Genomic DNA, 60,948 nt, shown 5'->3' on the forward strand with positions numbered 1-60,948 from the left:
TAGGGAAGAGCACTATTTCAAGTTCTTCAACGTTGAAGACTCCAAGAAGGTGAAATTAGATTCCTTTCACATGGAAGGTGCATCTTTGCAGTGGTTCCAGTGGGCGAGGTGTTTGACAAAATACCCCAATTAGGATGATTTCACTACAATATTATGTCAAGAATTTGGTCATTTGGAGTTGAAAGATTCTACAGAAAGCTTGGTGAAATTGCACCAAGTGGATACCCTCAAAGGCTATATGACTGAATTCAGAAGATTTGCGAATCGTACAAGAGATATCAATCCTGCATTGCTCAAATCATGCTTCGTGGGACGGTTACGCCCTAAATTGTGACATGATGTGAAGTTGTTGAAGCCAAAAGATGTCCTGGAAACTTTTGCATTTGCTCATCAGTTAGATGTCAAAATTGCTAATCTTAAGGTGAAATCTAACACTAAACCTCCCTATGTTCAATCCAATGTGTGATTTCCTTTGTAGAATGTTAATTCCAATTTTGGGTAGAAAACAAGCCTAGACCAAACAATATTAGGAGGTTAACACCTGAAGAAGTGGATTATTGTAGAAAAAATAGGCTATGCTTTCATTGTAAAGAAAAATTTGTTAAGGGTCACATGTGGGAGGAAACATTTACTGTTAATTGATGTCCAAGAAACTGATTTGTGTATGACTGAGGAAGAAGAGATTGAAGAAACTGAAATCATAGCTTGTGCATTATTTGATACACTGCACCTTTGTCAATCCAAATAATGAAGATTACAGGTTATGTTAAGAATTGTCCTGTTACTATTTTCATTGATTCTGGAAACTCCCATAATTTCATAGATGTGGGGTTGGTGAAAAGATTGAAGGGGTCCTTGGATACTAATCATGTGTTTAATGTAAAGATAACAGATGGAGGAAAAGTTGCTACTCAAGGCACTCTATCTCAGGCTCCTATCAAACTTCAAGATTTCAAGTGTGTTTCAGATTTATATGTTGTAGCTTTGGGAGAGTGTGATGTGATTCTTGGAGTACAATGGTTGAGAATTTTGGGACTTATACTGTGGGATTTTGACAAATTATACATGCAGTTCACAAGCAACTCTTAGACTTATTGCATTGCTAGCCCAGGGGTGCCTAAAGAAGAATTGTAAGACATATCTGCTTTACAAATGCAGAAATTATTTTCACAAGATACAACAATTGGTGAAGTTCTTTATCCTGTTGAACTTGATGATCTTAGTTCTTATCATTTGGGAATGGTGAATAGTAGGTTCAGAATATCACTGAGTTGCAACAACAATAATTACATACCTTGTTATAGAATTAAGAAATGGTGTTTCTTACCCCACAGTCATTACCTTCTCATAGAAGTCATGACCACAAAATTCCACTCATTCATGGCAGTATACCTCCAAACAGTAGACCTTATAGATATGGTCTTATTCAAAAGCCTGAGATTGAGAAATGTGTTGCGGAATTGTTACAAGCTGGGTGTACAAAGGTGAGCAACAGTCCACTCTTCTCCAATGATATTGGTGAGGAAAAAGGAAGGTACTTGGCGCATGTGTATCAAAGATAAGTTTCCTATCCCTTTGATAGATGAATTGTTAGATGAATTATTTGGTGCTCACTTTTTCTCCAAGTTAGATTTGAGGGAAGAGTACCATCAAATGCGTATGCATCCAGATGATGTTGAAAAAACTGTATTTCATACTCATGATGGACATTATGAATTTTTAGTGATGCCATTTGGATTGACAAATGCCCCTGCCACTTTTCAAAGCCTTATGAATGAAATCTTTTGACCACATTTGAGAAAATTTATCTTGGTTTTCTTTGATGATATTTTGGTCTATAGCTCTACTTGGCAATTGCATTTGCATCACTTAAAGGTAGTTTTTGATACTCTGAAATAACATAGCTTGTCTGTAAAGCAATCCAAGTGTGCCTTTGGACAGTCTTAAGTAGAATACATGGGACATATTGTTTCCAAAGAGAGGGTTTCAGCAGATCCTACCAAGCTGGATTCAATTGCCAAATGGCCTATTCCTACCACAGTGAAAGCTTTGAGAGGGTTCCTTGGTTTAACTGGGTATTATAGGAAGTTTATTCCACAATTTGGAAAGATTATCACACATTTAATAGTACTCACCAAGAAGGATAACTTTCAATGGACAAATGCAGCTATTGCAACATTTTATACACTTAAAGTTGCAATGTTATCTCCTATGGTATGAGCTTTACTTGACTGTAGTAAGCCTTTCATAATTGAGATTGATGCTTCAGGCCATCATATTGGTGATGTGCTCCAGCAATTGGGAAAACCAATTGCTTTCACTAGCAAAGCATTATGTCCTCAAAATTAAATCTTTTCAGCTTATGAGAGGGAAAGGTTAGCAATCTTACATGCCATTCATAAATGGTAGTCTTATCTAGTTGGCAATCACTTTATCATTCAAACGGATCATTATAGTTTGAAATACTTCCTTCAAGGGAGGGCTCATACTCCATTTCAGCAAAAATGGGTTATGAAACTCCTTGGTTTTGACTATGAAATTCAATTTAAGCAAGGTTGTAATAACACTCTCAAGATCTACATTGGTTGACATTCCCATTATTCAGTTGTTAACTGACATGGAACTTCAAGCTATATCATACCTTTATTCTTAGTGGTTAGATGAATTGAAAAGAGACTTAGAGAAAGACCTTTAGATTCTTTCCTAGATTCAAAAGCGTTTATTTGCAGAAGACAGTGATGTGGTTCTTTCTACTTTGAAGTTTTAGATTGATAATGGAGTGTTGAAATACAAAAGTAGGATTGTTTTGAGTCCTACAAGTTCTTAGAGAGACAAAGTGTTCATTGAAATCATGCCACTCCTACTGTAGGCCATGAAGGTTTCTTAAAAACTTATAAGAGGATATGCCGGTGTTTTTATCGAAGGGTATGAAAAATTTTGTTAAAGAAAGGGTAGCCTGTTGTCCTACTTGTCAACAAAACAAGACCTATCTCCTCCAGGATTATTACACCCTCTCCCTATCCTAACAAAGGTGTGGACTGATATCTCTATGGACTTTATTGTTCACCTTCCTCCATGCCAAGGAAAAATAGTGATTTGGGTGGTGGTAGACAGGTTATCCAAGTATTCACACTTCATTGCTCTAAATCATCTATATTCTGCATCAATGGTTGCTTAATTATTTGTGGATCACATCTTCAAACTACATGGAATGCCTAATTCCATTGTCAGTGATCGAGATCCAGTTTTTTTTAAGCAAATTTTGGAAAGAATTCTTTAAGCTTCAAGGGTCTTCCTTACGTTTTAGCTCTAGTTATCACCCTCAATCAAATGGTCAAATAGAGGTCTTAAACAGATGTCTCAAGACTTACTTGAGGTGTTTTTGCAGTTTGTAACCCAAGAATGGGCTACTTAGCTAGCTTGGGTAAAAGAGTTTTTCAACACCAGTTACCATTATGCTGCAAAGTTGACTTATTTTGAGATTGTGTATGGTCAATCTGCACCAACAGTTCAGTGCTTATGATTGTGGTACTACTAAAGTTGACTCAGTGGATAAATCATTGAAGGAAAGAGATTGAATTTTGTCAATTCTTAAAACCAATTTGGCTGCTGCACAATGTATAATGAAGGTTCAAGCAAATAAAAAGAGGTCTGAAAGAGTTTTTGAAGTTGGTGATATGGTTTATCTTGGATTGGTTCTATATCAACACATGTCCTTAGCTACTCACCTTTTCCATAAGCTACAACCTCAATTTTATGGTCCATTTCCAATTCTAGCTAAAGTGGGGCCTATAGCTTATAAATTTAAGCTTCCTGATCACTCAAAGTTGCATCATGTCTTCCATGTATCTTGTTTAAAGAAGCAATTAGGTGCAACAGTTCAAAGTACAGTACCATTGCATGTAGTTACAGAAGCCGATATCTTCCAAGATGTACTAGTTGCCATTTTGGATCGCAGAATGGTCAAAAAGAATAATTATGCGATCACTAAAGTGCTGGTGAAATGGGAGAATCATTCTACAGATGATGCAACTTGGGAAGTTTTTCAGGATCTTAACCACAAATTTCGAGAAGTGGTGGCATTAGTTGTTTGTTTGAATTCGAATTTTACTTGTGTGTATTAACTTTCCTTGTAATCGTTGTTAATGTTTTGTTCTGATGAACTTGTGTTTTGAGGGGGTATAATTAGGATGCTAGATGGCATCATCTGTGATTGATAAATGTATGGTAGATATAAGCAATTAGTAGTTAGTCAAGGTAGTTAGGATGGGGAGTTTGTTACATATAGTAGCTTGTACAAGAAGAAAGACAATTTATGAATGATATGAGTTTTATATGAGTATTCTCTGTGCAATCTTTGAAGACGTAGAGTAAGGTTCTAAAATTATTTATGGAAGATATAAGCAATTAGTAGTCGATCAAGGTAGTTAGGATTTGGAGTTTGTTACATATACTAGCTTGTACAAGAAGAAAGACAATTTATGAATGATATGAGTTTTATATAAGTATTATCTGTGCAATTTGTGAAGACGTAGAGTACGGTTCTAACATTGGTATCGAGCCAATCGTTCGTCCCTCTCAATCATTTCCTCGTTGTATGTTGCGTCTAGCTTCAAGTAAATCTATGGAAACTCGTGTCTCGAACTTAGAGGCCACGTTAAGTTGTGATCTTACAGCAACTGCAGTTGCTTATGGCAAGAGGTGATGCTGGATCGGTCGGTCAATTTTCGAAGCCAATCTATGCAGATCCTCATTTCCAAAAGGGTATAAACTCTAATCTTTTCCTCTTTGCTGTGAAATCGAATCAAGTCGTTCTCAAGCTTTTTCTCAAATTCGTCCAAGATATAAGCCCAAGATTCGTCCTTGTTTACAACCCATATTGAAGAAATTCAAGAAGGGTGGCGACTACGCCAAACACGAGGACAATGGTTCTGCAGTATTTCATTCCAATTCCAAATTTCAAGAAAGTTATAGGTTTTTTTTTTCAAAAAGCTTTGGTTGTGGAGGATGAAAAGCTTTTGGATATAAATTCATTCATTTAAGGACGATACCTTCGTCTATTCATGAATTTAGTTGCAAGAATGACGTGGCCCAAGAATTCATTTTCACAATTCCTGTTTCTAATGATGGGTTCGTGAAAATGGATTCACCTGCACTCCAGGTGTTTGATGAAAGGTCACACTCAACAAATTGTGATTTTTCAGTTGGGCTATCATATGCCAATTTCTAACATAGGGGGTACACTTCGTAGGCTCTTAACTTCAAATGTTCAGACTAAAGATGCTCATAGATCTAAATTTATTATTTGTAGTGGAAATTCATGAAAAATGGGACTATTGTGCATTTGAAGCTTGGCTTCCATAAGTTGAGTCTTGACAAAGGCGGAACAACTATTCAAAGGCTCCTTAATTCGAAATCAACTAGAAAAGTTGAAACCATTTTGGTCTGCTCAACAGTTTAATGCACTGCAGTTTTTAGGTGGGTTTTATAATGATGCAATTCTTTATTTTAGTTTTCAGTTCACCTACCATAAAGGAATTCGTGAGAAAGGTCTCTTTGAATTCAATTCAATGGATTTCCTAGCCATCTGTGAGTTGGGTTTTGCAAATAGGAACTTTTTAGAAGAAGCTGACCCCATAATTGTACCTACTGACAAAACTCGTATCGCTTCCAACGTGTTTGATGAAATTCCAAACTCAAGTTGTTGTGTTGTTGTCCATTGTGACATGTGTTATTGCAAGGGTATTCGCAATAAGGGTGAAGGCTCAAAATTCTGGTATATGGTTATTTCAAATACTCATTTCTCTTGTATAAATGAATCTGGAAATTCTATTGAATGTAGCCAAGATGGAATGATTGGGGTTGTGATGTTGGTTGCATATACTAACTGCATAGTTGTAGGTAGAGTATTTTGTAGTACATATATTGAGTTGAGCAGGACACAGAAGATGACATTCCTAATTGTTAGGGAGGATTATATGGTTCATAACTTTCACAGGCTGAAAAAGCTTCCATTTGAAAGTTCTGTTAATGGCTCTTTTGGTTTGCAAGATAAGGGTCATATACTTGAAGGTGGGAAAGGCATTAACACTAAAACTTTCATTTCTGGTTTATTAAATTATAGAATGATGACAATGACAGACCTTGGTATTCTTAAACATTTTAGTAGCAAATATGTTGAGCAAAGGAAATTGGATGTTGCCTTCACGGTTGCAAATCACATACCTAAACTAGTGGATGGGTTTGGTGTTTTAGGTTCATTATTGTTAAAGCTTTGGAGTAGTAATTTGCTCTGGGGAGCTAGTATTACTTTGCTGCTTGTTGTAGAAGCTATTACTGCAATTCCACCTTGCACCAGTGTGATAGTTTGGGATTTCTGTTAACATTTATGTAAGGAAGATGCTATTGGACTTAAAACCTTGAGGACAAGGTCTTTGATTATGGGAGGGTGTATCATGGCATTAGGTTCTCAACGGTCGAGTATTTTTGGATCAATTTTATGGAAGAACTCTGAACATGAAAAGTAAAATGATGAATTGTAGTGCTGTTGTTTTACATTCCTTTGCATCTTGTTAAACACACAACCTATTTCTAATATGCATTTCGAGGAACTAATTAGTCAGAGATCTTTTGGGTATGTCTCAAGCTTAACTTACAGAGGATTGGTACAGAGAATTAATGTAGATGTTATTGTGCTAATCAAGTGGCAGCACCACTCTCCGATCAGATTTTGTAGATATTGTCGTACTTTTTTCCATTGCCTATGATCACTCTACAAATGATGCAACTTGGGAGAGTTCTTAAAATTTGAAGCATCGATTCCCAGATTTCAAGCCTTGAACTGAAGGTTCCTTTCATGGAGACGTAGAAGAAGTAGTGGTTGATGTTGTAAAAGTCTTCGCTGTAATAGAAGTTACTATGCAATTGAGAAAGAAGTAGAGTTGGGTTCTAACAAGTACATGGCCAATTTCAACTTGCACATGAAAATATATTATTCGACAAGGGACACCACATGACGGTGAACTCGTTTCATGTAAGTCATTTGTTCGATATATATATATATTAATGGAATTTGTAGCCCAATGCCTGCTCTGTGTCCCTCAGCCCGTAACTAGGGATTATTTCTCCCGGCCTAACTGCCAACACCAGATCCTCGCCCCAGGAGGCATAGTGTCCTCTAGGTATGCACAAATAGTTACGCCTCTCATAAATAACCACTTCATGGTATAAAGTCATCCATCGTCTATACTGTAAAGAGGGGTTTCTAAACATGTTCTAGCATCCTATCATCATCCATCAGATAGTCTACCAGTTCATGGTTTTTATAGAAAATACGATATATTAAAATATAGCTCAACATAGGCCAACAATTAATTCCTTACAAAATAACGAGACGATAATCAACATTTCAATAAACATGCTTAACATAAAATCAATCCATAAACTCGTAAGGCATGCTTTTCATAGGTTTATACCTAGCGGAATTAACAAATTTTAGATTATCGTCTCGTTCTTACAAGTTTTCTTTGACCACATTTACTAACGCCACCACTTGTAGGATTCGGATGCATTTAGTTTGGTTAGATTGCCTATGTACCCTATACTCTATCACACGGATCAAACCGATGTAGTTTTCTCGCATACACCTTGCTAGAATTGAACCTGTAGAAAGAGATTTATGTAAAGGGAGTGAGTAAGAAATTCCACTAAGGAATTTTGGCTAGGAGGCTTCGAATTGGTTGCTCATATTTAGGTGCTAATTGCGTCAACTATGGTAGTTCCATTTCTGCACTCACCCTATGCTAACTACCCTTTATGTCTATTGTTAAGTTGAACTCTATAGTGGGTTGGACAATATAAAATTTTTTTTCCTTATTCTTTGAGAGAACAACTAGGTGCATCACCTTATACTAAGTTGTCTATCTCTTTTTTTCCATCCCTTATCCTAAGGGATGTCTGTGGTCCAGAGTAGGATTCTCTCCCTTTCAATTAAAAAAAATCAATGTAAGATGTTGACGTGAATTAATCGTAACTTTTTTTTTTTTAACAACAATATTATCTACACTAAGGGGATGAAATAATATGGTTCCAACTCGCTTTTGACGAGAATCGAACCTAAGACCTTTCACTTACAAGTGAAAAGGAATACCACTAGATCGAAGTACTAATCAGCATTGTAACCGTTTATATAGGAAGGGAGAGATGTGCAGAGAGATTAGGACGAGAAAAAATTCTCCTCCAAAATCTTGTATGAAAGTATGAAAACTAAAATGAGTAATGTTATTTTTACCATATTTTTATACCACCTTATGTGACATCAAATGTGGACAGTCACATCATTTAACTAGGGGAGGGACAATGTTTCAGCGCGCTGTTGGGGCAAATGGCAGTGGTCTTGATCGAGGATCGAGAGGCTGCCTAAGGGTGGGTAATTTCACTTGGCATCAGGATACCTAGGGATAAGGGAAGGTCTATTCAATTTCTTTGGGATTATGGGATTTCTGTGTTATGGCTTGCCTTGATTACTTGTGTCACCACCCCATGTGAGTGCTAGGATTGGGCGCAGTGCTTGGGTGACTGGATTTTGATTAGATGGAGGCTGCATATAGATGACCTGTATTTGAAGAGGAAAGGTTGGAGAAGTAATATCAAGTGCCTAGAACTGTGTGTGGGAAAGCTAAATCGGTGGAGTGGGTTCGGACTAAATGCTAAGATTGAGGGTAATTATTATTAAAATTTTGTTTTAATATGCTCTGTTTTTGCTTTAACTTGGAAGATGTGGTTTAATGTGACGTTTGGGTGGCCTAGCCTTGTAATCATTATTGCTAATTTCTTGTGCTGGTCTGGAAGTAACATAGTTTGTGTCACGTGCTGGCTTGTTTTATTTTTGACATTTGTTATTCCCTTGGAAGTGTATGCATGCATCGTTCTTATCTTGATGTTTATATATGAAGTGCAACTCAAGAGCTTGCATACCAGTCATTTGTTTATGTATCCTTAGTCTTTAACCTTCAGCATCAAAATGACTATCATTTCCCAACTTGAAGCCTCGTTCTGAAGACACCTTAGGATCTCATCCAATCCCAAACTCCCATCATGTGTTAATAGGTTCGCCTCTCTTCATTTAGGTCAGCCTCTTGTGGTGGTATAGGGTTCTACAGGTACCTTTACCTTAGAAAGTGGAGTTACCAGGGTGTCAACTAGCCTCTATTTGAACCTCAATGTAGAGCATATGCAAACTAAGGTGCTCATGGGGAAATTAGAGGGGAAATAGATTGAAGCTAGAACTATTAAGTAGAAGTTAGGGCTTGCTGAGGGATCGGAAGTCAATAACCTTTTTTACCTTGACCACTTTGGTTACCAGTGGTATGATGTGGAGTTCACTGATTAAGAGGAGATGAAGTTTGTTTTGGATAACAGACCTTGGTATGTAAAAGGCCAAATTTTCCATTTGGAGAAGTGGACCACCTTTTTCCGTGATATGGAGACGATCTCTACTCTCAGAGTCTGGGTTCGTATCCCTAGACTTTCGGTGCAATATCGTGATGCTGAAATTCTAGAGGTCATTATGCAACCTGTAGGAACCTTTATTAGGGTAAATGAGAATTCTCTATCGGGTTTGAATGGACTCTTTGTGAGAGTGTTTCTTGAGGTGAACTTGAGGCTGTAGCTAAAAAGGGTGATGGTTATTAATGATCAGGAAGATTGCCCTGTCTTGCTAAGCTATGAAAAGTTATTTGAAGTATGCTTTTATTATGGGCGGTGGCGATTGGAAGGTCACAAGTGCCCTGCCCTTGAGGATAATGATGGGTGGCTATTGGTGGATATAATGTTTGAGGATAAGCCATTGGTGTATCCAACAGGAGCTGAAATTTCTGAAGAAACCAAACAAGAGCTACATGGAGGGGTTATGCTAGTGTTTCCCCAACCAATGGTGGGGGAAAAGGTGAACACTAAGGATGAGGAAGAGCTGGAGTTGAGAGACCAAGCTAGGTCCTATATGAGAATGTTAGTGAAGGTTGGACAACAGTGGCTTCTAAGAAAAGTAGGTATGCTGGTAGGGGTCAAAGTGGTGCGAGAAGGGATGAGAGGACTTATGACAATGTGGTGAGAGGCAACGAAACTTGGGCGTCGAAGGCAAATTTAGTTGCTAAGTAGAGGCCAGACTGTGCTCTGGTTTCCGATGACATTGAGGGTGGTGATGGGGTGTATGTGGCGAGAGCTAATAAGGGAAAGAGTGTTGTAGAGGAAGATGAGGAGTTCATAGAGGCTGAAGAAGAGAATGTTGAGCAAATTCAGTTCATAGAGAGGAGGAAAAGGGGTAGAAACAGTGGTAATGATGTCGTTGGGGTTACCTACGAGGTGGAAGATGTTGACTAATGAAGTGTTTAGTTTGGAATTGCAGGGGATGTGGTAGACTTGAATTTGCCGCACAGTTTAAGTTTATGTCTAGTTTAATTAACCTTGATGTCTTTTGTGTTTTAGAAACTAGGTCTAGTCTTGGTAAGCTCTCAAAAAATGTCTTTTGTAAATGGTTTAATTCTATGTTTTGTGCAGAAGGCAAGCTGGTGGGCTTGGCCTGTTCTGGGATGACCAAACTGTTATTATTAATGTAATTGCATCCTGCCCTAGATTTATCCACTGCAATGTTAAGGTTATTAATTTGAGTGTTAGTTTCCTCTACACTTTTACTTATGCTTTTCCACATAAGTTTCTGCAACCATAACTGCGGGATGATCTTTTGAATCTTCATGGTATAAATACCAATGTGCAACCTAGGATTTTAGTTGGAGACTTTAATAATATTCTAAGCCCTGGTGAGAAGGTAGGGGGTGATAGAAACACAAATGTACATATGGTGAATTTCGTTCTTGAAAAATGGAGGTCTTGTTTCACTTTCAGCTTCTGGGGTTCCTTTTACTTGGACCAATGGACACAAAGATAATAATTTAATTTTTGAGGGTAGATAGGGCCCTTGCTAATGCAGTGTGGTTGAATTTATGTCCAAACGCTAGTCTCCATAATTATCCGATTTTTGGATCGGACCACAGCCCTATTCTGTTGGATTGCCACCCTAATAATCACTGTAATATTGTTGGGCGAAGGGACTTTAAATTCTTGCCTAAGTGCTTGAACCACCCAGATTTTACTAATGTGGTTAAAGGAGCTTGGTGCTTGGAAGTTGAGGGCAACCCCAACGATAAGTTGAGGGGATGTCTTGGGGCCCTGAAAACTTTGATTAAAGGATGGAATAAGGAGGTTTTTGGTAACGTACATGAGAGAGTAGGTGTGTTATTTGATGAGTTGAAAGTAATCCAAGCCCAGAATATGGAGGATCCGAATAATGTCCAATTGCTAGCCGAAGAGGCAAAGTTAAGGAATGAGTTAAATAGAGTTCTTAATAATGAGGAAATCCTCTGGGCTCAGAAAGCAAGAGTTAACTGGCTTGAATTGGGGGATAAGAACACCAAATTTTTTTCAAACAATGACAAACATCAAACGTAAAAGAAACGAAGTATTAAAAATTAAGGACTCTGCTTGTTTTTGGTGGTTAAAAAGGGAAGGAATGGAACAAATTTTTGTGCAGGATTTTAAACTGCGTTTCACTGGCCATTCGAATTCGAATAACAATATGAATTCAAATTTCATTGGCATAATTGATATATGTAATAGTGAGGACTAGAATTTGAACTTGCTTAATCCAATTAGTGATGATGAAATCTGGAAGGCTGTAAATGGCATTGGCATGATGAAAGCCTCGGGAACGGATGGTTTTCATGCAGTGTTTTACCAGAAGTGTTGGGATGTTGTTGGGCCTTTAATCATAAGGTTAGTCAAAGACTTCTTTATGAATGGTTTCGTGCCGAAAACTAATTAATCATACGAAAATTTCGCTAATTCCTAAAGTAGAAAATCCAGAAACAGTAAATAACTTTAGACCCTTTAGCTTATGTAATGTGACGTACAAAATTATAACAAAGCTGATAGTGAATAGACTTCAGCCAATAATAGAAAAGTGCATTTCGAATAATCAGGGTGCTTTTGCTCCTAAGAGATCCATACATGATAATATTCTAATTGCTCATGAGATTCTGTCAACTTTTAAGCGTAGAAAAGGGAGAATGGGTGCGATTGTTATCAAATTAGACCTTGAGAAAGCCTATGATATGTTGAATTTGGATTATATCAGGTTGGTGCTAGTTGAATTTGGGATGAATAATCATTGGATAAAGCTCATTATGGAGTGCATTACCTCTACTTCTTTGTCTGTTCTGATTAATGGTAAGGCTCATGGTTACTTCTACCTGTCAAAGGGGATTAAGCAAGGGGATCATCTATCTCCATATATTTTTATATTGTGTATGGAACCATTAATTAGACATTTTAATCAAATGGCATTCTCTCCTAAAACTAGCATTGGGCTTTTAACCTAGAGGGTTCAAGGTCTCTAATCTAATGCTTGCTGACGATTGTCTCATTTTTGCTAAAGCGTCAAAAGGGGCAACTAGAAACATCTTGAATGTTTTAAACATGTTTGCTTCTGCCTCTAGACAAAAGATCAACTTTAATAAATCATCTATCTGTTTCTCAGAAAAATACAACTAACCAAATTCGTAATGAGATTGCCAATATTACTCAAATTCAGCACAAGATTACAATCGGTAAGTTTTTGGGCATAAACAACGTTATATGCTGGCGAGACTCTGTAAATACAAAGGATATTATGATAAAGATAAAGAATAAACTGGCAGGATGGAAAGCAAATACTCATTCGAGAGCTGGTAGGGTTACTTTGATCAAGGCCAATCTTAGCAGTATGCCAAATCACATGATGCCGTGCTTTAAATATCTAGATAAGCTAAATAAGATGCTTGATAAGGAGAATATGAGATTTCTTTGTGGAAAGGATAGTAAAATGAACCCTATTGCTTGGAATAAGGTGTGTCAACCTAAATGTAGTGGGGGATAGGGTATTAGGAAAAGTACCTTATTTAACAATACTTGCCTTGCTAGACTTGGTTGGAAGGTGCTTACAAATGACCAAAATTGGTGGGTTCAATTATTTAAACAAAAGTACCTACGAAGGGAGAATTTTATGGAAGCTAAGGTAAGGCATTCGATGGCCTCGAAAGGAATCTTAAATGCAAGATCAGTAATTGAAAATGGAGCTCAGTGAATTATGGGAAATGGAAGGGACATTCTGTTATGGATCCAAAACTGGGGTTTTCCTTTCCCCATCTGTAATTTGTTCTAGGAGGATCAATTAAGCAATATTGATTTGAACCTTAGGGTAAGTCATTTTATTGTAAATGGAACCTAGAATAGAGAGTGGTTGAGAGAGGTGGTGGATGAGGAAATCTCTGAGAAAATATGCAGTATTCCGTTACCTCTCTATAATAAAAATGATTCATTATGCTGGGGTTTGAATGCTAATGGAAACTTCAGTGTTAAATCTGCAACTTGGATTCAAAATTCCATGATTAGTGATGATTTAAAGGATAAGTTGTTAAAAAGAATGTGGAAGTTTAATATTCCCAATAAAGTTAAAATATTTAGTTGGCTTTTGATCCTAATCCAAAATAAGCTTCAAACTAGGAGTAAAATTCATAGGTTTATTAATACGATAAGTGATACTTGTTTATTATGTAATGTGGATCCTGAAGACCAAAATCACTATTTTATTAACTGCGAGTGTGCTCCACAAGTTTGGAATTTTAGCCCAAAAGTCCACCCTTCTGTCAATCAGAATAGTTGCAGTCGTCTTGAATGGCTTTACTCCTTAGATTATAATGATAATGAGAATTTATCAAATCTTAGTTATGCTCTTATTATTTGCTGGCAAATTTGGAAGATGAGAAATCAAGTAGTTTTCAACAAAGCCAAAGCTTACCCTTCTATGGTGGATTTTTTGGCGACTAGTATGGCAAATGAGTACAATAATGTAAATAAGAAAAATTATGTAGCTTGTAGGAAGCAAGAAGGGCTGATTAGATGGCAACTGCCGAGGGACAATTTCTTCAAACCGAATTTTGACTGTTCCGTCAGGAACTTTGTAGCGGCGGCGGGTTTTATCTTAAGGAATGACCGAGGAGAACCGGTAATGGCTGGAGCCAGATCTCTTAGGGAGGTGACAATAAATGTTGTTGAATGCATTGCTCTTAGGGATGCACTTTGGATGGTGAGGAGTAGAGGTCTTAAGAAGATAATGGTAGATGGAGATTCAAAGCTGGTTGTTGATGCGGTCTAGGGAACGAGCGGTGTTCCTTGGAGAGTAAGGAATATTGTTGCGGACATCAAACTCATTGCCAGGTCGTTTAAGTACATCTCATGGAATCATGTTTTCCGTGAAGCAAATTTTGTGGCTGATGCCGTCACAGATGTGGGTTTTCAGCATGCAAACCTCCATGTTTGGGATAGGTCCATCACGTCTTCTGGTAGTCGAGCTTTCCTTTTTTATTGTACTGGTCTGGATGTACTAAGGGGACTTCTCTTTAATATATTTGCGCTTTTTCATAAAATAAAATAAAAGAATTAAATGGTGATTGTGGCATACAAGGAGTCTTCTCATTCCTTCCGCGTTCAATCCTGCTTCTTCTCCCATTTCTTCTTCCACGCTAGTTCTTTCACGCCATTTTTTCAGATCAATCAAATCCACCACAATCTAAATTAGTAGAGATTGCCGTATGAGATTTAATTTAGATTGTGGTGCGCAATTGCTGACATCTAGGTTAAGGAGAATCTTCGACAAGTTGTGGTCTGTGGGGAAGGGGCATGTAGAGGACAAGAGCTCGGAGACATCCGAGAATTCTCATAGTCCAACTTCGAATGTACCTGGCTATTCAAAGTCGATTTCAAGACACCGGAGATATTCCATCTCCTAAATCGGGTTTCAGATCTGACCGAAATTGAACGAGTTTGGAAAATTCCACTGTAAGTGTACGGCAAGGTTCATTGAAAAAAATGATAGATGTGTACCAATAATCCAAATAGGGGAGCACATGAACCTCGCCGTATGAGATTTAATTTAGATTGCGGTGGATTTAACTGACCTAAAAAAATGGGGTGAAAGAACTGACGTGGAAAAAGAAACGGGAGAAGAAGCAGGATTGAACGAGGAAGGAAGGAGAAGACTCCTCATATGCCACAATGACCATTTTATTCCTTTTTTTTTAATTATTGGTTTATTGAAGGTTTTTAATTTAACTTAAATTCTTATTAATTTAAATGATGTGGCTGTCCACATCAGATGCTACATAAAATGGTATGAAAACATGATAAGAATAACATTATTGAACTAAATTAATTTATCAGAGTAGTAAAGTGAGATCTATTCTTTATTTCTGTATCACGTGCCAAAAACAATAGCCGCCACTCCTCGCGTTCTTGTGAGACTTGAACAAGTTTTGTACAACGTTAACGGCAATAAGGGTCGCACTGCAGCCCATTCCCGAGGGGTTGAAGCTCTTGATGTCGTCCCTCATCTTGTAATGATTCACTATACGCGACGATAGGGAGGGCGCAGGGGAGAACATCGACACATGGATGACAAGAATGTCAATTTGTGACGGAGAAATTGATGTAGCCCTAGCGAAAAGCTTGCCCAGCATGTCGAAGATGATGCCATCCATCTCCACATGTTCATCTTCTAGGGTTGCATTTTCTTCTCGGCCTTCGATGATGTTTCTTGCACAGTAAGTTTCCTCGCCTATGCCCGAATTGGTAATAGTTTTCAAGAGAAACCTGAACTCATCCAATCCCAGATTCCTATTCTGCAAGACGATTTTCACTCATGAGTCAGTGCTGAGCTTCATGTCGTCTGGAGGCAAGTGGCACTCGTAGGCCAGCAGATAGCATGACTGGTCTCTCCATCCGAGAAATAACTTATAGAGGCAGTAAAAACCATAGAAAAGAGCCAGAAAACACGTAGCCATCAAGATCTCCATGAGAGAGAGAGGGGGAGAGGGGGAGAGAGATGTTAGAATTGGGCAGTGTCAATGATCAGTTGCACGATATCTTTCTCTTATAAATAGATGCTTATGCCAGAGCTAGAGTCAAATAATTATTAAATAGTATGCTTGGTAGACTAATTTTTAAACCACATTTATAATTATGCGATGTGTCACTAAAAGAAAATAAACACGTTAATCAACATTTAAATAATAATTTAATCATCAACAATCACGTCATATAGTTTACAAAATATAATACAAATAATTTTTTTTTCGATAATCCAAATAATTTGATATAGTCTTTCTAGTATTACTTATTGATAAATATAATACAGTAGGCCTCATTAACATGTATGGTTAAGGGTGTTAGGCACAACAACCGCATATAATAATTAGTTGGATAATTAAGAGTGCGCTGACATTTAGCAGTGATGCTTTCTTCACTCAATCATTGAGATGGTGTAGTCCTTGTCTTATTGACCACCAACCATAACCACCAACAATTCACACGTCACGTTCGAGTTTCTAGAGTCAACGCATATTCATCAGAAATTCTCGTCGTACCAAATTGATCGGTCATCCTCCTTCTTCAGCCACACACACAGAAAATACACAAGAAGCGCGAAAGATTAAATTCAAATGGCTCTGGTACCCTCGTCTTCCCCACTGATCGCGGAGGTGGACATGGGAACCGACTACTCCGCCCCCACTGTCCGCGCCACCGTCGTCCAAGCCTCCACCGTCTTCTACGACACCCCTGCCACTCTAGGTCCCCTTTCTCTCTCACCTTACTCCCAACTCTTTATTTACTTCTTCATTTTCCTTCTCACTGTTTATGTTTATGTTGCTTTCCCCAATCCAATTCAGAGGTTTTAACTTTACAATTTTGGGTTTTGGATTTTGGTTTTTTTTCTTCATTTTATTGTTTCAACTTCTCATTAATTTCGAGTAACTTGTAAAATTTGTTAATCCTTTGACAACTTGTAAAATTTGTTTAATGATTTTGTGAGAGGTGTTAGTTGGATTCTCGTCCTATGCGAATTTGAACCACATTATTGCTAGCTTATTGTGAGATTTAGTCCACTACCTACTGAATAAAATATCATTCGTTCAAGTAAATAAATAAATCCAGTGCTGCCTGCTCAAAATCTCAAAATTGCTGTGGTTGTATATTTTTTTTACTTCTTGTTTTGTGGAAATCTTGCTAATTAGTGTAGGTTGTAAATTGGGTCGATACAGTTTGAGATTGACTCGTCTTGTTTGAACTCAGATTGTAAAAGAAATGAGCTGAGCTCAAACAAAATATTAGGCTCATACCATCTTTAGCTATACTCGACTCATAGAGCTCGAAAAAAACTTGGTGTATCACATGTAGGGAGGCAGCTGAAGACATTGATTGTTTTTCTTCATTTCCAATTGCGTTGAGATTGTGACATAACATTTCTCCTTGTGAGGGTTCCCCATTCAGACTTTCAGAGTGTGAATGTGAGTGGGTTGATAGGGGAACAAGAAGAAATTTAGACTTCTATACTTTCCTTGCATGATTTGGCTCTTGAATTCTGAGAGAGGGGTTTGCGCTATGTTATGGAGAAAACTTGGGGAGAAAGAGTAGCATGGTCACGACTGATGAGGAAGTACTTCTTTTTGGAGGTTGCCAGTGATACGTGTTCAGGTATAAGAAAGGAATGTATTTTCGATCCAACCAGATTTGACTACCCGAGGAGACCACAACGACTAACAGACCACAATTCATTTGTTAAATGGGGTAAACCACATAGGGGCTGCTTGTAGATTTCCCAGCATATTTTTGTTTGAGAATCATATATAAGACCGATGCGAATATGGTGATTGGTCCAGTTGACCTGTTGAAAAGAAAATGCATAAATTCCTAGCCAGAATTTCTGAAGTATAAGTTTCAATTGTTATTTATCTTTTCATTCCTGAATCCTGACTACATTGGAAATTAAGCTTTCGAGATATGATTTTTGATCTAACCCAATTTGCTGCATTCATGTTTCTTAGGTAAATTGAAGATATTTTGTATTTTTGGTGGATCTGATTTCTGATTGAATGCGTAGATAAGGCTGAGAGGTTATTGGCTGAAGCAGCAGGATATGGTGCCCAGCTGGTTGTGTTTCCTGAAGCATTTGTGGGTGGTTATCCACGTGGGTCGAATTTTGGCGTTGTCATGGGGAACAGAACAGCTAAGGGTAAAGAAGACTTCAGAAAGTATCATGCTGCTGCCATTGCTGTGCCTGGTAAAACTACTTTGTTTTTTTCTTTCTTGATGATTTCATGCATTGGTCATGTGTAAGAAACTGAGATAAAATGAATTCTTTAGATTTCCCTGGTTGATTGAGTGGTGGATTGAAATGCATTCGGTGCATTGAAATGTCAGTCGGTGTTTAAGCTTCAAATTCGTCCATTAGTTGCTTTAAGTTATTTGTTTTTTGGAGTCAAGAAAATTTAAGCTGTGGACCTATGGTGCAATGAACTACTATGGCTATGGTTATGGTTAAGCATCAGTTTATCGTTAAACTTCAAATTCAATTAGTAGCTATTACTTATAATTTCGTTGCTTTATTGTAGTGAAAAGAATTAACTGCCGTCCTATATTTTTTTTCCAATGAAAGTTAGATTCCAGAGGAAATTGATTCTAGTGAATATTTGTTTTTTGGCGAAGACTCTGTTGAATGTTTGGAACAACAACCAAAAAAAAAGGTGGAAAAGACTTCTGTTGTTTTTTCTTCTTTTTTGTTGGTTATACTATTATTTCTTTTTTTTTTTTATATCTGTCAAAGTTCAAAAAAGAACATTAGTTCATTGAATAGAACTAAGCATCTTAACTGTTTTTACACCACTGTTAATTGTGCCAGTGGTTGGCATGAGAAGTGCGGGCATATCTATCCCGCTCTTCATGAGTTAATTGTGGTTCATGTCAGGCTCTCAGCGAAACATTCTACACCACTGTTTTGCAAGTGGATCTTATCAACTAAATTTTATTAGAAGTATCTCAGTTGGCTTATTGTTTTCATAATATATGGAATTCAAATCTTATGTTACACCAAGTGTTAATAACTTTACTGAGGCATGCTATCATATTTTGATCTTAAATCAAAACAGAGGCGGACACTATGTTCTAAAATTGTCATTGTTTGACCCAAATGCAGTCTACGAATAGAATTGTGAACGTATGATATGTAGTTTCACTTTTTTTTTGAACTAATGCAGGTCCTGAAGTTGATCGATTGGCAGCAATGGCTGGAAAGTACAAGGTATTCCTGGTAATGGGTGTGATAGAGAGAGATGGATATACACTCTATTGCACTGTTCTGTTTTTTGATTCTCAAGGTTGCTACTTGGGAAAGCACCGAAAAATGATGCCCACAGCACTGGAGCGGATCATTTGGGGATTTGGAGATGGATCTACAATTCCTGTGTTTGAGACTCCGATTGGAAAAATAGGTGCTGCCATTTGTTGGGAAAATAAGATGCCACTTCTAAGGACAGCAATGTATGCTAAAGGTTAGTTATTTGAACAGGAAATTTTGACATATCACACTTCATTAATTATTTTTGACTCACTTTTTAAATACTTCAGTTTTCTTCAAAGCTATTATACAATTTCTTTTCATTTCTTATTTTGGTGTTTGTAATTGCATCATTTAGTTTAGTGCTATATGAATGAAGGATGGCTTTACATGGGTTTCTCATTTTACCTTGCTAAAGGTTAGCTATTTGGGTTTCTCATTTTACTTCCAAGCTATAGCCCTGTTTGAACCTGCTTACTTCCTGTTTTCATGCTTTGCCATGCAAGTTTGAGTTCCATATGGGGTGTTGACTTGTATACAGACAGGTATCAGGTCAAAAAGATTATTTGGCTATCTAGGTAGTTGAGTTAAGTATACTGTTCTGCGATCTTTATGTGGGGTTGAGTCAGTTTCTAGGTTCCTGGGCGATTGGATGAGTATGTTGCTACTCAATTAACTCAAATTGAAATAAGACACTGGCTTGATTTACACTTACACTTCTTTCTAAAGACTTAAGAATAGTCTGCCAACATTTGTGGCATAGTCTGGTTGTCCTTACCAAGTTGGCAATTTACGATCCATTCAATACATGGTTTTTCCTAGCTACTTTCTTTCCAACACAATTACTCGAGAACATCTGTGTGTTTGTTGATATCATATTTGGGCCTTAGTTAGCCAGCTTGAATATATGCAAAGGGGAGGCTTGCCCTTATTCTATCCTTTACTCTATAAGGGCAACCCCACCCTCATTTGAGAGAGGACTCTCATAGTAAACCCTGGACTCTCCACTCTCTCAAACTCCTGTACAATGTAACCTACATTTGCATAATGAAACAGAACTACAGCAGCGTGAACGTAGCCCAACTTCAGGTGAAGGTGAACCATGATACATCTTTGTGTTCCTGTGCGTTTGTGTGGTTTTAGGGTCCAATCTAAGTTGATCCAACTTTGTGCATCAACTGTGTTTTAGTTCAAGACAGTTTTTACCTCAACGTGAACATGAAAATTAATGGTAGAAACGATGCATTTCTTGGTGGAGTTTAAAGGCGTTCTGAGTATTGCTTTTGATACTTTAGTACTATGACTTGATGCAGGATGCTTTGTTGTGTGCAGGCATTGAGATATATTGTGCTCCTACGGCTGATTCCAGGGATTTATGGCAAGCATCAATGACTCATATTGCCTTAGAGGGTGGGTGTTTTGTCCTATCAGCCAATCAGTTCTGTCGAAGGAAAGACTACCCCCCTCCTCCAGAATATGCATTTGCAGGAGAGGAACCTGCTCCAGATTCTGTCGTCTGTGCCGGAGGCAGTGTTATTATCTCACCGTCGGGGACTGTTCTTGCTGGACCCAATTATGATGGGGAGGCACTCATCTCAGCAGATCTCGGTATGTCATCTGCTTATTCTCTTCTAACAGCAATTAAGCATCTAGATTGCAAGCTGTGCTGACATAATTTTGAGCTACAACAATCCGGCTTTGAGATGTAGTGGAAATTAGAAAAACTTCAACTTAAGCGAAATGGCAGGAACCTCCATTCTATTTTCAGAAATTAAAGTACCCTCACATCACATAATAGTTTTCAGCATAACTTAACCTCAAGTTACTACATCTGCCTTTACGATATTTCCTATATTTTGTCTGTTTCGGATAATATCTAAACATAAAACGGACACCAGATGCATCAGTTGATATGCAACCTTAATGTAACATTTCTAGTAAAATGAGAACCCTAGTATGGTATAAGAAGTTTCTCTAAATTTCAATATGGCGGGGAAGCGGTACAGAGCTTTTAAAAATAAGAAGTATTTGAAAGTAAGTGTTGGTATAATTTACTGAAACTCTATGATCTGGGCTCTCTGTTGTGCTGTTATGTGTATGATGCGAGGCAATATGGTTTAGTTGATAATATAATTTGATTGATCCTCTCTCTCACACAGGCACATAGATTATGGTGGTTATGGTTGCAAGCTTGTGGCTACGTTTCATGAGGACAAGTGTTTTCCTTAAATAGTTATATTGCCTGCTAGAAGTTTGGAATGACCGCACATAGGAGGAATCGAATATAGTGGTAAATCAAATAAGCACTCATTTAGTGGAATATAGTGGTAAACCAAAAACTGTAAACAAAGAAATTAGTATAAAGAGAGATGCATTCCGCCTGTAGTAAAACTATCATACTATGTCTAGAGTTTTAGCTGTTTTGTTTAAGGAGACTGAGCTCTGATATTTCTAATGTCCAAATGTTGCATAGATCTTGGAGAAATAGCAAGGGAGAAATTTGGCTTTGATGTGGTTGGCCACTTTTCACGGCCCGAAGTGCTTAGCTTGATCGTGAGGGACCATCCAGCAACTCCAGTTACTTTCACATCAGCCTCAGCAAAGACCGATCACAAAGTCTCACATAAGCCATAATTAGGTTTCATCAGTTCACCATCCAACAGTTGTTTGCAAAATGGAGGCCTGTTCAATAATAATCAGACGACCCTTTTGTACATATATCGTCAATGATGTATTTCCTCTGTAACCAGGTCACCTTGCTTTCGCATATGGTTCTCGTTTGTCAAATGTATCGTTCCCACTGATTTGTACCATAAAGAATCTGCTACAGATGAAGTTTAATACGGTTCTGTACTTTCTTGCTGTGTATGGAGATCAAGTTCATAAATATGTTTTCCCAAACATGTTGAATTTGTTCTGTTGATTCTGAATGCAACCGCAGACCTACTTAAGTAGTTACGGTTCTTCGCTCTACCCTTGAAATGCATTCTCCACAATGCTTCGATTCGCAAGCTCATCTAGAACTAGGCGCGTTGCATCCGGCATTGCTCTACAATCATAAAAATGTAAGCTATAGTGTTGTCCAAGTGCGGCTAGTGCAAAAATGGTGAGCGCCTTGCCTCGAACGTCAAGAATTTAGGCAACCATGTCACTGTCGACTTGGCGAGGTTCCTAACGTTCGCTATCCCTAAAGATCAAGAAGAAACCATGCAGCAAATGATGTACATTTCTCAGAACTCAAAACAAATTATATTTGGTTCCATACATTTGTTCTATCTGTAATATCGAACATGATCGATGCAAACAATTTTAGTGGCAAGATTTGAAAACACAAGCAAAGCAATGCGTTGCGGGGAAGAAGTAACATGAAAACGTCGATATTCTCTTGATCCCGGCATTGGTCTTTTCTTCCTGCTAGTTGGAGCTTCGAACCATCCTTGTGGCCAATTCTAACTTCCGCATACTTCGTTTCCTGGATCCTTCGTCGGAAAGGATTGGAACTGACAAGTTGCACTGGCTAGGCTATGGATCGGAACCACTTTTGAATTCGATAACCTATGGTCTGCGAGGCCCTTAACAGAACCATTTTCTTTGTTTCGGTTTCATGTTCTGGGGTTTGAGTTAGAGGAACAAGCTCTGATATTTCTATAAGCCGCCCGTCTGACTACCATTGAGATTTTACGCCAAACTCCCAATCGATACCGCTGGAATTTTTGTTTAAGCATATGCTTTCCCATTGTATTTTTTCGGAGAGCGATCTTCTCCCTTTGAATTGTTTATCAACCGAAGTCCGCTTTGAATCATCTTCAGTATCATCTCCACAACTGTAACTCCATTTGTAGCTCTTGTTGTTATTGTCCATGCTTAGCTCGATGGAATGAAGATCGCTATCAACTGAAGTCCGTATTGAATCGTCTTCACATTCCGCTCTGTACGCAGCAACTTCCATTTCATTCCCTTCTATCTTCGTGTTCTGAAATGATCCAAAATTTATCTTTTTTAAATAAGCCTCGAGTTCCTTGATTTTACTGAAATCTGGAGAACTGTGACTACCTTCGCGCGTTTTGGATCTCAAATGAGCATTTAGTTCATTCTTTAGCTGTTCCACAACAGCATTTTTCTCCTCAAAATGATATTTGGCTTCAGAAAGCTTCATCTGGACTCTCTCCTCGCGAAACACATCGACTAGCTGAAGCATTTCCTCTCCTTCTCCACTTCTTCACGGACTTTCTCCGATTCTTTCTTTAGCTCTTCGACTTGTGCTCTATCCTCCCCAGGACCTGTGGCTAACTCATCACAAACTTGTTCAAAAATCTCTTTTGCCCTCTTCTCCCTCTCGAGCTCTTTCGTGGCCTTCGACAAAGCTGCTTCTTTATCTGCCAATTATTTCCCTAGCTTCTTGTTCAACCTTTCTGTTTGTCTTCTTAGCTTCTTCTCCACCAAGTTCTTCTGCCATGCACGCTATTGCAGCACGTATCCTCTCTCGCTCCTTACTTTTCCAGGCCGTCTTTTCCGTGATATGGAGACGATCTCTACTCTCAGAGTCTGGGTTCGTATCCCTAGACTTTCGGTGCAATATCGTGATGCTGAAATTCTAGAGGTCATTATGCAACCTGTAGGAACCTTTATTAGGGTAAACGAGAATTCTTTGTCGGGTTTGAATGGACTCTTTGTGAGAGTGTTGCTTGAGGTGGACTTGAGGTTGTAGCTAAAAAGGGTGATGGTTGTTAATGATCAGGAAGATTGCTCTGTCTTGCTAAGCTATGAAAAGTTATTTGAAGTATGCTTTTATTATGGGCGGCGGCGGCGATTGGAAGGTCACAAGTGCCCTGCCCTTGAGGATAATGATGGGTGGCTGTTGGTGGATATATTGTTTAAGGATAAGCCATTGGTGTATCCAACAGGAATTGAAATTTCTGAAGAATTCAGACAAGAGCTGCATGGAGGGGTTATGCTAGTGTTTCCCCAACCAGTGGTGGGGGAAGAGGTGAACACTAAGGATGAGGAAGAGCTGGAGTTGAGAGACCAAGCTAGGTCCCGTATGAGAATGTTAGTGAAGGTTGGACAACAGTGGCTTCTAGGAAAAGTAGGTATGCTGGTAGGGGTCGAAGTGGTGCGAGAAGGGATGAGAGGACTTATGACAATGTGGTGAGAGGCAACAAAACTTGGGTGTTGAAGGCAAATTTAGTTGCTAAGTAGAGGCCGGACTGTGCTCTGGTTTCCGATGACATTGAGGGTGGTGATGGGGTAAATGTGGCGAGAGCTAATAAGGGAAAGAGTGTTGTAGAGGAAGATGAGGAGTTCATAGAGGCTGAAGAAGAGAATGTTGAGCAGATTCAGTTCAAAGGGAGGAGGAAGAGGGGTAGAAACAGTGGTAATGATGTTGTTGGGGTTAGCTACGAGGTGGAGGATGTTGACTAATGAAGTGTTTAGTTTGGAATTGCAGGGGATGTGGCAGACCTGAATTTGTCGCACAGTTGTAGTTTATGTCTAGTTTAATTAACCTTGATGTCTGTTGTGTTTTAGAAACTGGGTCTAGTCTTGGTAAGCTCTCAAAAAATGTCTTTTGTAAATGGTTTAATTCTATGTTTTGTGCAGAAGGCAAGCTGGTGGGCTTGGCTTGTTCTGGGATGACCAAACTGTTATTATTAATGTAATTGCATCCTGCCCTAGATTTATCCACTGTAGTGTTAAGGTTATTAATTCGAGTGTTAGTATCCTTTACACTTTTACTTATGCTTTTCCACATAAGTTTCATGACCGAAATTGAACGAGTTTGGAAAATTCCACTGCAAGTGTACGGCAAGGTTCATTGAAAAAAAATGATAGATGTGTACCAATAATCCAAATAGGGAGCACATGAACCTTGCTGCATGAGATTTAATTTAGATTGTGGTGGATTTGACTGACCTAAAAAAATGGGGTGAAAGAACTGACGTGGAAGAAGAAACGGGAGAAGAAGCAAGATTGAACGAGGAAAGAAGGAGAAGACTCCTCGTATGCCACAATGACCATTTAATTCCATTTTTTTTAATTATTGGTTTATTGAAGGTTTTTAATTTAACTTAAATTATGATGAATTTAAATGATGTGGCTATCCACATCAAATGCTACATAAATTGGTATGACAACATGATAAGTTAAGTATAAAAAACTACCTCAACTATTGGCGTAATGACACTTTCATACCTCATCTTTTAAAATTGACAATGTCATACCTCATCTTTATAATTTGGTCCAATGTTATACCTCTGTTAGCTTGTCCATGAATTGGTCTGTTAAATGATGACATGGCATGATCCGGGGCCCAGTTCCTTGCCTAGATGGATTCCACGTGGCACCACACCCAATGTTTTCCCGCCAAATGTCATCCAGCTAGATTCCTAATACACGTGGCTTTCTCACAGGACGACACGTGGATATTCCATTAAAATTAAAATTAAAATTTTAAAAATTTAAAAAAAGTAAGGGAACGTTGTAAATTGTGCCTATTGAATTGGTTTCCTCCCCCCGATACCCAAATCTTGTCGATCTAATTCCCCATTCCCATTTCCAGATATCAAGAACCTTAACGCTAGTTCTCGCGGCTCCAAATCTCGATCAGAAATTCAACGAAAAACCCAAATCATCTTGTCGACTCGCTTCCCTGACTTCGTTGGTGTTCGAAGGGGCTTTCATCTGGGTTCCATTGGCTTCGAAGGAAAATCGAAGGATTCGTCATGGGGTGGTACGTGCGCGAAGATCCTGACGAAACGACTCCTACCTATTGTAAGTTTTTTGTGCTTTTGATGATTCCAAATGTATAGTGGACTTATTTTTTGTTTATTCTTGTTTGAAAAGGTGGATTTATGCTTTGTTAATTCGAAATGGTTCCTACGGTGTGTTGGAATGGGTTGAATGTGGGTATTGTTTATTCTTGTTTGAAAATGTGGATTTATGCTTTGTTAATTTGAAATGGTTCCTACGGTGTGTTGAAATGGGTTGAATGTGGGTTTTGTTTATTCTTTTAGCATTGTTTATTCTTGTTTGAAAAGGTGGTTTATGCTTTCTTAATTCGAAATGGTTACTGAGTTGTTGGATAATGGGTTGGTTGCTTTGTTGCTTTGTTTATTGTTGTGAAGATAAGGTGGTTGGATAGTGGGTTTGTTGCTTTGTTTATTCTTGTGAAGATAAGGTGGTTTGTTGCTTGGTTTGTTGTTGTTGAGAAATGGTTAATGTGCATTGCCTGTTTGCATATAGTTGTGGTTTGTTGCAATTGCATATAGTTGCATATAAAATGTTGTGCATTGATTTCTGTTGTTGGCTTTTAAAATGCAATTAGTTGCATGTAGAATGTTGTGCATTAGTTGCATATAGAATGATTTGTTAGGGTAAAATGCAATTGCTTATGTTTGTTGTTGGCTTTTAATTAGGGTTTGTTGTTGTGAATTTCAGTTTTTCCAGAACTATTCTCTATTGAATTGCATCATGGTGGGGAGATAAGTTATGACATGTACGTTGGAGGAAAAGTGACATATATATATAACTGTGATAAAGACCTCATGTCACTGCTGGTGATAGATGATATGGTGGAGGCAGTTGGATACATTGAGCGGTTCATGAACTATTATTTCAAGATTCCCAACATGGACCTTTCCAATGGTTTGAAGCAAATTCAAAGTGATTCCGATGTTCAGTCCATGTGCAATTTTGTTCCAAAAGATAAAGTGATTGAGATGTATATCGAAGAATTGACGACAGAAGAAGCCGTAACCCAAGAGCAACAGTTTCTGAAGTCCATGGAAGTGACAAGTCCAAGTAAAGTGGTTATTGAAGAGATAAGCAGTTCAGAAGAGGATGTTGGGCCAACAGCACTTAAACCAATAAGATACAAGGGCTTGCTAGCTATTGGAGGGCCAGAAGTGGATGATTGTTGCACATCTCAAGTAGTGCAAACATATGTGACTGAGGTAGGAGAGATAAATGCTGAAGAAGGGAATGGTCAGAAAGAGAAAAGTTGTGAAGGGCCAGAGAAGAGTAAGGGGAAATCTGTGGCTGAGGTAGGCAAGGGGGATGTAGGAGAGGGGGATGTAGGCGAGGGGGATACTAAAGTATTCTTTGATGTACCTATTAGTTTGGAGGGGAATGTTAAAGAAGAGAATGAAGAAGCTACTGAAGAAGATGATTGTGACTTTGAAGAGAGTGAATATGGGAGTGATACTGATAACCCAGTGTTTTCCAAGTTTGATGAAAGGGATTCTAAGCAAAAAAGTGCAAGGCAATTTGAGCAAAGCCGGGAAAGAGAAGAAGAGCAAAAGGAAGAAGAAATTGATACTGCAAATGTGGAACAAAATGTGGTTGATGATCCAGATTATAACTCTGAAGCTCTTGAGAGTGTACACTCTTCGGATGATGAAGGAGGCAAAAAACATGAGTGATTTCCAGAGTTCAATGAGAAAACTGATATGAGGAATCCCACTCTTACACTCGGGCTTGTTTTTAGGGATCATGACCAATTCAAGCGAGCTGTCATCATGTACTCCCTAGTGAATGGATATGGAGAAATCCATTTTCCTAGGAATGAGAAATTGAAAGTCGTAGCAAAGTGTGCAAAGGGGTGCCCTTGGAAGTGTTGTGCTGGAAAAATGTATGGTTTGAACAACATACAGATCAAGACCATACTTGATGAACACACATGTGGGAGAACTTGGGCAAACAAGAACATGAAGTCCCCTTTGCTGATTGATTTGTACATGGACAGGATAAAACTGAATCCCACATGGCCTGTGGATTCCTTTTTGGCAACTGTCCAATCAGAGTGGAATCATGATTGTACAAAGAAGAAGGCTTACAGGGCTTTAGATACGGCTTTAAATATCATTGAGGGAAAACATGCAGAGCAGTACACAAAGTTGTGGGACTTTGCTGAGGAAGTGAAGAAGACTAACCCTGGAAGCACAGTGAAGGTAAAGTTGGATAGGGGGAGGTTCCAAAGGATATATGTGTGCTTGGGGGCTTGTAAAGAGAGGTTTAAGTCAGGGTGTAGACCATTGATAGGATTAGATGGGTGTCATTTAAAGAGTGTATATGGAGGTCAGCTACTTTGTGTTGTTGGCATTGACCCAAATGATGAAACATGGGTTATAGCGTATGCAGTTGTAGAAATGGAGAATTAAGTCCAGTTGGATTTGGTTCTTAGAGTTATTAGCTGTTGATGTTGGGATTGTCAATCAAGGGGGATGGACATTTATCAATGATCAGCAAAAAGGGTTAATTCCGGCCCTTAAAAAAGTCCTGCCTAATTCCCACCACAGATTTTGTATGAGACATCTGTATACTAACTTCAGAAATCTGTTCAAAGGGAAAACATTGAAGGATGCTTTATGGTCAGTAGCCAGAACAACAACAGTTCCCTACTTCAAAAAAGCAATGGAGGATCTGAAGAAGCTCGATGAAAAGGCATACGATTGGTTGGTGAAGTTGCCTGCACATCATTGGAGCAAGTCCCATTTTGAAACACATCCGAAGTGTGACATGTTGCTGAACAATCTCTGTGAAAGTTTCAATGCTGTCATACTTATACCGAGGCAAAAACCTATTGTCACCATGTTGCTCCTTATTCATACACTCTTGATGAAGAGAATTCAGATGGGAATGGATATAATGGCGAACAAAGTTGGAGATCTCTGTCCTACAATCAAGAAAAAGTTGGAGCAAGCCAAAATTCAGAGTGGCAGGTGCATTGCACAATGGTCAGGGGGCTTTAAATTTCAAGTTGATGCTGGATGGGGGGAACAATATGTGGTTGACTTGGTTGAGAAGACCTGTTCTTGCAAAAAGTATGCCTTGACAGGAATCCCATTCAACCATGCAATATCGGCCATAAATTTCAAGAGGGAAAAACCGGAGGACTATGTCAATGCTTATTATTCGAGGACGGGGTACTTGGAGCTGTATTCTCATTTAGTAATGCCGATTAATGGGATGTCTATGTGGGAGGAAACTGATAAACCACCAATATTGCCTCCTACATATACAAGGCAACCTGGAAGGCCGAGGAAGAAGAGGAACAAGGAAGCTGCTGAGAGGGGCAATGAGGGTGAACAAACTCCCACAAACCCAACCAATAATCCTCAAGGTCCTCCTCAACCACTTAAGCTAGGAAGGAAAGGCCAAGGCACTTTGAAATGTACCGTATGCAAAAAGGAAGGTCATAATGCAAGAACCCATCATAGACATCTTCCTCCAAGGGACAAACAGGTACCATTTTCTACTTTATATGATTTTTTAAATCCCTTAACATCATATTACACTCTTAGTCCTTAACATCATTTTCTACTTTGTAGGCATCCACATCTGCTCAAGGACAAACTGCACCTAAAAAGAGGACAAGGAAAACAAAGGTAAAAACTTAACCATTTCCTTAGTTGTAAAACATTTGGATTTAGTTAAAAAGCTTGCTTGGTCTCTAAATGAACTTTGGATTTAGGCATTACAATCAGTAGCTGAATCACCTAGAAGCACCAAGCAGAGAAAGACCAAGCAATCCACTAACTGAATCATCCAAGGGCACCAAGCACAGAAATACCAACCAACCCAGCCACAACCACGTTTTTTGCACAGATGGTTGTTTTTTGTAAAGGAATTGTAAAGTTTGAACATGTTTTATGCATCCAATAGGCCTTTTGTGAATTGAATGGATGATGTAGCAAGTTTTATGAATTCAGTAGGTTTTGTAATGTTGGTTGGAGATGCTAGATGAATTCTGTTAGTTTTTTGAACAGGTTTAACAATTTATGGATAATTAAGCAAGTTTTATGCTTAATTTGGTCTATTTCATAGTTTTCTTGCAAATGATGAGTAGTTTGTGCTTGAATACACTTGTTTTGCTGTTGTTGTGGTTATATCCATTATTTTTGGGTGAGATTTTTTAAATTTCAGGTCAAGGATGATATAATATGTGCTTAAGGATGATAATCTGTGCTTAAAATGGTATATATCATAGGTTTTTTTTTTTGCGGGAAAATTCAAATTCAAATTACCAAAAAAAAAACCAAATATATTTTTTGACGTGGATGACATTTGGCGGGAAAACTTTGGGTGTGGTGCCACGTGGAATCCATCTAGGCAAGGAACTGGGCCCCGGATCATGCCATGTCAGCATTTAACAGACCAATTCACAGATAAGTTAACGGAGGTATAACATTGGACCAAATTATAAAGATGAGGTATGACATTGTCAATTTTAAAAGATGAGATATGAAAGTGTCATTACGCCAATAGTTAAGGTAATTTTTTTGTACTTAACCCAGAATAATATTATTGAACTAAAATAATTTATCAGAGTAGTAAAGTGAGATCTATTCTTTATTTCTATATCACGTGCCAAAAATAATAGCCGCCACACCACCAACAATTCACACGTCACGTTCGAGTTTCTGGAGTTTCCGATGCCCGTCACTCTCGCTCACTCAACGCATATTCATCAGAAATTCTCGTCGTACCAAATTGATCGGTCATCCTCCTTCTTCAGCCACACACACAGAAAATACACAAGAAGCGCAAAAGATTAAATTCAAATGGCTCTGGTACCCTCGTCTTCCCCACTGATCGCGGAGGTCGACATGGGAACCGACTACTCCGCCCCCACTGTCCGCGCCACCGTCGTCCAAGCCTCCACCGTCTTCTACGACACCCCTGCCACTCTAGGTCCCCTTTCTCTCTCACCTTACTCCCAACTCTTTTTATTTACTTCTTCATTTTCCTTCTCACTGTTTATGTTTATGTTGCTTTCCCAAATCCAATTCAGAGGTTTTAACTTTACAATTTTGGGTTTTGGATTTTGGTTTTTTTTCTTCATTTTATTGTTTCAACTTCTCATTAATTTCGAGTAACTTGTAAAATTTGTTAATCCTTTGACAACTTGTAAAATTTGTTTAATGATTTTGTGAGAGGTCTTAGTTGGATTCTCCGAATTTGAACCACATTATTGCTAGCTTATTGTGAGGTTTAGTCTAGTACCTACTGAATAAAATATCATTCGTTCAAATAAATAAATAAATAAATAAATCCAGTGCTGCATGCTCAAAATCTCAAAATTGCTGTGGTTGTATATATTTTTTACTTCTTGTTTTGTGGAAATATTGTTAATTAGTGTAGGTTGTAAATTGGGTCGATACAGTTTGAGATTGACTCGTCTTGTTTGAACTCAGATTGTAAAAGAAATGAGCTGGGCTCAAACAAATTATTAGGCTCATACCATCTTTAGCTATACTCGACTCATAAAGCTCGAAAAAAACTTGGTGTATTACATGTAAAGAGGCAGCTGAAGACATTGATTGTTTTTCTTCATTTCCAATTGCGTTGAGATTGTGACAAAACATTTCTCCTTGTGAGGGTTCCCCATTCAAACTTTCAGAGTGTGAATGTGAGTGGGTTGATAGAGGAACAAGAAGAAATTTAGACTTCTATACTTTCCTTGCATGATTTGGCTCTTGAATTCTGAGAGAGGGGTTTGCGCTATGTTATGGAGAAAACTTGGGGAGAAAGAGTAGCATGGTCACGACTGATGAGGAAGTACTTCTTTTTGGAGGTTGCCAGTGATACGTGTTCAGGTATAAGAAAGGAATGTATTTTCGATCCAACCAGATTTAACTACCCGAGGAGACCACAACGACTAACAGACCACAATTCATTTGAGAATCATATATAAGACCGAAGCAAATATGATGATTGGTCCAGTTGACCTGTTGAAAAGAAAATGCATAAATTCCTAGCCAGAATTTCTGAAGTATAAGTTTCAATTATTTATCTTTTCATTCCTGAATCCTGACTACATTGGAAATTAAGCTTTCGAGATATGATTTTTGATCTAACCCAAGTTGCTGCATTCATGTTTCTTAGGTAAATTGAAGATATTTTGTATTTTTGGTGGATCTGATTTCTGATTGAATGCGTAGATAAGGCTGAGAGGTTATTGGCTGAAGCAGCAGGATATGGTGCCCAGCTGGTTGTGTTTCCTGAAGCATTTGTGGGTGGTTATCCACGTGGGTCGAATTTTGGCGTTGTCATTGGGAACAGAACAGCTAAGGGTAAAGAAGACTTCAGAAAGTATCATGCTGCTGCCATTGATGTGCCTGGTAAAACTACTTTGTTTTTTTCTTTCTTGATGATTTCATGCATTGGTCATGTGTTAACTAAGATAAAATGAATTCTTTAGAATTCCCAGGTTGATTGAGTGGTGGATTGAAATGCATTCGGTGCATTGAAATGTCAGTCGGTGTTTAAGCTTCAAATTCGTCTATTAGTTGCTATAAGTTATTTGTTTTTTGGAGTCAAGAAAATTTAAGCTGTGGACCTGTGGTGCAATGAATTACTATGGCTACGGTTATGGTTAAGCATCAGTATATCGTTAAACTTCAAATTCAATTAGTAGCTATTACTTATAATTTCGTTGCTTTATTGTAGTGAAAAGAATTAACTGCCGTCCTTTATTTTTTTCCAATGAAAGTTAGATTCCAGAGGAAATTGATTCTAGTGAATATTTGTTTTTTGGCGAAAACTCTGTTGAATGTTTGGATGCAAAAACAACAACAACAACAACAACAACAACAAAAAAAAAAAAAAAAAAAAAAAAAAAAAAAGAGGTGGAAAAGACTTCTTTTGTTTTTTCTTCTTTTTTGTTGGTTATACTATTATTTTATTTTATTTTATTTTTTTTTATATCTGTGAAAGTTCAAAAAAGAACATTAGTTCATTGGAAAATGGTCACTCAATGCATTGAATAGAACTAAGCATCTTAACTGTTTTTACTTGGCCAAAAGGATGCCAGTGGTTGGCATGAGAAGTGCGGGCATATCTATCCCGCTCTTCATGAGTTAATTGTGGTTGCTAAAAAAGGACACTAGTGGTTCATGTCAGGCTCTCAGCGAAACATTCTACACCACTGTTTTGCAAGTGGATCTTATCAACTAAATTCTATTAGAAGTATCTCAGTTGGCTTATTGTTTTCCTAATATATGTAATCCAAATCTTATGTTACACCAAGTGTTAATAACTTTACTGAGGCATGCTATCATATTTTGATCTTAAATCAAAACAGTGGCGGACACTATGTTCTAAAATTGTCATTGTTTGACCCAAATGCAGTCTACGAATAGAATTGTGAACGTATGATATGTAGTTTCACTTTTTTTGTTAACTAATGCAGGTCCTGAAGTTGATCGATTGGCAGCAATGGCTGGAAAGTACAAGGTATTCCTGGTAATGGGTGTGATAGAGAGAGATGGATATACACTCTATTGCACTGTTCTGTTTTTTGATTCTCAAGGTTGCTACTTGGGAAAGCACCGAAAAATGATGCCCACAGCACTGGAGCGGATCATTTGGGGATTTGGAGATGGATCTACAATTCCTGTGTTTGAGACTCCGATTGGAAAAATAGGTGCTGCCATTTGTTGGGAAAATAAGATGCCACTTCTAAGGACAGCAATGTATGCTAAGGGTTAGTTATTTGAACAGGAAATTTTGAAATATCACACTTCATTAATTATTTTTGACTCACTTTTTAAATTCTTCAGTTTTCTTCGAAGCTATTATACAATTTCTTTTCATTTCTTATTTTGGTGTCTGTAATTGCATCATTTAGTTTAGTGCTATATGAATGAAGGATGGCTTTACATGGGTTTCTCATTTTACCTTGCTAAAGGTTAGCTATTTGGGTTTCTCATTTTACTTCCAAGCTATAGCCCTGTTTGAACCTGCTTACTTCCAGTTTTCATGCTTTGCCATGCAAGTTTGAGTTCCATATGGGGTGTTGACTTGTATACAGACAGGTATCAGGTCAAAAAGATTATTTGGCTATCTAGGTAGTTGAGTTAAGTATACTGTTCTGCGATCTTTATGTGGGGTTGAGTCAGTTTCTAGGTTCCTGGGCGATTGGATGAGTATGTTGCTACTCAATTAACTCAAATTGAAATAAGACACTGGCTTGATTTACACTTACACTTCTTTCTAAAGACTTAAGAATAGTCTGCCAACATTTGTGGCATAGTCTGGTTGTCCTTACCAAGTTGGCAATTTACGATCCATTCAATACATGGTTTTTCCTAGCTACTTTCTTTCCAACACAATTACTCGAGAACATCTGTGTGTTTGTTGATATCATATTTGGGCCTTAGTTAGCCAGCTTGAATATATGCAAAGGGGAGGCTTGCCCTTATTCTATCCTTTACTCTATAAGGGCAACCCCACCCTCATTTGAGAGAGGACTCTCATAGTAAACCCTGGACTCTCCACTCTCTGAAACTCCTGTACAATGTAACCTACATTTGCATAATGAAACAGAACTACAGCAGCGTGAACGTAGCCCAACTTCAGGTGAAGGTGAACCATGATACATCTTTGTGTTCCTGTGCGTTTGTGTGGTTTTAGGGTCCAATCTAAGTTGATCCAACTTTGTGCATCAACTGTGTTTTAGTTCAAGACAGTTTCTACCTCAACGTGAACATGAAAATTAATGGTAGAAACGATGCATTTCTTGGTGGAGTTTAAAGGCGTTGTTAGTATTGCTTTTGATGCTTTAGTACTATGACTTGATGCAGGATGCTTTGTTGTGTGCAGGCATTGAGATATATTGTGCTCCTACGGCTGATTCCAGGGATTTATGGCAAGCATCAATGACTCATATTGCCTTAGAGGGTGGGTGTTTTGTCCTATCAGCCAATCAGTTCTGTCGAAGGAAAGACTACCCCCCTCCTCCAGAATATGCATTTGCAGGAGAGGAACCTGCTCCAGATTCTGTCGTCTGTGCCGGAGGCAGTGTTATTATCTCACCGTCGGGGACTATTCTTGCTGGACCCAATTATGATGGGGAGGCACTCATCTCAGCAGATCTCGGTATGTCATCTGCTTATTCTCTTCTAACAGCAATTAAGCATCTAGATTGCAAGCTGTGCTGACATAATTTTGAGCTACAACAATCCGGCTTTGAGATATAGTGGAAATTAGAAAAACTTCAACTTAAGCGAAATGGCAGGAACCTCCATTCCATTTTCAGAAATTAAAGTACCCTCACATCCCATAATAGATTTCAGCATAACTTAACCTCAAGTTACTACATCTGCCTTTACGATATTTCCTATATTTTGTCTGTTTCGGATAATATCTAAACATAAAACGGACACCAGATGCATCAGTTGATATGCAACCTTAATGTAACATTTCTAGTAAAATGAGAACCCTAGTATGGTATGAGAAGTTTCTCTAAATTTCAATATGGCGGGGAAGCGGTACAGAGCTTTTAAAAATAAGAAGTATTTGAAAGTAAGTGTTTGAAAGTAAGTATTTGAAAGTAAGTTTCTTTGTTGTGCTGTTATGTGTATGATGCGAGGCAATATGGTTTAGTTGATAATATAATTTGATTGATCCTCTCTCTCACACAGGCACATAGATTATGGTGGTTATGGTTGCATGCTTGTGGCTACGTTTCATGAGGACAAGTGTTTTCCTTAAATAGTTATATTGCCTGCCCGAAGTTTAGAATGACTGCACAAACTCACATAGGAGGAATCAAATATAGTGGTAAATCAAATAAGCACTCATTTAGTGGACTATACAACCGAAACTGTAAACAAAGAAATTAGTATAAAGAGAGATGCATTCCGCCTGTAGTAAAACTATCATACTATGTCTAGAGTTTTAGCTGTTTTGTTAAAGGAGACTGAGCTCTGATATTTCTAATTTCCAAATGTTGCATAGATCTTGGAGAAATAGCAAGGGCGAAATTTGACTTTGATGTGGTTGGCCACTATTCACGGCCCGAAGTGCTTAGCTTGATCGTGAGGGACCATCCAGCAACTCCAGTTACTTTCACATCAGCATCAGCAAAGACCGATCGCGAAGTCTCACATAAGCCATAATTAGGTTTCATCAGTTCACCATCCGACAGTGGTTTGCAAAATGGAGGCCTGTTCAATAATAATCAGACGACCCTTTTGTACATATATCATCAATGATGTATTTCCTCTGTAACCAGGTCGCCTTGCTTTCGCATATGGTTCTCGTTTGTCAAATGTGAATCGTTCCCACTGATTTGTACCATAAAGAATCTGCTACAGATGAAGTTTAATATGGTTCTGTACTTTCTTGCTGTGTATGGAGATCAAGTTCATAAATATGTTTTCCCAAACATGTTGAATTTGTTTTGTTGATTCTGAATGCGACCGCAGACCTACTTAAGTAGTTACGGTTCTTCGCTCTACCCTTGAAATTCATTCTCCACATTGCTTCAGATTCGCAAGCTCATCTAGAACTAGGCGCGTTGCATCCGGCATTGCTCTACAATCATAAAAATGTAAGCTATCGTGTTGTCCAAGTGCGGCTAATGCAAAAATGGTGAGCGCCTTGCCTTGAACGTCAAGAATTTCGGCAACCATGTCACTGTCGACTTGGCGAGGTTCGTTACGTTCGCTATCCCTAAAGATCAAGAAGAAACCCTGCAGCAAATGATGTACATTTCTCAGAACTCAAAACAAATTATATTTGGTTCCATACAAAGCAATGTGTAAAAGTGTATATACATTTGTTCTATCTGTAATATCGAACATGATCGATGCAAACAATTTTAGTGGCAAGATTTGAAAACACAAGCAAAGCAATGCGTTGCGGGGAGGAAGTAACATGAAAACGTCGATATTCTCTTGATCCCGGCATTGGTCTTTTCTTCCTGCTAGTTGGAGCTTCGAACCATCCTTGTGGCCCATCCGTCTAACTTCCGCATACTTCGTTTCCTGGATCCTTCGTCGGAAAGGATTGGAACTGACAAGTTGCACTGGCTAGGCTATGGATCGGAACCACTTTTGAATTCGATAACCTATGGTCTGCGAGACCCTTAACAGAACCATTTTTCTTTGTTTCGATTTCATGTTCTGGGGTTTGAGTTAGAGGAACAAGCTCTGATATTTCTATAAGCCGCCCGTCTGACTGCCATTGAGATTTTACGCCAAACTCCCAATCGATACCGCTGGAATTTTTGTTTAAGCATATGCTTTCCCATTGTATTTTTTCAGAGAGCGATCTTCTCCCTTTGAATTGTTTATCAACCGAAGTCCGCTTTGAATCATCTTCAGTATCATCTCCACAACTGTAACTCCATTTGTAGCTCTTGTTGTTATTGTCCATGCTTAGCTCGATGGAATGAAGATCGCTATCAACTGAAGTCCGTTTTGAATCGTCTTCACATTCCACTCTGTACGCAGTAACTTCCATTTCATTCCCTTCTATCTTCGAGTTCTGAAATGATCCAAAATTTATCTTCTTTAAATAAGCCTCGAGTTCCTTGATTTTACTGAAATCTGGAGAACTGTGACTACCTTCGCGCGTTTTGGATCTCAAATGAGCCTCTAGTTCATTCTTTAGCTGTTCCACAACGGCATTTTTCTCCTCAAAATGATATTTGGCTTCAGAAAGCTTCATCTGGACTCTCTCCTCGCGCAACACATCGGCTAGCTGTAGCATTTGCCTCTCCTTCTCCACTTCTTCACGGACTTTCTCTGATTCTTTCTTTAGCTCTTCGACTTGTGCTCTGTCCTCCCCAAGACCTGTGGCTAACTCATCACAAACTTGTTCAAAAATCTCTTTTGCCCTCTTCTCCCTCTCGAGCTCTTTCGTGGCCTTCGACAGAGCTGCCTCTTTATCTGCAAGTTCTTTCCCTAGCTTCTTGTTCAACCTTTCTGTTTGTCTTCTTAGCTTCTTCTCCACCTCAAGTTCTTCTGCCATGCACGCTATTGCAGCACGTATCCTCTCTCGCTCCTTACTTTTCCGGGCCGTCTTTTCTTCTGCGAACTTCTTCATGAGATACTCAATTTCGTCGCAGTTAGACCTCTGTTCTCGGATCATTTGATGAACCTGGACACGTGCTCGATCAAGCTCAACTCGTAAGGCTGAGAGTAGGGTTGTAGTTAAAGAATGCTGCTCTTTAAGACCCGAAACGCGAGCAAGAACTTTCACAAGCTCTTTAGATGTAGAAAGGCCACTACTGACATCCTTCAAACCGGTCTTATATCCGTGTATGCATTTTCGATCAGGTTTCCCACAGGATTGATATTTGACCTGCACATTGAGAAATTCAATCAACACGTCTACTTATTCATCATCCTAGAAATTCTCTTGAAAACCTTGCAGCCTAATGCAATCAACATGTCCACTCAAAGATTGAAGTAACAAATTCTTTTTGATACAAGCGATATCAGGGAATAAGGAAGCGAACTCGAATTCTCGGGCGCAGGAGTGCGTACTTTAAGCAATGGGATTTTTTATGGTGTTCCAGAGTATGAGACTTCAAAGCATGGTAGAATTTTTGTTAAGTATAACAAACATTCTTTTTGAAGTAATGCTACGAAACTAAATTTTTAAACCAAATTGTGTAAATCAAATGATGTGGTTGTTTTATTAAATAAGTGTCGATTAACGCACTTATTTCCTATTGATGACACATCATTTATTAAGCAACAAACATTTAAAGCAAATGCATTAGATTAATTATTTAAATTGAAGAGCTAATTTGTAAGAGCAATTAACATGATTGGTCATTTTTTGACATTTGCTTTGACGAACTATGTTCGACACAGCTAATTAGTCATTTCTACACCCAAATGTCGAAAAATGATGATTCTAGCCAATTGTGCAATTTTTAAACACGAAAGTGATGAACTGGATCAACTTTTTCAAATACAAAAATTTAAATCCTATTCATTGAAAATGACAAGGCAGAAAACTAGATTTGTATTTATGCTCCATTCTACGGGGACAAACTTTATTTGAATCACTGTATCTTCTTGTCATTTTTTTAAAAAAAAATTCACCCCTTCCACACGAACTGTAAAAATAAATTCCGGAAAACATGTACCTCTCTTCTGTTTTATCAATGAAATATATATACACATTGAGATTGAAATGCTGTTGAACTTTTACCTCAGTTAAACTGGCACTTGTAGGTCTCTCGAAGCCTCCCATTTGGTAATCATTCAAACAATGTTTCTGAGAAACGACCGACAATCCTCTCTGGCGTCCACCATCCCCACTTTCATTTTTTCTCTGCACAATTCCCAACAACAAGCAATATTACTTTCAAACTCGAATTAATAAACAAGAAACTTACACTTCCATTCTATATAATAACAGTATATATCACAAAATACAAATCTCTTCGACTTGGTGATTAAGGTTTTATTTTCAACTTTCTATCTCCTTAGCATAAATTAATATAGAGTATAGCTTGTATAAAAAAGAAGGGAATTGTTGGCACTCTAAAAAATTTATTTTGCGTTTTAAATTTTTTATAATCAGAAAGAAAAATAGACTAAAAAGTAGTGTACAATGAGACTTTTTGAATGATAATACCAGTTTCTAAAAAAAATAAATAGATTTATCTAATTTATGACATTCATATTGAATAAGCCAAGAAAAAAAATGTTTGCCAAATTCATTTGCCATTGAATAATGCTAACAAAAAAAATGAACAATTTGGATTTGTGTTACTATCTAATATGTAAACACAAGAAGCTCGATAAACAAAGTGAATTTTCCAACTCATTTTCTTTTCTGCAATTTTTTTGGTTCTCTTTTTTTGCATTTTCATTGAATATATAAAGACAATATGAAAAGAAAAAGTAAATAAATAAATAAAATAATCCTTACCTCATAAATAGGAGTAGAGGATGGATCTGATGACTTTGGCGGCAAGGAACCGGCTAAGGAAGGAACTTGAGCAACTTTGGAATCCTTCTTTCTCAAAGGAACTTGTTCTTGTTCATTCATTTCCCACAAAGTCGCCGCCAGCTTTCTCGCCGAAACCGACACCAGTTCCTTCCCTTTACCGCCGCCGCGGCCATCGTGTTCCGAAGCCGGTCTCCGCTGCTGCAGCTTTGCCATCTTCTCATCATCCTCATCCCCATTTGCCACCATCGTCGCCGTACAAGGTGATCCCTCCACAGCCGCCGCGGCGCTCAGAGTCTTCCAAGTGGGGACTGGCGTGCTGGAACCGCCTCGCTTTCCGACCAGGATTGCCCTCTTCAGTCTGTACCTACGGACCAAGGAAGACGAAGAGGAAGACGAGCCGCCGCCGCGCTTCCTGATCTTGCATTGCCTGTCCACGACCAAGCTGTGGCAGTGCTGGTGGTTTTTCCAAGACATAGAAAAACGAACAGAGTGCAGAGAAAATGGGGAGTGGGTGAATCCTTTGGAGCAAATGATGGAGACCCAATTGGGAGATCTTGAAGATTTGGGGAGTGAATGGAGAGATTGGATTGGAGGAGCAAGAAAAATAATGAAAAATTTAAGGGGTTGAAAAAGTTGATGGAAGTACAAGGATGACAATGATGGTGTCAAGATTTTCTTTTTAGGTAAATATTTTCAAACTGTCAGCCTTGAATTTAGCAAAGAAGAAAAAGTGTCAAAGATTCTGGGCTTTTATGGATTTTTGGGCAGTCTTAAAGAAGATGAAAGAAGCTCAAAAAGTTGTCAAACTAATAAAAAATGGGACGGTGGCGGTGGGATTTTGGGAAGAATCAATGGAAGCTTTAATTTGTTTTATAAATGTTGTGAGAGGGAAAAACTGAGTAAAAAGAACAATGGAAATGAAGGATACAAGTAAAGAAGACTAGGACAGGAGTATAGGACATGCGAGTGGGTATTTCTTTTATTACTGACAAGGAGTGAAATTATTTTACTTATATTAAATTGATTATGATTATTTAGTATTACGGTTTAGTGATATTTTTTTTTACTTTAAAGTGATAAATCTTAAGTTCGATTCTCGCTAAATTTGAACCATATTATCGATAGCATATTATGAGGCCAAACCCACATTCTCCCCTTAGTGTAGAAAATATTGCTTGTTAAAAAAAAAAAAAATTTATATTGATGATGTACATTTATTCGTGTTTTCTCTTAAAAAGTTGGTATTTCTTTTATCACGGCAATTCATTTTTTCGGGGGTTAGGAAGACTCACAAATGTATTGCAATCTTTCTCTGGCTACAATTATATGATTCACCAGCATCAGGAATAGAATCTAAGACGTATCGTGTGAAATACGAGTCTGAAATTCATTCCCAACTATAGAGTTACCCCATTGTGATTGTATATTTATTCATGTAAATATAACATGTCACGTGTTTCAGTTACTCAAAAAAAAGTAATGTTAGGAAGACTAAATCTATAGAGTAAATTTTGAAAATTAAATGACATGAAAGTTGGTGATTGGATTATTATTTAATCGTTGATAAATAGGTTTATTTTCTATTGGTGACATTTAATTTAGTTTGCTAATTTAATTTATAGATTTCTTCATTCTAACAGTACTCTTCAAAAATTTAGTCTGATGGGATTTTTATGCTTTTGGATTAAAAAAAAGAAGAGGATGATGTGGTGGGCATGTGACCGAATTGCCTTCAATCAGGGTTGTGCATGTGTAAGATAAGCGGCCCACAATGTTGACTAGGTTCTCAGTATTTTTACTTAATTTGTCTACCTCTCTCTCTCTCTCTCTCTCTCTCTCTCTCTCTCTCTCTCTCTCTGCGTCCCTGCTGGAATGTTCTCTTGCACATTCTCTGCTCAATCCTCCTTCCTCCGCTCCTTTTTCTTTCTTTTTCTAATCAACGCAATCAACTCTTAATTACTTGTGTTTAAATTATGATTCAATTAACTAAGGAATGAAATCAAAACAAGAATCTACTCATTTAATTATCCGTTTAAAACTTGAAATTTGGGTCATCTTTCACCATTAAAAAAGAAAGAAAAAGAAAAATGATAGGAACTTGCATTAAAGAGAGTTTTTGCTTCGATTGTATGTTGCTTCGAGGTTTTTGGTTTAAACATATGCTAACTAACGAATTTGGACTTAGCTAAGATGTTCTACTTTGCATTCGAATTCAAAATATCATCACAATAAGAGTTAGTCAATTAGTACTTTGATTAATAACTAACACTATGTTTGAATGAGAAAAATAAACTTGGAATTTAGATAAAAGTCAGAATTTATAAATACAGGCATCAATTCCCTTATTTGGATTCATAAACATAGAAATTTAAAATTTCTGCATGGAAAAAGAACTTGGAATTTAGGACATCCAATTCCCAATTTTAAATTCCATGTAAATAGGTGTCATTTTCCAATTTCTATGATTGAAAGTTTAAAAATAACAAATTATATATTCAATTCCATTGTTCTTTTAGGTTAACCAAACAAGAAAATTCACAAATTATAGAAAATAAAATCCTGTCATTTCAATTTCCGTCATTTTAAAATTCCTTAATAATCTTAAATATCTTTATCCAAACATAGTGTAAATGGATTACAATACTTGATTAAGCATGAGACGCAATATATGTACTTCTCCATTGTGTAATTTATCTTTATATTTTTATGAGGGATGAGCGTTTGGTGATTAACCAAATACATTTTGAGGTAATCTCGTGTATTAAGAGAATGTTATCTTATATTATAGGGAGACTTTAGATGCAGTCCTTAGTTATGAATATTTTTTAATTAAAACCTTGTTGATTTTTAGTTTTTGATCAAGATCCCTAAAATTAATGTGATAATTTATTTCTATGTACGTTACTATATTTTTTAAATTAAAAATTAGAAATTTTAGTTGTTTATATAAATGAGATTTTAAATTAAAAAAACCATAATTTGTGGGATTAAAAATAGGAGAAATTAGGTTCTCATCCTTCCTTTTGCTACTCCATTGATTAAAATCCTATTCATTTTCAATTTTTTTTATCAAAATCCTTGGGTATTAATAACATCATTAATTATTTCAATAATAAAATATTTTTTTTTTCTAAATATATTCATTTAATGTTAAAAATGTTACAATTAGTATATTTATATTTATGACTAAATTTTTTATCATATATTTTTAGTTTTAGTTTGTACCCATTTTTAATTTGTAACTCTTTTTTAATTTGTACCCATATATTAATTTCTTTTTGTGCCCATATTTTTTAAAGTTTATTTGTATTTGTACCCATATATATTTTTTATTTGTACTTTTTATTTTGCTAAATGTACCCATGCTAATTATATGTACCCATTCTTAAATATACCAATTTGTTATATGTAAAATGTACAATTTTTTTATAATCCATTTTTAAACTTATATGGGTACATTCTTTTTTCTTTGATTTTAAAATGTATCCATGTCAAGTTTAATGGAAAAAATTTAATAATGTTATTAATCTTGGTTTTTTTTTTATTTTTTTATTTTATATAATTTTGAAGAATGTACTCATGTTTTAATATCAGAAAATTTAAATATAAATTTTTTTACTTACAAGTAAAATTACTGAACTCCGAAGTACATCAAATTTCAAGTAGGGTGGTAAGAATTGTCAACATCTTATCACAACATATCAGTCAGTCAATAAAACCCTTAGAACCCTATTAATAAGAAAAAGTTAGGATAGAGGCCATGCCAAGAAGAGTGGGGGTCCCTACTAACGGCTCAATATGTTGGGGACTGGTTGGAGTTTCCTTGCTGTATTTGGAACTTACACTCAAACATTTCTTAATAAAAGACCACATATTTATAATTGTACATACCGGCCCCCACACCTGCACCCCTTAAGCCACACCCCATGATGTTCGTGTCCTTCGCGGCTATTCCAATTAAAATCCTTGTGGTTTGGAGACTGTCACATTCACTAAAAACTTGAGGACAAGGATTGTTTGCCTTTTTATTTTTGATGTCTTTTCATGCCTTCTTGTTTTATATGATCACGGTTTAGCAACGTTAATATTTTATATTATTTTTTTATAGAGATAATAAAATAAAAATGAATAGTAATATAAAATGTTGACGTGGCTTAACCATGACCACACAAACATAAGGATACGGGAGGGCACCGAAAGTGGGAGGGCAGACAATCCTTGTCCAAAACTTGATAATGTTAATGTTGGTTGTCCATGCACCTCAATTTTTTTTTTTTTAATATATTTTTTTAGAAGATTTGATTACGAAATAGAGGTTCAAGGCTAAAACGGTAGAAAAAAAACTTTAAAAGACTTTAAAAAAAGACTTGAACTATTTGGACCTAACGAAAGATATGGCACAAGACGCAGTGATCTTTTAGGATTCATATTGCCGACTCCACTTAATAGTAAGGCTTTGTTGTTGAAAAAATTCAAGTCACATTTGGCCACAAGTTATGTTTATAAGTATTCGGGCAGTGGGAGCATGAATCTACAACCAAATAAACCATGTTCCTCAAGTGCCTAGCACAACCAATGAAATAAAAACAAAAACGAGATAGCTAGCTAGGGACGGGTTGGTTCACATGCGTACGTACAAATCATGTGGTGTGGGAATCATGTGATAAAAGAAAGGATTAGGATAATAGTACCAAAAATAACACATCTCCGTTTGTTTTCAATTTTTTTAAAAGAGCTTAAATAATTTGAATTATACTAGAGTCAATAGCTCTGTTGACTCTAGAAATTAGAAAACCAACTAAGCACATAAATACTTTCTTATGTGGTATTGCTAATGCGGGCATGTCAACTCCTTACCGAGCTTGGTCGGGCGAATGTAATGAATGTGGTGGTGCAGTGATGAAACGTGTTTCCTTACTTCTGCACCGAGCAACTACAACCGATGAAGACACACACTCAGCCTAGGGTTCTACGAACATGGAGACAAGGTTATGCCTTTGCCTATGACGTTCAATAATAGTTCGACTTTCCATGTGTCGAACACTAAGTAATCTAAGTAACACCTCACTTTGACGAGAAAACTAATGAAGTGACCTCGTTTGGCGAGAGAGTCAAGGACTCTTGCCCAACTAAGAGTTCTTGATTCTATGACTCCAGTGATATTCAACCGAACTGAGTATGGCACTAGTTTGTCAACCTATTGATGTTCAACATAACTGAATGTGTGCTGACAGAGGGGTTAGTGAAGCAATTATTGTTTTTCTCAGGATATGAGAAGGTTTCACATAGAGCGAAGGTTTCACGAAGAGCATTTGTTTGTGTGTTGTGTTGAAAGTCCCGTCTACGTGACCATGTCTGCCGAAGTAGAATCTCATTTGGACTGTGACTCTTCAACACGTACCTGGATATCCTTGACATTATCCCATTAGACCCCTTTCGTACCGAAACTCTATCTTTATCAAGTTGCGGCCTCTTTGACTTGAATTAGGACTTTGAACCTAGTCATCTTACGTATTAATTTACTTCTCATATGATCGATCACAGGTTTTAATTCTTGGAATGACTCGAATCTTATCAAAACTCATCCTTTTTTTTAGCAATTATAATTCATCCAAGACTCGACCGAGCAATACCTAAATCCAACCGTTTAGCAATACCAATTTCACTAGGACTCGGTTTGTTGGCATTCCATTTCTGGCTTAGAAATGTTACATGGACTAAATATTCATTATTGGATCGAGGCTCACATCCCTCATTTCTTGGTTTATTTCTTCTCGGCCCAAATCCCAGATTCCAAGCCCCAACACGCTCATACAAGGGTACACGATTTCTAGAAATCAATATATACCTTGTGCCGTGGGAATTAATGATACGATAAAATAAAGTTTTAGGATAAGGAAAAAGGGCAAATAACACTTTTCTGTTTTGATTTCAGTCTTTTTTCTGAAAGAAAGTAAATAATAATTTGAATTATATTACAGTCAATCACTCACAAGCATACACGATTTCTTCTGATCATAGTCTTGTTCGATAGTTTTCTGAAAAACTAAAAATGAAATAAAACGAAGAAGCTAGTTGGTAATTTACCTAATAAGTTGAGTTATATATATGAACAATGATTGTACTATTATTATTTTTTGAACAACTTATCAATTGTTTAAAAAATAAAACTGTGATATTCGCATTCTCCATTTGTATTCTTGTACAGCTGCATGCACTCTTGATTAGGAAGAATACAACAACATAAGGGAACATTTCATGTGCTTCAAATAATGAAGAAATTGCACATAGAACTAGGATAATACTTGGAAATCGGAAGGGCTCCTTCTGGCTTCTGAGCACGAGATGAGGAGAACCAATGTCTCTTTGAACTAATGGATTACATTTTTGTAAGGTTTTTTTTAGTCAAAATGATCCTTGAGATTTAAAATCAATAGAAGTGGTCCATGAGATTGTCTACCATTCATTATTTTGGTCATTCCGTTAAAAAACTCCGTTAAGTTGCGGGTATAACATATAACTTTGGTCATTGAGATTTGCGTAACACATAATTTTGGGCCATGAGATTTGCATAACACAAAACTTTGGTCCCTGAGATTGTTCACCATCCATCATTTTAGTCCTTCCATTAAAAAGCTCAGGGATCACTTAACAGAGTTTTTTAACGGAATGACCAAAATAATGGATGATAGACAATCTCAAGAACCACTTCTATTGATTTTAAATCTCAGGGACCAAATTTATGTGTTATGTTAATCTTAGGGACCATTTTGGCTAAAAAGCCTTTTTGTAATATATTATTGTTTTTCCTCAAGAATTTGTTAGTATGTCAAGGTTCTTTTGGTTCTGGTTAAAACTGAATTTTCTTCAAACTATTTAGAGCATCAGCCAATCGTTGTCCATGTGCGACTGATAGTAATATTATCCAATTAATTCAAAGAACCTTGTTGGACTGTGCAAGTGGTAAAGTTGGGACAATATCATTGTAATTAGTAGTGAACGCTAGTCCGACTTTGTAATCTTGGCACGATATTAAAGTGGAATTTTTTTTTCTTTTGTCGAAAATGATATTAAAGTGGATTAATTTCTCTTGACCTGACTAGACTTGACCACTATCAGTGGCGAAGCCACGTGAGAGCGAGGACTGGTGGCCGCCAGTCCTAACCGGAAAAACAAGACTGGAGCGTTGGTTTTGCCCTCCCCTCCCGAAAAACCCACTAGTTCTGTTGCTGCTGGTCTTTGTCTCCGGTGGTCTGTCTGGTTATGCTCTGCACGCAACAGAGACGACTTTTTTTTTTTTTTTTTTAACAACCATGCCAAAACGACGTCATTTTGGTCCTGGTAAAAAAAATTAAAAAAAAAAAAAGAAAAAAAAAATGAAACGGTGCCGTTTTGATAAGTTAGAAGAAGGAAAAAAAAAATTATATGGGGGGGGGACCACATGTCCCCCATTCATTCAATATCTCAGTTTCCTCTCTCCGTGTCATTTGTCCCTTTTCATCCTCCAATCAGAGCAACAAAGTGCAGCCGCTACTCCCCCCTTTGAAGCAGAAAACGAAACGGAACCAGTCAGCACTCAACATAGCAGCACCGCTTGGCATCAATCCAATCAGCACTCAGCAGCACCGCCAGGGCCCAGCTTCCAACCATCAAACCCACTATTTAGGTAAATTTTTTAATTCCTAAATTTATAATCCCTAACCCTAATTAAGTATTTAAAATGAATTTTGTTTAATTGGTATAGAATCATATAGTAAAGCACTCAATGCACTAATATGGTTATTGGTTATTGATTATTGATATGAAATTATGAAATTATTTTTTAGGGTAAAAATTAAAATTTGAATTCTCAATTATTGATTAATTAATTGAATTATTACATAATGCATTATGTATACAATTATTCATATGATTAGTTGAATTGAATTTTTATTTATCGAATAATTTGTATGCTTATTGGTATTGATTAATTGAATTGTTGGTTGGATTAATTATTATGCATACTATAGTATAGTCTACTCTAGGATTAAGAGTCTAAGATTTTTTTTTTCTTTCCATTTTACAGTTACGTAATAGAACGATACTATAAAAAACAATGCTTAAATCCTCCTTCAAACATTTCGGGTAGTCCTTCTCATTCAAATATTCCGAGTAGTCCTCCTCCTACTTCAAATATTCCAATAAGTCCTCATTCGAATATTCCTAGTAGGTCACAACAAAGTGAGGCCACTGAGTTGGATGAAATATTGGCTAATCTTCTTGCAGACCCTGGACGTAGACGTTGAATGCTTGATTATCCACCTAATTATCGTGAAGCAATTCGTAAACATTATCTTCAAAATGATCATTGTCAACCTAAAGACCACATCATGCCAAGAAAAGTTAGTGACAAAAGATGTTTCATTATCAGTTGGTTTGATAAGTTTAAGTGGTTGGAGTATAGTATATCAAAAAATGCTGCATTTTGCCGTTATTGCTATATTTTCAAATGTGATTTTGATCAAATGGGTAGCACTGGAAGTGATGTCTTCACTGAGAAAGGGTTTACAAATTGGAAGAAAGGACCCCAAAATCTTCGAGTCCATAAAGAAGGTGTTGGAAGTCTTCATTATAAAGCTGTATGAGCTAGAGATTTGATGGCACAAAAAGAAACATTTGTGAGTAAGCAAACCGATGAAGCTCGCACTAATTATCATACTTTATTGAATGCCTCACTTGAGTGTACAAGATGGTTGTTGGGACAAAGTTTGCCTTTTTGTGGCATGCCGAATCGTTTAAATCAAGCAATAGAGGTAATTATTTGGAGCTTATACAATTTCTTTCCAAGCATAATAAGCAAGTTAGGAAAGTTGTGTTTGAGAATGCTCCCAAGAATCTTAAGTATACTTCTTCCGATATTCAAAATGATCTTGTCCATGCTTGTGCCATTGAAACTATAGATGCAATCACTAAAGATATGGAAGGTGCATTTTTTTTCTCTTTTGGTTAATGGATCAGGTGATTCTTCAACTAAACAGCAAATGACGGTGGTATTGCGTTATGTGAACAAAAAAGGAGAAGCAATTGAAAAGTTTTTGGGTGTGCAACATGTCACCTATACAACTAGTAGCTCGCATGAAGAGGCTATCGAGAGATTCTTTGCTACAACAAATTTGAGTATGTCCAACTAGTAATATGAAATGTGAGCTAAATGGCCTTAAAACAAAGATTTTGAACAAGTATCTTCAAGCATTTCATGTTCATTGTTTTGCACACCAACTTCAACTAGCTTTTGTAGCCGTTGCAAAGGGAATTGAGGGTGTCACCATTTTCTTCAACAATGCTAGTATCTTAATCAATACTATTGGATCATTGTGTAAGCGTCGTGATGCATTTAGAGAGAAACAACTAGAACAAATTAAGAAAGATATTGGTGATCTTGAAACGGGTAGAGGGTTAAATCAAGAAAGTAGTCTCATGCGTCCTTGTGATACACATTGGAACTCACATTATGGTACTATAGTGAGTATTATTGTCATGTTTGAAGCTGTGGTGGAGGTGCTTGAATAGATTAAAGATGATACCAACCAAGACAATTTTGGAGAAGCAAGTAAGTTATTCCATGACATACAAACTTTTGATTTTGTGTTTCACCTTTTTTCGATGAGACTCATATTGGGAATTACAAATGAGTTATCATAAGCATTACAAAAGAAAGATCAAGATATTCTGAATGCGATGGCGTTAGTGGAAGTATGCAAGCAAAGACTACACTTCTTGAGAGATGATGATTTTGGGGACTTGCTTGATGATGTACAAAAGTTTTGTGAAGAGCATGATATTGTTATTCCTAACATGGAGGATTTGCATTTTGTACCCGGAAAATCAAGGCGTAAAGCTCAAAGGCTCACAAACTTCCATTACTATTGTGTGGACCTTTATTTTCAAGTCCTTGATACACAATTAAATGAATGGAATGATCGCTTCGATAAGGTCAACACCGAATTGCTTCTTTGTATGGCATGCTTGAGTCTGCTGAATAATTTTGCATCTTTTGACAAAGTAAAAATTGTTTGTCTAGCCCAACTTTATTCTCAAGATTTTGATCGTATGAATATCATAAATCTTCAAATTCAACTTGACAATTACATTCACGATATGAAGATGCATAGTGAGTTTTCATCATTAAGAGGAATTGGTAATCTTGCAAAAGAGTTAGTGAAGACCGGAAGGTGTGCAAGTTATATGTTAGTGTATAAGCTTCTTACATTGGTTTTGGTGTTACCGGTTGCAACCGCTTCGGTGGAGAGAGCTTTTTCTGCTATGAAGATTGTGAAAACACCATTGCGTAGCAAAATGGGAGATCAATGGTTGAGTGATAGCATGCTTGTTTACATTGAGATAGATGTATTTGCTTTTATTGATAATGAGCCTATTATGCGACGTTTTCATGATATGAAACCTCGCCGGCAACAATTGTAATTTGTTTGTATTGATAAATTATGTAAGACATTACTATATAAAAGGATTTGGTTGTTGCTATTCTTTTGAACCTTGCAATCTTTTAACTTTGCCCCTCCCCCCGTCAATTCCTGGCTTCGCCACTAACCACTATAATTGTGAACAAGATCCTTACCCGACCATTGCTATTGTGAGCAAGACCTCAACTTGATCTTGGTCTAAATTAGAAATCTTGATATGCTTAACTACAGTTAAATGTTTGTTATGTTTTAATTGTCATTAACAAAACCATGGATATATATTTGTTAGGAAGTCAAAGTTTGTATGATTGTGACTTGTTCTCTTTCAATAAAAGGAATTTTAACGAAAAATTACTGGTACTGTTCACTTTTTATTTAAAAAAAAAAAAACCTCATTTTTACACTAAAAAGTCAATCCTGGTACTATTTACTTTACCCTTTATTTTATCCTTATCGTTAAAACTCAAAGTTTTTAAGTTTTTTTCATTAGTTTTCCTTTCAATTAAAAGTGATTTACCTTTGCAATCTTAGCAGATCACCAGACGAATCCATTCACTGTATTCACAAAATTGCAGCAGAGATATGAAATAGCATAGCATCCTGTTTACAACCAGATGGCGACAAACTTATACATTTAATGGACAGAGAGAAACCCCAATCTAATTCCCATGAGTCAGCTGACTCTGTGTGAACAGTTTGAAAGTAGGGGGAAGGTAGGTGATAACTGTCAGAACGCAATGATATTGTTGGACCTTCGAACCACTAATTAATTGGGGCGGAGAGAGGTTAAGTTATTAAAGAATAAATTATAGGTTTAATTGTATTAATACTCTCTAAATTTTATCCCCAATTAGTTTTAAGGAAAATTAATGGAAATAACTTGAAAATTTTGAATCATAAAGACAAAAAGATGTTGTAAGTGAATAGTACTAGGAGTGATTTTTTAGAGTAAAAATGTCATTTTCGTTAAAAGTGAACAGTACCAGAAGTGTTTCGTTAAAACTCCCTTAATTTTAGTGAATAAGCTCTCGTATTAGTTTCTTTAGTTCTCGAACATTATGTTGTACCATTCCTCCTTTTTACTAACACCGTTTATTTTTTTATTAAACTTAGGAGTATATTACGAACTTCATCCCACATCACTAAAAATGATTTTAACAATGAAAAATGACAGAGACAAAAGAACCTAAAAAAATCAGATTTTTTTTGTGTGTAAGAAAATTGAATACATAGGAATTTTCTTTTTAGTTTATTATGTGATTTATTAGTTGTTTAAATCCAGTCACAGTTCAATTGATCTCCTATCAACTTTGAAATCGCATTGCCTAATCTTTACAAGTTGATAAAGTTCAACCATTTTCATTTTGTACTTTTATAGTTCAAATTTCATTTTGTTTTATGTTTTAGATATCAGTTTATAAATTTTTATTTGTTTTTTTTTAGCTTATCTATTATTATTATTTTTTTAATTTTAAGTTGAAATCCTAATTTAACCTTGGATTTAAGGAAAGAGAGATGGCGTTAGTGAAATGTACCAATAATGCAGCATATAGTTAGCTCGAGGACTAAGGAATCTAATATGAGAGTTTAAGGACTACAATTAAACTAGGGGTACAGTTCAGAGTCTATGTTGGTGGGAATGATTTGCAAGTTGAAACCAAATGGAATAACCTGCACTTAAAAATCTATCTATGTGCTTGTCTGACTAGTCAGCAACACCAGTCAACTAAGATCAAATATATTAGTTAAACAATAGTGGAAGCAATCTATTTCAATACTTGAGTTACTGAAAAGTTCCTAGTTAATTAAGATCCAGTTTAGTAGATTCAAACACTAATTAACTTAGTTGTATGGACAGGTCATGATGATCACATCTCATATACAAATACTGAGATATAAAAGCTAAGAAAAGCAATAATCAACAAATGATGTTTTTGGCGTGAAAAACCCACATCTGGATTAAAAAACTGGGGACTCTCCACTAAGTCCAATCCATTAGTGTAAGCAAGATTCATACAAAGTATCCACACATGCTCAATTCCTAAATCCCTAATCTACGGAATAGCTTATACCTTTGTGCAACATTGCCTTACACAAGATGGACTTCTTCAGTATTCACAAAGTGGCTGCTTCTCCTGAGCTCATCACCAAGTGGCACCGAGAACCAACATGATTAATGCAAATGATATGAAATCTAGATTTAAATATCAGTCGGTTTCTTTAGTCAAACATTTGAAGGAAGAAACTGAAAATAATCCAAAACTTGATCTATATGAGAAATTTAACTCTAAATGCTAGATCAAGAACACAACACAAAACAAGTGAATCAATGCAACCTAGATACACAATGATCTTGGGGTTTTAATGCATAGAAATGGTTTTGTGGCTAGGCAACTAAATGAGGAAGCAATAAGCTCAAACTCTCTCTTTGACGAATGTAAAATGTTCTCACCAAAGAAGCAAGGAAGGCAGCTAGGGTTTTATCATAGGAGCTACCAGATTTTCTGTCCAACCAAGGACAAAAGACACTTGTCAATGCAGAGCACGATCTGAGCAAATCTAAGGCTTAGATTTCAACCTGGGAAAAAGCTGTCAAAAAGCCTATGTGGGCAGACTCAAAAAACGTGTCCAGACAGTTGGACAATAGTGACAAATGTCTGACTAGATAGCATGACTAGAAAAAATGAACTCAGGTTTATGCATGGAATAAATATGAATGATCAACCTTTTGTGATGATGAATTGTCTTCGACCAATGCCTTTGGACACAATATCCAACAAGATGAACTCATACTAGAGTTGTAAAACAAAAGACAATCTAAGAGCATGTGTGGTATCATTTACAACTTTTGACAAGGAAAGCCAAATAACTAAAACTAGACTTCACACAAGTCTCAAGGGACCAAACCCAAGTTAGTAAGGAATAGGCTAAAAAATGTTGGACGTAGAGAATCATAAATCCGTCTTTTCGCGTTATAGCAAAGGCATATAGGAGAGATTTGCAAATCACTACATGGAAGAAAACATATACAAATCCTTGTACATGTCCTTGTAATGCTCATGAAGGACATTTCTAATCACCTTTATCTAATATATTATAAAACATTCCTTACTAACTTGGTCTCAATCCCTTGAATTTTTTAAATCACTCACCCAAACATAACCTGGAGGGCATTTTTCACATTTCTAATATCCTCCAGCTAACATTTTGTAATCCACTTCTTAATAACCTGGTCTCAAATATTCGTACAACTTGAAAATCTCTTCTTACCCAATCTTCCGTAAGGGAACATGGAGACATATCTCCGTGATAGTCAAGACTTCATCTTCATTTATGGAGGTGCCAAAAGTCTCCAAAATTCAACAATAAACCTACCCACAGCATGTAACCACTTAATTAGACGTTCCTTCTTTCCCGACTCTTCATGGCAATTAATTGTTTCATCTAAAACTTGTACAAATTGTTTAGTTCGGCTATAAACCTTGTACATCAAAATAGAAACCTATTTGTGAATGAATAATGCTAGGAAGATCACATTAGTGTACTATATGATGTGGCAAGCGATTAGTATAATCAACATCCAATCAGAAAAACTCATTAATTAACGTGTCGTGTGTTGAAGTTTTTGAGTAGAGATATCATTCTAACTCATTGTCTCACATTAGCCACCACCAAAAGATTCCTTCACTTTATAAGACTTTGTACCTCTTATAAAGTGATTGAAGTGATAGACCATAGTAAACAAAATTGGGCTCAACCTTGAGTTTGGGCTTTGGGATGTGATAATTATTTAATACTAATTATATATTTAATATATAATTAATTATTAAAAGATGAGCTCTAATAATTAAATTCAATAATTAGTTTTTTTCTAAATTTATTTAATTAATCTTTTTATTTTTCAAGCTTTTGAGAACGTATGAAAAAGTTTGAGGAAAAGATGGAGCCACACACCCTTTGTGTTGAACAGTTGCCTCCCAAAAACATGCCTGTTGTGAACATGCATATGATTATTATAAATACATGCATCTGCATATCATTCAACTCACTGAAAATCATCTATCCTTACATACAAAACATATTGAGAATACCACAAAGGTATTCGCCAGAAGTCTAGTTTTACAGTGTTGGAATCTTGACTTAGATTGTTAAATCATAGTGAAGCAGACGCCCATCAAATTACAAGCACAGTGGCATACCCCGACCTGAGTCGAGGCATGCTGGCCATCATGTGAGGGTGACGTAGCCTAGTGCGCAACATAAGTGATAGTAACAAGAATGTGTGAATAAATAAATAAAAAAACAAACCTAAACTTATTTAAACTAGAGATAATATATATAAGTGTGTGGAAGTGACCAAAATCCAAATACAAGTATTCAGAGCATAGACAATCCAACAGTGCAGCCAAACTAAACAAGTACTAATTATACAAACAGGGAGAAGATCCTTACATTTATTTATGGAAACGTCAGAACTGCCAGATAGTCCTCGTGAGCCACAGATACGAACAGCTACTTAGGACCTGAAGGGGCGCAAAACAGAAGGGTGAGTGGGCAAAAACAAAGCTTTTGAAAATATAGTTATCTTTCTGAACATAATAACCCCTCACTATAAAACCTGTATAGTTCCCAGAAAATAATACTACGTATATATGTAAAACAATGCACAAGGGCAATGAAAACCAACATATGCCATGTCATAACGTTTCAGCACTAAAACATGTAAGCTAGGTGTAGAATCAATATAAAATAACATGCCAATCGGAGTCACCTAACGTGAGCTGTACGACTGGACATATAGCTCATCAACCTAGGCCAGCACATGAGTCGGAGTCACCTAATGTGACCTGTACGACAAGGCTGGGTGTAAATATGTATGCTTAAGTGCTATGATCATGTGAAGGTTGTGCGATAAATCACGGGTCACCTACGATTCGGAACCGCCTATTGTGGTCTGTACGACAGACTCACACTAGACTTGGATCCAAGGTGAGCGTGTAGTACGGGAGGTGAACAATCACTTGAAGGACTATGCCCTGGCCCGGGGCAGGAACACTAACACCGGGGTGCAACAATGATGAGCTCTAAAGGAATTTATGCATACCAATGTAAGGCAACCAACTCAACCATATACTAACTCTCATGGAGCTTACTTGGGCCTCCGTAGCATCATTCAATGTAATTGAATTCATAACAATGCAATGTGTATAAATACCACGCATACTCGACATGGCATTCAAGGCATAATTCATTTTAAAACGTTTTATGGAAACTGTAAAGCATATACGTGTGTGTGTGTGTGTGTGTGTGTGTGTGTGTGTGTAGAAAACAAATGCCCACTCATTGATAAGTAGCAGGATCGTAGCCCCCTAATCTGGCTTGTCCACACTCGTCCTCGGGGTATGTCTCACCTATTTGCAATACAATTATTTTTACATTAATTAATTAGCACTTACACAAAATCTAGGATTAACTTCTCATAGTTTGCTCAAATGAAAGGTTTGAAGATATGAACGTGATCTACTCAACGATAAAAACCCATATAAATTTTCAGAAAGATTTTTGGACACTGGACGCGCCTTCACACGCAGGCACATGCACGGCACACTGACGGAAACCCTAATGGCGTTAGGAATATTCTGTTAAAATAGACAAAATATTCCGTTGAATGGTAATGGCGTTACCTAACGCCATTAGAATATTCCATTAAAGTTAACGGAATATACCTTCTTCTTCTTCGGTTACTCGCCAGTAGCCAACCACCGTCTGCACTCACCGGTTTCCAGAAAATTTTCAAAATCTTATATCTACTTCAATTGTTAACCAAATTCCATGAAATTTATATGGATTTGAAGGTCTTGAAGAGTAGAACACGTTTGTACCTATTAGTAGTCCAAAATCCAACGAAAAACTATCAGAAAATTACTTCGAAAATCCGGCCAACTCTGCACCTTCTCGAACTTGCCCATTCCGACGTCCACTCCACTCCAAAACTACTCTAAAGTGTTAGGGAAGTTGAGTGGATACCTTTCCAAGTCCTAAAACTCCTTAACCTCACCAGAATCGCGTCGAAGTAAACTTGGCTCCTCGCCAGAGCTGCTGGTTTTCGAGTTCCTGATGTCTGTTCGGTGATCAAATGGTATCACTAGGATCGGGAGGCCACGGGGCACACAATGATGTAAAGCCCACGTTCAATTTGTGAGGTTTTGATTGGTTTGGGTGTGGGTGTGTCATGGTGCAATGGAAGAAGAAGGGAGAAGAGTCGAGAAGGAGAGAGAAGGAGAATGTATGTGTGTGTGCATATGTGATTGGGCAAAAGAGAAAGAGAAGGCCAATTTTAATTGGTCCAAAAACAATAGGGCCACATATCTGATTGGGCTCAAGAACATGGGAACTAAAATAATTGGGTAAGGGATGCACATAAGGGTCAACATCCAAGGAAAAATACAATGATATTTACCTATTTACGTATTCAAATAATCGTAACTTTTTCGTTACGACTCCGATTCGGGCCTAACTCACGTCAACGCATTCGTGACGTTGAGTACGATTTAATTACGATGACAAAAATAATAGTTTAAAACTACTTATGTACATCCACATCACTAAGACAACGAGGGCATATTCGTCACTTTACACACTCGGGGAGAAAATTATATAATAAATTGGGACGGGTCACCACACACAGAGTAGGACAAAATTCTGTTTCAAGGACATGGTAGTACACAAGTGTGAAGATCTGTATTTAAAAAAAAAAATACTTATATGATAATTATGTGTTAAATATTATGATTAATTTCATCGAGCTTTGGATTATAATTTATCAAACTATTTCAGTTGATTAATTAGTTTATATGATTTTATGAATGGCTTTTTGGACCAATTAGTCTAGTTTCCAGCCTATTCTTCACTTTTTAATTATTATTTATATTACGACATGGACTACATATTATGTGAACATAGCCCGGTTTCATTACTTTAGTTATCGGCCTTCACCGAGAGGTCTGCTTCCAAATTCTTCTTTCTTCTGATCTATTTCTTCTCTCATCTTCCATACCGACTAAATATTGTATAGTATATTATTAAGTATCTTCTTTTGGTCGGTGTAATAGTACAGGGTTAGGATTGGGATGTTGAGTGACTTGCCGCCTCTTCTTGCTATAAATATCTAGGTGTCTCTGCAGCTCTATTTCCTCTTTCGAAGGATGAAAACTGAGAGAAAGTTGGTGCTTTGTGGTCTAGTCTTCTTGCTATAAATAACTAGGTATCTCTGCAGCTCTGTTTCCTCTTTCGAAGGATGAAAACTGAGAGAAAGTTGGTGCTTTGTGGTCTTTGGCGAGAGAGAGAGAGAGAGAGAGAGAGAGAGAGAGAGAGACCAGACAATAGTCCTCCAACCTACTTTACCTGTATCTCGCTATTTATGGAAGCTTATCACAGTTGTGGTTTCTTGTGTTATTATCTTGAAGCAATGCTTTGGAATTCAGGAGGGGAAATAAGGCAGACCTTTACATAAATTGATTCTATTAAATTTCGTAAAACACTATATTCGTTTTGGTTGTTTAATGTGATTGGATGTTATTTGGCTAATTGCTTCAGTTGAGTGTTTACTTGTTATTGGTTATGGAATTATTGTTGGAATGCTATTCGTTGAGAATATGCTGTGATACGAAAGATGAAATGATATTATTTGTGCATCATTCATGTTGATGTGGTTGGAATTTCAGTATTCATATTGGAAGTATGGAAATGAGGGTAGTTGGAAAGGATCTTTTGTGCAGTTGAATCTATTCATTGTGAAACCAGTTCCAAGCGAGCCCAATGTGCATAATAGAATAGGATATCGACGGAAAATTGTTGATGTGGGTGATTTGGGTTGGAGATCAATGAATTAGATAAGATGACTAGTAAAAGGGGTTTATGAACTTGGGATATCATATGGGAGTTAGTTTCTATAATAGAACATTCGAACCACCTCTGCAGGGGTAAAATGCATGGTATGGGATGTGCAGGTCCGCATGTTTTATTATATAAATTAACGGGGGTAATTGAAGAGGTTGCATTGCATTCATGCATTATTAGCAATGATGATTTGATATTTGGCTATATGATTTCATGACACTTAATTTAGTATTGTCAATTACTGTGATAAGGTTATGTCCTTACTGAGCTGTTGAAGCTCACCCCTCTATTGTTATGCAGGTTTAAGAACTAAACAGTCAAAAAGGGTAGACGGGATGAGATCAGATTAAGTGTGAGGATAGAATTTATTATTTATTTATTTTAGTCTTGTAAAGAATTATCGATTTCTTCTTATAAGAGGAATTTCATATTTTTTGACACACCTCGACCGAAATCGAGGCATGCTGGTCGTCACGTGCGGGTGACGTAGCCATAAGTGCAGTGCGGAAGTGACAGCGATATGAAAATGTGAGTAATTAAAAACCAAAACTAACTAATTTACACTAAGATAACCATAAAAGGATGCAGAGATGTTTAAAGTAGTAACACAAGTACTCAGAGCGTAGGTAACCTAAATGCAGTCCAGCAGGCTAAATATTAATTATACAAGACAAGAGAGAAATTCCTACATTAGTTGAAGTCTGTTAGAACCGCTGTAGAGTCCTCGTAAGCCACCAACATGAACGTCTAACTAGAACCTAGAGGGTCGCAAAACAAAAAACGTGAGTGGGCAAAAACAAAGCTTTTTAAAACCATTTCTCTTTCCAAAAATAATAACCCTTCACCGTAAAACTCGTATAATTTCCCAGAAAATAATAATACGTACGTATATAAAAATCATGCTTGAGCGCAATGAAAACCAAAGTATATGCCATGCCAAGTATCTCAGTAACAAATATGTAAGCCAGGTGATTTGAATCAATATAAAATGATATGACAGCCGGAGTCACCTAACGTGACCTGTACGGCTGAACCTTTAGCTCATAAACCAATTCCTGCACACGAGTCGGAACCACCTATTATGGTCTGTACGACATGGCTGGGTGTAAATAAGTACGGTCAAGTGCTACGATCATGTGAAAGCTGTGCGAATAATCGTGGGTCACTTATGAGTCGGAACCACCTAATGTGGTTTGTACGACAAGGCTGTGCACCAAACTTGGATCCAAGGTGAGAGTGCAGTGCGGGAGGTGAACATCACGTGAAGCACTGTGCCCTGGCCACGGGCGGGAGCACTAACGCTGGGGTGTAAGACAATGAGCTCTAAATGCATCTACACATAATCATAAACAATGCAACCACTATCATCACAAAGTACTCACCTGAAATTTACCTGGCCTTCGCAGTGTCATACAATGTTATGCATACACATGCTAATGCATATAATAAAATGGAGTGCAAGCATGACATGGCATTTAGAAGAATACGCTCATTTGAAACAGGATATGGGAAAATGTAAAGCATATATATATATATATGTATATATAGAAAACCAAAAGCCCACTCACTGGTATGTAGCAGGGTCGTAACCCCCAAGCCTTGCTTGGCTACACTCGTCCTCCAGAAACGTCTCACCTATATGTGAAATAACTAATTTAACGTTGATTTTAAGCACATAACCAAACCGTATAGTAACTTCTCATACGTTACTCAATTGGGGTGTTTGAATATACCATCGTGACCTACTCAACACCACGAGCATCCTCATACTTTTAGAAAAATTTGCTGATGTCCCACACGCCCTCACTCGCCGGCCAAAGCACGGCCACACGCGCCAGCCACTCGCAGGCACGTGCCTGGCAATCCCTAACGGCGTTAGGGAATATTCCGTTTAAAAACTAACAGAGTTACCTAACACCGTTAGTATATTCCATCAAGGTTGACGAAATATTCCTTGTCTTTTCCGGTGACTAGCCGAAAACCACCGTCGGCCGCCACCTGCAACACCGAATTCTGGAAATTTTTCTAAAGCTTATAACTACTTCATTTCTCAACCAAAATTCACGAATTTTATATGGATTTGAAGCTCTCAACAAGGAGAACATCATCTTACCTATTTGAAGTCCTTAAACCGACGGAAAACAGTCGGAAAAACTCTTGGAAAATCTGACTAAACTGGAGCTTCTCAAAAACACTTACTCTGACGTCAACTTTGTCCAAAATCCCTTCTAAGGTTCCTATAAAGTTGTTTAGGAGCTTCCCTGAGCCTTAAAACCTTGGAAAAAGGCCTTGATCACGGCGGTGCAACAACCACTTAGTTGGAGTTTGAGAGTTCGTTGGTTCCCGTGATCCGTTCCACGACCAAAAGGTATCACTTAACTCGTGACGTTATGAGGAATACGATGGTGGACTTCAAAAATTCAATCTGTCACGTTTGGTTAGGGTTATCGGTGATGGTGTCTTGGTTGTACGAACGAGAGAGAATTTAAGACGGAAAGAGAGGGTGAGGTTGTACGTGTGTGTGTGTGGGTTACGGGATTGGGTAACAGAATAAAATAATATGATTTGATTAGGCCCAAAAGAATAAGAGCCCATATAATTAGTCCAAAATTTTCCCGTTTACGCACCTAA

At 37.3% G+C, this 60,948-nt stretch overlaps 5 protein-coding genes and 2 pseudogenes across 6 annotated transcripts; 5 read left to right on the forward strand and 2 right to left on the reverse strand.

Moving 5' to 3' along the window:
- Window positions 1-16,335: 16,335 nt before the first annotated feature.
- On the forward strand, window positions 16,336-22,164 carry LOC137714173 (bifunctional nitrilase/nitrile hydratase NIT4B). 2 transcript variants are annotated; one of them, XM_088691178.1, is made up of 5 exons: window positions 16,336-16,719; window positions 18,029-18,208; window positions 19,182-19,475; window positions 20,594-20,869; window positions 21,735-22,164. In XM_088691178.1, exons 1-5 carry the CDS (start codon window positions 16,590-16,592, stop codon window positions 21,893-21,895), a joined length of 1,041 nt encoding a protein of 346 aa, XP_088547304.1. In that variant the 5' UTR covers window positions 16,336-16,589; the 3' UTR covers window positions 21,896-22,164. The 2 variants fall into 2 exon arrangements, with proteins under 2 accessions (XP_088547304.1, XP_088547305.1); XM_088691179.1 differs by lacking the exon at window positions 21,735-22,164 and adding an exon at window positions 21,421-21,615 and having other exon boundaries at window positions 16,464-16,719.
- Window positions 22,165-22,469: 305 nt separating this feature from the next.
- LOC148698068 (uncharacterized) lies at window positions 22,470-23,866 on the reverse strand (annotated as a pseudogene).
- A 3,839-nt stretch (window positions 23,867-27,705) lies between these two features.
- LOC148698069 (uncharacterized) lies at window positions 27,706-28,416 on the forward strand. The gene has a single exon (XM_088690366.1). It carries the CDS (start codon window positions 27,706-27,708, stop codon window positions 28,414-28,416), a length of 711 nt encoding a protein of 236 aa, XP_088546492.1.
- A 145-nt stretch (window positions 28,417-28,561) lies between these two features.
- Window positions 28,562-29,806, forward strand: LOC148698070 (uncharacterized). Its single transcript, XM_088690428.1, has 2 exons — window positions 28,562-29,500; window positions 29,587-29,806. Exons 1-2 carry the CDS (start codon window positions 28,562-28,564, stop codon window positions 29,653-29,655), a joined length of 1,008 nt encoding a protein of 335 aa, XP_088546554.1. The 3' UTR covers window positions 29,656-29,806.
- Window positions 29,807-30,640: 834 nt separating this feature from the next.
- Window positions 30,641-36,430, forward strand: NIT4 (nitrilase 4). Its single transcript, XM_088691180.1, has 5 exons — window positions 30,641-30,949; window positions 32,200-32,379; window positions 33,450-33,743; window positions 34,862-35,137; window positions 35,999-36,430. The coding sequence occupies exons 1-5, from the start codon at window positions 30,820-30,822 to the stop codon at window positions 36,157-36,159; spliced, it is 1,041 nt and encodes a 346-aa protein (XP_088547306.1). The 5' UTR covers window positions 30,641-30,819; the 3' UTR covers window positions 36,160-36,430.
- A 306-nt stretch (window positions 36,431-36,736) lies between these two features.
- On the reverse strand, window positions 36,737-40,905 carry LOC137714171 (trichohyalin-like protein). The gene is made up of 3 exons (XM_068453449.2): window positions 39,938-40,905; window positions 39,212-39,334; window positions 36,737-38,350 (listed from the first exon to the last, which is right to left on the reverse strand). The coding sequence occupies exons 1-3, from the start codon at window positions 40,430-40,432 to the stop codon at window positions 37,007-37,009; spliced, it is 1,962 nt and encodes a 653-aa protein (XP_068309550.2). The 5' UTR covers window positions 40,433-40,905; the 3' UTR covers window positions 36,737-37,006.
- Window positions 40,906-48,594: 7,689 nt separating this feature from the next.
- On the forward strand, window positions 48,595-50,495 carry LOC137714382 (uncharacterized; annotated as a pseudogene).
- Window positions 50,496-60,948: the final 10,453 nt, after the last annotated feature.

This window comes from Pyrus communis, chromosome 3 (genome assembly GCF_041283825.1).
Source record: "Pyrus communis isolate YQ-2024b chromosome 3, ASM4128382v1, whole genome shotgun sequence".
NCBI classification, from domain to species: Eukaryota; Viridiplantae; Streptophyta; class Magnoliopsida; order Rosales; family Rosaceae; genus Pyrus; species Pyrus communis.

Coding starts and splice junctions, on each gene's coding strand:
- LOC148698069 (XM_088690366.1), top strand. CDS start 27,706: ATGAGGAATCCCACTCTTACACTCGGGCTTGTTTTTAGGGATCATGAC.
- LOC137714173 (XM_088691178.1), top strand. CDS start 16,590: ATGGCTCTGGTACCCTCGTCTTCCCCACTGATCGCGGAGGTGGACATG. Junction 16,720..18,028: donor CGACACCCCTGCCACTCTAG/GTCCCCTTTCTC, acceptor TTGAATGCGTAG/ATAAGGCTGAGAGGTTATTG. Junction 20,870..21,734: donor ACTCATCTCAGCAGATCTCG/GTATGTCATCTG, acceptor AATGTTGCATAG/ATCTTGGAGAAATAGCAAGG.
- LOC148698070 (XM_088690428.1), top strand. CDS start 28,562: ATGAGACATCTGTATACTAACTTCAGAAATCTGTTCAAAGGGAAAACA. Junction 29,501..29,586: donor TTCCTCCAAGGGACAAACAG/GTACCATTTTCT, acceptor TCTACTTTGTAG/GCATCCACATCTGCTCAAGG.
- NIT4 (XM_088691180.1), top strand. CDS start 30,820: ATGGCTCTGGTACCCTCGTCTTCCCCACTGATCGCGGAGGTCGACATG. Junction 33,744..34,861: donor GACAGCAATGTATGCTAAGG/GTTAGTTATTTG, acceptor TGTTGTGTGCAG/GCATTGAGATATATTGTGCT. Junction 35,138..35,998: donor ACTCATCTCAGCAGATCTCG/GTATGTCATCTG, acceptor AATGTTGCATAG/ATCTTGGAGAAATAGCAAGG.
- LOC137714171 (XM_068453449.2), bottom strand. CDS start 40,432: ATGTCTTGGAAAAACCACCAGCACTGCCACAGCTTGGTCGTGGACAGG. Junction 39,335..39,937: donor CCTCTACTCCTATTTATGAG/GTAAGGATTATT, acceptor GGAATTGTGCAG/AGAAAAAATGAAAGTGGGGA. Junction 38,351..39,211: donor CAAGTGCCAGTTTAACTGAG/GTAAAAGTTCAA, acceptor CTCAATGTGCAG/GTCAAATATCAATCCTGTGG.